The 57,768-nt window shown below is 44.3% G+C and overlaps 1 long non-coding RNA gene across 1 annotated transcript; it reads right to left on the bottom strand.

The window, feature by feature from the left end:
* Positions 1 to 12,812: 12,812 nt before the first annotated feature.
* LOC306659210 lies at positions 12,813 to 42,523 on the bottom strand. Its single transcript, XR_013763241.1, has 3 exons — positions 42,450 to 42,523; positions 16,080 to 16,222; positions 12,813 to 13,873 (listed from the first exon to the last, which is right to left on the bottom strand). It is a non-coding gene; the product is annotated as an uncharacterized lncRNA (long non-coding RNA).
* Between the last annotated feature and the right edge of the window lie 15,245 nt (positions 42,524 to 57,768).

Below are 57,768 nucleotides of genomic sequence, written 5' to 3'. Positions count from 1 at the left end.
CAGGGGTTGCACATTCTGGTGGTAAACTCCTGGCTCCCCTTGTCCTGGATTCACCCTTCACAACACAGCACCCAAGCCTCCCCAGATTATGCTACCCTGCCCTGCACCTGATCCATATCCCCTTCCTCCATGCAACCTCTCTAGTTGCTTGTACTCCCAGCACCTTGGGCCCATCCTCACAATCTGATAACTGTGACTGTACATCTGCGAGTACCCAGGCTCAGCCTCAGCTGCCTGTGTGGAGGAGCCACACACACCCACAGGGAAATGCTCAGTACTACATGCAACATAGAGGCAGAACAAAAAGCATGTATATATGGAGGCATCTCCAAGCCTAGGGCAGAAGGGACCGAAGTTGACTCACAAGGTCACTATGTGACTGTCAACAAGCTCCTCCCTCTATCTAAGCCTTAGTTTCTTCATGTGTAAAAACAGATGGTTTCTAGGACTCCTTCCTGCTTGGACATTCTAGACCTCCACAGTTGTACACAGTTGTTTGAGTTGTACACTCAAACAAGCTCAATGGCCAGAAGTTCAGGGAAGTTCTATGGAAAGTGGGGTGAGTCCATGGAGATGGGGAAGGCAATGGGGGGCTTTTTAATGCTAGAGAAGGACTCATGAATTTGATTATGTATTGTCGTTCTCCATCTTGGAATTAGTACTGTGTTTTCCTATCTCTCTTCCCAGTGTCTGCCTAGGGACCCCTGGGGTAGGGAATGTAAGCATTGAGGCAGATGAATGGTGATCTGAGGGGACATTTGAGGGTACAGGATAGGGTACCAAGGAAGGGAAACAAAGGAAGACGCTATTTGGGGCCAACTACATTTCTAGCTTTCTCCCCACACCCCCGCCTGCCCAAACCATTCCAATACCCTAATTAGCCAGTCCCTTAGGCCCCTGTTAGCTAGGCCGGCTGAGCGCCCAACTCCCTGGGGACCAGCCCCCTTACCCCCCAGACTAATCAGTCCTTTGCTCCTTGAGTGCATGAGTGGGTTCAAAACACACACACATTCATATCTCCCCTCTCTCTCTCTCTCTCTCTCTCTCTCTCTCTCTTTCTCTCTCTCTCTCTCTCTCTCATTCTCTTCCAGAGCCCTGGGCCCCATTATAGCCTTCAGAGGGTTAACACAGGCTTGCTGCTGAGTTTCCCCAATGAAGATGCCCCCAGGTGATGACTGAAGAGTTGAGGAGAGACCAAAGTTTGGGGGGTCCTCTCCAATCTAAGGTTTTCTCTCAAACTTGTGGGATCAGAATGTATAGCAAAGGATAAAGTTATGATTGGGGTGCTCTTTGGTACCCCAAGCCCTTGGGCTTGTGCCTCTCAGGCCTCTATGTATGGTCAATATTCACCCCACCCCACACCCCCCTCCCCTGTATCCCACCCCCTCCCAGGTCTATCTCCCTACCCCCTCTACCCCCGACACCCGCACTGTCAGCCCAAACACATGATAAATTGCCCTGTCAACAGAATTCATTCAGGGACCAATTAATTCCACAGAAATGAACCAGGAGCCATCAGTTGCTGAAAAACTCAGAGTGCAGGGAGCGGAGGGAGGGGGTGCAAGCGGAGGGTGGGCGGCAGGGGAGGGGACGGGGAGGCTGGGGAAGTTAGTCTGACAGAAATTGGTCATTTAATGCTTAAGTGCACGCTAGACAGCCCTGTCATCGCCCGCGGCCCCCGCGCGGGATTAATTATCAGAGGAGGAGAGGGCAGCCCAGCCTAGCCCAGCCGTCTGTCACCAATGAAGGCTGGAGTCACCCAGGCCTTGGGCCACCCTGAGTCCACTTCCAAGTCTACAGGCCTCCTGCTTCCCCAACTTCCAGGTCTTCCCAGTTCCCTGTTTAAAGCCAATCACACTTAGACATGGCCCTGCCATCAGCTAGCCTACCAGGAAAGCTTCCGCAGCCCCTTGACCACATTACGTACCATAACTCCTTGTATGCTCCTATCATTATCCACAACCTTCCAGAACCCAAGGCACAACTGTCCCATTCACTGATCCTGAGGGAATGGTACCCTCATCCATTCAACTGCTCAAGCAGAATTCTTCCAGTCATCCTTACTCCTCCCTCTCTCTCATCCTTCTCATCCCATCAGAATCCAAATCTTGACAGCTCAAGCTCCCAGAAATATATCAAATCTGGTCAAGTGTGTGTGTTGGGGAAGGGCAGGCAAGATGTTATTTGCAGTTTCAAAGATAATACTAGCGACAAGCAATAGCCTAAAGTCAGGAGAGCAGGCAGACGATGATGCTGATGATGGCTCAGTCTTGAATGGGGGCAGAAAGTTAGAAGCAAGTGGACAAGAGCTGATACATTTCTGGGAGGTTGTACTCTCAAGATCTGGAATCTGATTGGATGAGTGAGAAGGAGGAGCCAGAATGACTGGCAGAATTCTGGCTTAACATTCTGGTGGACTACTATGGACTCTCAGGTCCAAACTCTTAATTGACTTTCAATCCATAATGCTCTAGTCGCGATGGCCAGCTTCCTCTGTACTCCCTGCTCCAGCCCCACTGACCTTGCCTTCTGTCCTTTGTACACTCTGTTCTCTGCATGAAATACTTCTTTCGCCCTGCAACACCCACTATTCACTTAATTAACTCCTACTCATCCTTCCAGTCTCAGAGTAAATGTCACTCCTTCTAGGAAGCCTTTCCTGACCCATCAATATAGTTTTATAACTCCCCAAATCTCTCCATTCATCAACATATCACCTGAGTGTTTTGTCTCTCTTGCCATTAAATATTAAGTTCCATGAGAATAGAACTTGTGTCTTTATTCTCAGAAACTGGCACTTAATGGACATAAGAAAATATTTGTTGAATGAATAAAGGGATAAGTCAATGCCTAGTCCTGCCTTGGCTCTAACCTGAGCCTGACTTGGGGGCCAAGAATCAGAACCCTCCTAGCAGCCCAAGACAGACTGGGGTGAGTGGAGAGATAAGAAACACTCGGTCAACTTATGAGCCCATCAAACTGACCCAAAGTAACTGGGCTGGGCAAGTTCAGATGACAGAGAGGTTGTTGAAAGCTGGAGTTCACATTGTCAGAGAGGTCACATTGTCCTTCACTGGGAAGACTTCCTACAAAAGCAAAGCCCAGTGTGTAGAAGCAACCTCTGCTCAGAGCCATGTGCTGGCTAAAGTTCAGGGTTTGGGGATGGGGACACATGGTTGGAAGAGGACTTTCCAAAACTGGTTAAGGTTTATTTACTAGAGGTTGAGCTGGCAGGACTTGGAAACCGACTGCAGGGGAGGGATGAGGGAGAGGAAGACAAACTTGTACAGGGCAATGAAGACCAGGTTGAGTTTGGTCTTTTTTCCTGTCACTGGTGAGGTTCTTAGACTGCTTCTAAGGATGACCAGATCAAAGTGTTTTTTTTTTTTAATTGCTAAACACTTGTATTTTTATTTTTTATATTGGATCTTCTGTAATATTTATTTTTTATTTGCTCATTTTATATGTACATGACAGTAGAGTGTATTTTGACATATTATACATACATGGAGGATAACATTCTAATCAGAACCCTATTCTTGCAGTTATACATTATGAGGAATTTCACTGGTCATGTATTCACATGTGTACATAGGAAAGTAATATCCCATTCATTTTATTATCTTTCCTGTTCCCATCCCCCCTCCCTTCCTTTCCTTCCCCTTTGTCTACTCTAATGAACTTCCATTCTTCCCCCAACCCCTTATTGTGTGTCAGCATTCACATATCAGAAAGAACATTTGACCTTTGGTTTTTTGGGATTGACTTATTTCACTTAGCATGATAGTCTTGAGTTCCAGCCATTTACCAGCAAATGCCATAATTTTGTTCTTCCTTATGATTGAGTAATATTCCATTGTGGATATATACCACATTTTCTTTATTCATTCAGCTGTTGAAGGGCACCTAGGTTGGTTCCATAGCCTATGTATAGCTGCTATAAACATCAATGTGGCCATGTCACTATACTATGCTGATTTTAAGTCCTTTGGGTTTACACTGAGGTGTGGGATAACTAAGTCAAATGGTTGTTCCATTCCAAGTTTTCTGAGGAATCTCCAGACTGCTTTCCATATTAGTTACACCAATTTGCATTCCCACCAGCAATATATGAATGTGCCTTTTTCCCACATCCTCGCCAACATTTACTGTTACTTATATTCTTGATAATTGTGGTGCTGATTGGAGTAACATGGAATCTCAATATAGTTTTAATTTGCATTTCTCTAATTACTAGAAATGTTGAATATTTTTTCATCTATTTGTTGGTCACTCGAAGTGTTATTTGAAATTAATTCTGGCTGCTAGACAGGGTGACTGAAGGGAATATTGAGACAGGAAGACTATCAGGAAGCTGGTGCAATCATGGGAAAGGAGGATGGAGAGATGAGGGTGAAAGCAAGAGAGGTCAAGAAAAGGAAATTGAGTGTGACCTGTACAAGGAAGGTCACTGATGGAGAAGTATCACTTGAGGGACAGAGGGGATTTCAGTAAGCTAGATGAGCTCCATCTCCAACTGGGCCCAAGAAGGTCTAGTTAAAACCTCTTGAGTCTAGCATATCTAGACTTGGCTGCCCATGGATATGAAGGTGCAAAAGAGAGGGCCAAGATGACTGCCTCCAAGGTTTGTGTCCCAAGGGGCTGTGTGGCTGGGGATGCTATCAGCAGAGGTAAGAGAGGCTGACTTGGAACTAGAAACAATGAGCATGACTTTGTATACTGAGTAGACATTATGGGGCATGATGTCCCACAGACAGAATTATAAGAAACTGTCTCAGAGCAGTGAATGACCTTGAGAATTTCCCAGAATTGGTAGATTTACCATCCTGCCCCATCTTCTAGCCTCTAAATTTTCATTTCAGTTTGGATGAACCCTTGTAATTCTATAACAAAGTAGCAGTATAATAGTGAAGTAAAATAATTCTATAATAATATAATACAGTAAATGTATTACCATAATGTGAATTTCCATGAAGATAAAAGTGATGGTATAGAGCTGTAATGATGTAGTCCAGGAAGAAGAAAATCATATGACAATCTACTAATATCAACTAGGAGGTAATGGGTCAGTGCACCATGGGTTAACAGTACAGGGCAGTACATAATCATGACACTGTAGTGCTGAAATGACTCTAAGGAGGCAAAGAACCTAGCAACAAAGAACAACCTGACAGTGTAGTCACGTTAACTCAGAGTGAGGTACTGATAAAATGATGCAATGACATATGTAGTGATGATATCACACAACAATAAAGCCTCAAGACAGTGTAAAGGAAGAGGATGGAGCCCTTAATGTAAGCCCCAGGACCCCAAGAATGGAGTGAGAGAGCCCTCTGCAAGGTTGAAGATTCCTCAGGATGCAACAGAGGTCTGGAAGCAGTTTCTGGAGGGATGTTGTAGCCCAGAGCAAGAAAGAGCTGATCCAAGAAGGAGAGTTGAGAAGGCAAGAAGTGGTAGTGACTTTGCAGGATAGAAGACAGTTCTGTGGGACCCACCAGGCTGAATAGGCCTAGGTTTAAATCAAAAGTTGCCTGACATGGGTTGTAGCTCAGTGGTAGAGCACTCGCCTATCATATATGAGGCATTGGATTTGATCCTCAGCACCACATAAAAATAAATAAATAAAATAAACATATCATGTCCATCTGCAACTCAAATAAATAAAATTAAATTAAAATTTTTTTTTAAAAAGTGGATTGATTGCTGAATAGCATCTGAACATCCTTAATAGATATTCAGTCTGCCCACTTGGCTCCTTTGGGAGCTGAAAGGTAAGGTAAAACTCATACTTAGCACTTGTAAAATCCTTGAAATCACAAATATATATATATATATATATGTATATACAAGAAATTTTTTTAAATTAAAATCTCAAAAAAAATCCTTGAAATCATCAAAAAATGAGAATACGAAAGAAAATCCAGACTGAATCATAACATTATTGAGGACAACTCACATTTATCCAACCTTTACTATGTGCTGGGCATGGTGCTCTTCCTGAATGGTCCACAATAAACAGCCCTGTGAAGAAGGATTTGTTATTTCCACTATACGGATGAAGATAAGGAGACCCAGAAAGATATGTGTCCAAAGTCACATAACAAGAAAGGGGCAAGGCTGGAATTCAAATTCAGATTCATAAACCATTAAAGCACATCTTTGTCCTTGCCAATGAATATTCACTTTAAAAAGTGCATAAAAAACCAGTAGGAGACAAATTAAGGAGCAAGCTGAGTTCCCTATTATTTAAAAGGTCAATAAATATTAAGGAGAATAAAATATATATAGTAGGCAATTATTTATCTAAAAAGAAAGGAGAGCTGGGTGTGTTGGTGCATGCCTGCAATCCCAGTGGCTCAGGAGGCTGAGGCAGAAAGATCTCAGTTCGAAGCCTCAGCAACTTAGTGAGGCCCTAAGAAACTCAATGAGACCCTGTCTCTAAAAAGAGTTGGGGATATGGCTCAATAAAGTACCCTTGGGTTCAATCCCTGGTACCAAAAAAAGAAAGAAAGGAGAAATAGGGAGATATATGTGTATGTATGTATATATATATATATATATATATATATATATATATATATATATACACATATATAAATGCATGTATATGTATATGCGTATTTGATTACGTTTCACAAAATGGAAAGATAAACAAAAAAATGTTTTTTAGAATGATCATCTCCTAGAAAAGGAAGGAAACAAAGGAAAGATGGCAGGGTAGCAGGTAGATATTACTAAGTGTAACTTACTTTATAGATTTGAATTTGAAACAATGTAAGTACTTTACAGGATGACACAGTATAATCAAATAAATACATTATCGCTTAAAACACAAAATGAAATAAATGAACATAACTATCTATTGAGTTGATATCATAGTCACATAGAGAGAAACTATCTCAAGTAATTTAAAATCTAATAATTGACTCTATATACATCCCTAGTGGGATATAACTGATAAAACAAATAAGAAATGATGTTGATGTTCTCAGAGGCTTTTGGTATGAGAGAAACAAAAACAGATGGTAGATCAATGAAGATTAGCAAAATCTCCATAGTCCTGAATTTTATTTGAAAGTATCAGCAATACTTCTCGATGCGCTTTATCTTCAAAAACATCTACTTCATGGCTCTGTCCACTGAAAAGGACAATAAACTAACCAACTTAATAGCAGTAAGCATCTCTACTTCCCAGATTGTGGTCTTGAAGTACTACTTTGTACTAAAAGGAACCGAGGCTCCTTGGGAAAAATGGAAGATTCTATGTCTAAAATGTGATATATATATATATATATATGATTTCAGGTATCTCTTCATATCAGAAAGCAAAGAAACTATCAAAAACTATTAGAACCAAAATAGGTAGACCAATGGTACAGAAGACACAAAAACAAACCCACATAAATACAGTTACCTCATACTAGACAAAGGTGCCAAAAACATACAATGGAGAAAAGATAGCCTCTTCAACAAATGGTGCTGGGAAAACTGGAAATCCATATGCAGTAAAATGAAATTAAACCTCTATCTCTCACCCTGCACAAAACTCAACTCAAAATGGATCAAGGACCTAAGAATTAGACCAGAGACCCTTCAACAAATAGAAGAAAAAGTAAGCCTGAATCTTTATCATGTTGGCTTAAGACCAGACTTCCTTAACAAGACCCCTATAGTGCAAAAAATGAAAGCAAGGATCAATAAATGGGATGGATTCAAACTAAAAAGCTTTTTCTCAGCAAAGGAAACAATCAATAATGTGAAAAGAGAGCCTACAGAGTGAGAGAAAATCTTTTCCACACACACACTTCAGATAGAGTACTAATCTCCAAAATTTATTAAGAACTTAAAAAACTTTACACCAAAAATACAAAGAACCCAATCAATAAATGGGCTAAGGAACTGAGCACTTTACAGAAGAAGATATACAGGCAATTAACAAATATATGAAAAAGTGTTCAACATCTCTAGTAATTAGAGAAATACAAATAAAAACTACCCTAAGATTTCACCTCACTCCAATTAGAATGGCTATTATCAAGAACACAACCAATAATAGGTGTTGGCGTGGATGTAGGGAAAAAGGCGCACTTGTACATTGCTGGTAGAGTTGCAAATTGGTGCAACTGCTCTGGAAAGCAGTATGGAGATTTCTCAGAAAACTTGGAATGGACTCACCTTTTGACCCAGTTATCCCACTCCTCTGTTTATAACCAAAGGACTTAAAATCAGCATACTACAGTAACACAGCCACATCAATGTTTATAGCAGCTCAATTCACAATAGCTAGATTGTGGAACTAACCTAGATGCCCTTCAATAGCTGAATGGAAAAAGAAACTGTGGTATATATACACAGTGGAATATTATTCAGCCATAAAGAATAAAATTATGACATTTGCAAGTAAGTGGATGGAATTGAAGAATATCACGCTAAGTGAAATAAGCCAATCCCCAAAAACCAAAGGCCAAATGCTTTCTCTGATAAGTGGATGATGATACATAATGGGGGTTGGGTTGGGGGGTAAGAGAAGAATGGAGGAACTTTGGATTATTTAGAGGGAAATGAGAGGGGGGAGGGGTAGGGAAGATTGTGAAATGAGACATATCATTACCCTATGTACATGTATGATTACATGAGTGGCATGAATTTACATCATGTACACCCATACAAATGAAAAGTTGTACCCCATTTGTGTAAAATGAATCAAAATGCAATCCGTAAAAATAAAAAAATAAAATAAAATAAAACTATTAGAGTCATGTAGAAGAACTTATATAGCAATTAGAGGCTCCCATTGACCAAAGATGAGATGACTGAGCATTAATGAAAATATTAACTGTAATTGATTGAAACTCATCAAATATGTTTAAATTACTAAGTATATAATTAAAAGAAAAATCTTATTGATCTTTGAAGGATGCTATGGGATCAACACATAATTTGGAAAACTGACAAGTAAAGAGGAAGAATCAAGTTTTTCTACTGCCTTTCTTATATGAACTGTACCTTAGGATAACCAAATAGTATGAGAGAAGTTTCTCTTCATAAAAATTTTCCAACTAATACATGAAAATATGGATAGAATTAGAATATCATCACTTTGCAACTTCTAATGAAGCAGCAGAGCTAGGTAATGATCATCCATAACTATTAATTTTGCAAAAAGACGGTAGGACATTAGGTGCCTCATAATGAAAATTCCCAAATAAAACAAAATTGGTCTCTACAAGGGAGGATTTTAAAAAACCAAACCTGATCTAATGAAACTTCTATATGTAACTGCCACTTTATAGGAAATACTATGGACAGAGAAACCAAACTATGCGAGTTTAAAACTCCAAATCATGGGAAACAATAGGGTAAATGACTGCCTCCTTTAATAAACAGAAAGGCAAGGATGGGATAGACTGAAACAGACTTAAGAGTTGGATTACATTATATTTAAATCCCACAAGTAGTTAAAAGGTAGAGGAGGAGCAGGAAGAGGAAAAGGAGTAAAAGGAAAAGTTATGAGTCAATCAGAACTATATAAGCACTGCATTTATTGGCTACTATGAAGTTTTCAGATGTGCTAGTGATATTATGATTATTTTAATGTCTTTTTTCTTCAGTATTTATTTATTTTAAATTTTTTATTTGTTCTTTGTAGATATACAGTGTATTTTGACATATTATACATACATGGTAACATCTTTTTATTTTAGAGCTAAAACTGAAATATTTACAGATTAAGTGATATAGTATCTGGAATTTGCTATAAAATAATCTGTGATATGGAGTTGGCTAAATGAATATGTAGAATAAAAGTGATCACAAATTGATAATTGTTGGAGCTGGGTTCATTATATTCTTATATTTTTATGTTTGAAGTTTTCAACAATAAAAATACTTAAACCATTGTTATACTGAAATAAGCTGGTTAAATCTGGGAGTAGCTATATCCCTCATCTTGACTTTCAGATAGTTAGCAGCTTTCTGAATTTTCCTAACCCACCAAGTTGAAGACTCCAAAGAAGCTGACCAGTCCAGAAGAAAAGTCCTCTAGATACTGACAATCCAGGTCTCACCAAAGACATCTGGGTCTCTACTTGATCACACTCTTCAGCAATATCCACTAATCATGTTCCAAACATGAACACGGAGCTTCCAAGTATTCTTTTAGTGCCTTACTTTTGTGTATTGATGGACAGAAAAGCATATTAAAGGTTTAAAACAAGTTTCTAACATGAAAGAAAATGATTAGAATTATATACTATAAAAAAGAATTTGAAAGAATCAAAGATGATTCATGGAAGAGAAGAAAACTTAAACTCCTATCATTACTAGCTTCAGAGAAGTAAAAGAAATTCGCACCCACGAAACAAGTAAAGGTGTGTTTTAAAGTATATGCAGAAAATAATTTTTAAACTCCTAGAAATTAATATAAATGATCTATAATATTAGAAGTAAAAATATTCAATAGAAGATTTTCAAGATAAAAAAAAGAAGTTTTTCAAGATAAAATCGAGAAAATCATGAAAAAGGAAAACAACCACAGAGATGAAAACTAGGAAATGTAAAAGTTTTAAACTAGAGGATTTAAGTACTATAAGTTAGACATCTGACTAGAAGGAATCTCGGGAAAAAATGTGAAGAAAATTTTCAAAAAAATGCCTCCAGAAATTCCTCAGAAATGAGGAATATGGATTTCTAGATTAAAAAGGCCTACTGAATACCTAGAACAATTGATTTACAAATTCCCACACCAAAGTACATAATGATGAAATTATAGAACATCAAGGAAGAAATAGAAACATCTAAAATAAGAGAAAGAAGGAAAAGAAAAATCATTATGACAGTTTAGAAATAAGAATGGCAGCAGACTTCTCAATGGCAGTAATAAAAATTATAAGGTAATGGAATAACACTATCAAAGTTCTAAGGAACAGTGATCACCAGTCTAAAATTCAATACCCAAACAAAATATCAATCAATTATTATCATACATCCAAAGTCCCCTCAACTTAGTTCTCATGCATTCTTTCTTGAAAAGTTACTAGAGAATGGTCTTCATCAAAAATGAATGAATAACCCAAGAAAAACAAGCAAAACATTTAAGATAGGAGACAGATAAGGAAAGTTCCCAAAATGTCAAAGAAGGAAAATTCCAAGATGACGGCTTTACAACATCATCATGGAGTTACTGGTACCAGATAGAAATAAGATCAGGTATATCACATGCAGTTATGTAGGTTGTTCACTGACTTAATGTATCTGGCTTGGGGCCATAAATGAGAGCTGAAATCCTTTTTTTTTTTTTTTTTTTTAATGCTCTACTTACAAAGTCACAATCTTAATGAGGAATTGCCATCAAACCTAGAGGAAAAAGAATTGCTTACTAATTGATCTTCCCAAAAGGAGCACTGTTTTATAATGTGTCATCCTAAGAAGCTCCTTTTTTAAAAATTCATCTGTTCAAACTCAAAAGTGCCATCTGTGTTAGTGGTGGCCCTTAATTAAAACATTTTAGGTTCAAAAAGTATGCCACCAATAAAAAGTTGATAACAATATATTACAAAATATATTTGACAAAAATAGAGTTTTATACATATGTTATAGATGAATTATTAATAAGTAACTAGAAAATTTAGCAAAAACAAAAAACCCTGAGGTAATTATTGACACTAGGATAAACAAAAGTTATATGAGAAATTAAATGTGATGAAAATGACAACATGACTCAGCTATAATAAAAATAAATAATTATATACACACAAAAAAAAATTATTGATTTTACTCCAAATTGTGATAGGACAATTGTGATAGGAGAATGGACAAACATAAAGTGAATATAGATGATGATATAAGAAACCCCAATCTTAATCTTCCATAATAATTAGTTATTAAAGTTGGGTATAATGGCACATGCCTGTTATCCCAGCAATTCAAGAAGCTGAGGCAAGAGGATTGCAAATTCAATGCTAGCTCTGGCAACTTAGTGAGATCCTGTCTCAAAATAAAAAATAAAAAAGGTTAGGGAACCTAGTGAGTTAAATCCCCAGTACTACACACACGTGCGCGCGCGCACGCGCGCGCACACACACACACACACACACACACACACACACACACAATATGTACATTAGTCAAAAATTATATCTAAAATAAAAAGTTAAAAATAGTAATATAAGCATGCTATTTCTATGAAAATAGGAATTATGTAAAGAAGATTTAGCTAAACAACTTAAAAATGATGTCTGATGAAGAACTGATAGAAGACAGGTACACCTGTAGCCAGGCATGGTGGCACATGCCTGTGATCCCAGCTACTCAGAAGCCTTAGGTAGGAGGATCACAAAATTGAGGCCAACCTGGGAAAACCTATTTCAAAATAAAAATTTTTAAAGTGCTGGGGATGTAACTCAGTGATAGAGCTTCCCTGGATTTAATCCTCAGTACTGGGGAAAAAAATAGTAGATATACCTGTTTCTTTCTGAGCTATATAAACATACCATTTTAATGAAAAATTCAAATACACACAAAAGTTGGAAAAACAGTACAGTGAATCCTCATATTCTAATCTGTCAGATTTAGCCATTATCAAGATTTTGGCATACTTGCTTTATGTAAACATTACTTTAAATTTTAAATTTCTTGAAATACACATAATAAGTTAATATGGTTACTTCTGAAGCAAGTCATTGATATAGAGGACAGAAGGGGCTAGGAAAGGGAGAACATTTTTCCCTTTAAATGGTTTTATTTGTTTACTTTTTTTTTCAGGATTGAGGACCAAACTCAAGGCCTTGTGTGTGCTAGGCAAATACTCTGCCACCAAGCCTTAAATGGTTTTTCAATTTTATTTTTATGTTACAAACTTATATCAGGCACTGCTCTGAACATTTTACACTAATTTAATCCTCATAGCAACTAAGCAAGGCATGTACTAGTTTTATCCCCACTTGATAGAAAGTTAATTGTCTATCATTTGAATTTTTTTCAATGAGCAGGTGTTGCCTCTTAAATAATTTTTAAAAATAATGGGCCTTAAAAATGTGTCCCCCATCTCACATGACAACTCTGGTTTTTTGAAGTCTTTTCTTCTCCAGTGAAAGTCTTGGCTCTTCCAATGATACCCTAAAGATAGGATTATTACATATTCCTGTTAATAAAACTTTCTTTCCTTCTCAAATGTGTCCCATTTTAGGTAATAAATTGTATGGTTACCCTACCCATAACACTTGATGTTTAGATTCCTTACCATTAGGGGTTGCCCTCCTCTGGACATTGCTCTTAAGAAGAGTTCATAGCCCTGAATCTAGCAAAATATGGGGCCAGTGGGACCACTGACCTTTCTTATTCCAGATTTCTCCATCTACTGAAGCAGCTTGGGAGTCATCAGGCTCTGGCAGTGCCACACACTTGACTCACTGTGAATTTGCTGTCAAATAAACTCAGTCTTTTTTGCATGATTCATTCCTAAGCCAGGGCTCCCAGGTCTACATTTGCACCTCTGATCTTCTTAACCTGCCTGTAGGACTCCACATCTACCCTCTCCAAATGTCATTTGTTCTTGTAGGATCATCATTCTAGCCTGTCAAAAGCATTTCAAGTCTCAATTCTGTCATCCAACCTATTAGCAATCCTATTCCTCTTGAGCATCTGAAAGTGTGATAAGCTGGACATCTACAGCTTCATCTGAGTCACTGAAACATCACATGGGCAGGAATGAGTCACCGGCTCAAAGACCTTCTACTGGCAAGACATAAAACTTTTCATCACTTCTCTTTGGGTACAGTGAGTCATCAGTTATGAATCCTCCAAGCAGGGTCATCATGCAGACTACATTTCTCTATTTCATCCACCAGGATAGTGTGACAACTTGCTTCATGCCCTGTTGAAAGAAAGAATATATATATTTACCACTCCCCTAATTTCTTCATTCAATAGCCTTATCTATGCAAGACACATGACATTCTATCCTTCAGAATTTATTCATAGAGAACCCATTCTGTCTTCCACCTAGCATTACTTTCCTGACTATGTATTGCCAGACTCCATGTACAATAATCGTTTCTTAGAATTTCCCAAGAATCAACAACAATTTTGAAAATCTTTTGGTGAATAGAATGGTGGTATCTGTCCAGCTCCACTCCATAGCATTGCTCCCAGAGTCCCCAAAGTCCCTGTCAGCAAATTTCTGATCACATAGACTGACAACTACCTAGAGTTGTACAATTTTTTTCTTGCTATTTCTGCTTTTGAGTAACTCATCTTGACACTCTAGAAAAAAAGGAAGAAGAAAGATAACAGGTCTTCTTGCTCTGTCTTTGGTTAATACTACATCATGACCTTCTATCCCAAAGGTTGTCCTGGGTATTAAACACATTTTATTTATTTATTTATATTTGATCACACTGGTAATACATAAATATACTATCATCAAAATACAACTATTCTTAGTAAAACAAAAGCTCTTATTGGTTGCTCCTTCTAATTCCAGTCAATTCTTTCTTGTCGTGAGCTTGGTGTATGTTCTTCAGATTTTTTCAATAAACTTACACACATATATGTACAAAAAAGCATATGCTTTGTTTTTTGTGTTGTAATTACATTGATGCCTCTAGGTTTTGAATACCCAAATTTTATAGGACACGTATCTCTCACAATAACATTTTGTCAGATGTTTACATAGGGGAAATAGATACAGTATTTGTATTTCCCAAACTCAATATAATATTCTAAACATAATGATGCACAGGAAGAACCCCAGGCTACATTTTGAATAGAATCTCTAGGGTGTCAGACTCATGTATAGACAAGGGGGTGTAAGTCTGGAGGTGGGCCAGTACTAAGAAAGTTCTTACTACTGCTAACCATTTGTTGCAATGATATTTGTTGTTTGGTACACAGGAAGAAATGTTTTAAGCACTTTACATCCCAACATAATAATTTGATATTTATTTATAGGCATTTTTCTGTGCTTAGTTACATATTAGGAAATTGACTGAGGGATTTTGAGCTGACACATAACCTGTTTATCATTTTTCCCATTTGAAATAATGGAGAACAAGCTCCCCTTTAGTATTTTCATGCAGAACATCTGATTCGAAGGAATGAATCTCAGAGTGAAAACGTCTACACATCAACACATTAATGGATGAACAAAATGTGACAGGAACATACAATGGAATGTTATTCAGCCATAGAAAGGAATGAAGCTCTTACGCATGCTCCATCGTGGATGAACCTTGAAGGCATGATGCTATGTGAAAAAAGCCAGAACCAAAAGACAAATATTTATATGATTCCACTTCTGTGAAATATCTAGAATAGGCAAATTCATAGAGACAGAAACTAGATTAGATGTTACCAGGAGCTGGCAGGAGGGAGGACTTATTACTCAATGAATAGTTTCCGTTTGGCACGATGAACATTATTTGAAATAGTGGTGATGGTTGCATAATGTTGTGAATGTAATAACTGTCACTTAATTATATGGTAGTAAATTTCTTATATATTTTTTACTACAATAAACAAGGAAAGATAGAGCCAGGCACAGTGGCACATACCCAGGGACTTGGAAGGCTAAGGCAGGAGGATTACAAGTTCAAGGCCAGCCTCAGCTACTTAACAAAGCCCAAGCAACTTAGTGAGACCCTGTCTCAAAATAAAAAATGAAAAAAGGGCTGGGAATATGGCTCAGTGATAAAGTGCCCCTGGGTTAAATCCCCAGGACCAAAAAGGGGGGGGGGGGTATGGTTTTTAAAAAACCTCTATTTAGCATTAAGATTCTCACTGAGTCCTACAAAGAGTCCAAATATACCTATGGAGAAATTCAGGGGGAATCTTGTTTTTCTTATTAATTTTTTAATTTTTCTTGGAAAAAAAGCAGGATGCCTATATACATAAAAATGATATTTTTTCTACAATTAACTTTTCTCATTCAACAATATGCTTTGTGAAGCTCTCTGTTGGGACTTCCAGCAGCCCACTTTGTAATTGCTGCAGAGTCCTCTCTAGAATAGATGCACACTGGGTCTGTTTAGACACCCCCTACCAGGCAGTTTTACCAGCCTCTGCTCATTTCAAGCTCTCACCTTCATATGTTCCCCATAATTTGTTGTCAATCTGGTGTCTCTCTCCTTGGTCACTCTTCCTTCTTCTCATGGCAGAAGCAAAGCCTCAGTAAATATGGCCTCATCAGGGAACTTCTTAGTCACACTGGTATCATCTTGCCTCTCTTGGAGCAAGAAATAAAGGCTCAGGAATGCTCCTTGCATTATTGTTCACAAAAGTAGAAAGCACGGACAAGTGTCCATCAATAAGAGATTATTCAGTAAAGTTATTCTCACAGTAGACATTTATGGGGCCATTCACAATGTCAATGTAGATTATAGAACTATAGTCAAGGACATAAAAAATTGTCCACAATACATTAGTAAGTAAAAAATAAAGTTTCCAGGGCTGAGGTTGTAGCTCAGTGGTGGAGTGCTTCCCTCACACTTGTGGGACACCACATAAAAATAAATAAATAAAGGTATCGTGTCCATCTACAACTAATAATAATAATAAATAATAATTAATTAAAAATAAATTTTCCAAAGCAAGGAATTGTAATTCTATTTTTTGTAAAATAAGTGGTTGGTTATGTATTATGCAAATAATACTAACGTGTTAACAGTGGTAATATAGGTGTTAACATTGCAGGTGACTTTTATTTTGCATATCTGAATCTTCCAGTTTTTCTTCAATTAGCATCCATAACTTGTGTAACGAGGGAAAATAATTTTTAGAAAAAGGTTGACCTCCATAACCGTATGGAGCTATCTATCTTAGAGAACAAATAACATGCCTTATATCCTTCTCTCTTTCTTCCTGAGAGTTTCAGTGTCCACTACAAGAAAGAGGGTGAGAGGGGAAAAGGGAATGGAGCTGTCATTCGCAGGCATAGCACCAAGCCATAAACCTGGGGCTTTCTCCATTGTTATAGAAAACTAAGGGGTTTAGATAATATTCATCCCATTTCACAGATGAAAACACTAAGACTCTGATATGATAAGCAATCACTTTCAATCATGCAGCTAATGAATAAGAAGTGAAATTGAAACGCAAATCTTCCTGGCCCCAAAGCATACTGCCCCCACCTGATACTTTTTCTTCCTCTCCGCCCCCCTGCACTCTTTCCAAAATTTCTATCAAATCTCTCTTTTCTCCACCTCTTCCTTCAAAGACTGGCATCAGAAGTCAGAGGGTAGGAAACTAAGCAGTAACATGCACTAAGGTTCCTAATTGTCCCACCCTAACAAAACTACCACCCTCATTTCTGTAAAGGAGTTATTTATTTTCTCAATGATGCCATACCAAGCACCTTCTATGTCCCAGACAGAGGGCCCCGGGCACTGTAGACTCAGTTGTGAACAGGATAAACATGGCTCTTGCCCTCACAGGGTTTACATTCTGCCTGGAAAATGCATTATTAACAGTGCATGGGTCTAAACAGAGAGCACATGCATAGCAATAGCTACTGTGGTTCACCAAGAACCAAGAGCTCAAATGGAGAATGATATCCAAAAGGGAGCTGGGTAGAAGTTCAAAAGGAATATCAGGAGTTTTGTTCCATGATTTCATCCTCAGCTCTTCCTAGTCCCTATTTTTGTTAATGACCTCCAGTTTCATCAGATCATCAGAAGATGTAAAACTTGTGAATGGTGAAAGACAAAATTGGGCCTCATAGGATCCTTGGAACAGTAGGCTAAAATTACATAATGGAATTTAGGGGGAGGGAATATGAAATTCTAAGTTTGTTTCTCAAATCAATTGCCTCAGTGCACTGTGAAGGAGTTGTGATTTGCCAGTAGTTCATAGGCAAAACAGGAGGGAATTTCTGTTGTCCATGAGCTTAGCATTGGTCCACGAAGTCAACTGGCTATTAAAAAAACTAGGACATAGGAATGGGCACTATGATAGAGCGCAAGGTAGGCTGAAAAGATGCTGTCTTTCAGACTGCTCTGAGAGGGCCCTCCTGCCACACAGAGACCAGGGGACACTGCAAGAGTCAGTACAGATGTGCAGGATCTTGCATCATTGCATATCAGGGCAGATCATCTGGTATATCCCCTCATTTATGGGTGGTCAACTGAGGCCCAGAAAGGGGAAGGGGTCTGCCTCATGGCATCAGCAAGTGTGTACCAGAACAAGACAGCTCTCAACTACCTTGAATGAAGGAAGGAAGGATGTATGTGGATGAGGATAAAATATATAGAAGATGAAATCAGTGATATCCATCCATTTCATCTTCTTAGAGGCATCAAAGAGGAATTAAAGTGATAAATCTTCCTACTGATTTAGGCACGGGTTCTTTGTGCTCAGCACATATATGCCACCCCCAAGGGCTCTATCTTGATCCTACATGCTCACCTCTCTGCCCGAGGTTGGTGCCAGAGGCAATGAGGACAGCACTATTCAGTTCTTGCCCATTCTCTGGATTTTCTTTCCTCTTTCCAAGATCCCTCCTCCAAGAAATCCTCCTGAATCAGAGGCAGTAGTGTTGATCTCCTAGCCAGAGCACCCTGACAGCTAAAACAGCCCTTACTCAAAGCTCGAGGCTGGGTAGGTACCCTAAATTTGCTAAGGGGCAGGAGCCTAGAGCGAGTTCCCATCTTATACCTTTGTACCCTCTCTCCACAAATGCTCTGTGACCCTGGCCCCTCATCCCCTCACCTGGCCATGGCCCTAGTCTCAGATCCATGTCTCCCCACACCCCCAGGTCTCTTCCCCTCCCCTGAGATTCTCTGTCATTATCTCTGGAAAGTGAGGCTTGTGCATCATCATTAATGGGCTAAACAGCAGGGTCAGCGAGGCAGGTAGCAGTAAACGCAGCAATTACGGCCGCGCCTCCATCCCAGCGCCTTCGCTCCCAATCCATCTCCCCTCATCACCGGGCGGTGCTGAGCCGGCCCTGCCTTCATTACATTAATCAGGTTAATTCCAAGTTAGAGTGCACATTCTAATCACGAGACAGTCAACACAGGTGGGGTGCTGGGAGAAGAGGGAAGAGCTGTCTTCCCAAGGAATGGGGGTTGACAGGAGGATTCAGGCCTGGGTGTGACAGCCTAGCCTCCAGAACCCCATTTCTTACAAGGGCTGCTCCCATTGTTTAAAGGCCTTGCTCCTGAAAACTTTTGTATTCTGATTCAAGCCAGGGCTGAGGATCTGGATATAGTTAGAGGTAAAGGAGGATCCACTCCTTGTCTCTCTAAAGAGACCAACTATATCACCATATTCTTCCTTCACTTTCTCAAGTACTGCTAGCAAGGTTGTACACTGACAACTCGCATTCATATTTTAGCCTATGTCAATGCTGCCCTTAGAGTTGTGCAATATACAACTGACACAACAGCACAGAGCTGTCCTACAGGCCATCTTCTAAGAAACTGAGTGCAATACAGTACAGGAAAGAGAATAGAAGCCACTGAGCCAATATTGGAACTCAAGGGGTTTGCTAAGAGGCAACAGATAACAGAACCAGCCTGCACCAGTATTGATTCCTCTATCATCCTCAACACACTGGCATCCCCCTCCCCTTGTCTGTCCTCATTCAATGCTAAGTGACCTTCTCTGCTTCCACAGCTTCAAATATCACCATGCTGATGAGGACTGCTATATTATTCATTTTCTGTTACTATAATGAAATGCCTGAGGCTGTGAACTTAAAAAGATAAGAGATTTATTTAGCTTACAGTTTTGAAGGCTAGGCAGGTTCTGGCAAGGGCTTCTGGTATCATATCATGGCAGGTGACATCACAATGGTGGTATCACACACAGGAGTGAGAAAGAGAGAGCAGGAGATCACATGATGATACAGAAAGCCAAAATGTGGGGAGGGACTAGTCTTGTTCTTTTTCTAACAACCCTCTTGCAAGAACCAATATAGGATTCCTTCAGAACTATTTTAATGTATTCTGAGGGTAGCACTCTCAATAACCTAAGAACTTCCCACTAGGTCACCTTTTAAAGGTCTCCTCACCTCTACACTGCCACACTGAGGACCAAGTCTCCAACACATGAACCCTTGCACACAAAGTATATCAAAGCCATCCAAGCCCCTTCCCCAAAATCTTTCTCCCACCCTGGCTTCATATACTATTTGATAGAGAGCTTTACACAGAAGTCCCTCCTGCCACACAAAGAACATGGCTGAAACAGCCCAGAAGCTTCTCTCCAAATTTACCCCTTTACCCTTTCCCAACAAACTCCTCCTTTTCTTGTCCAAGCTAGAAGTCTTGGAAGTCATTTGAGAATCCTTCTTGGATTTTTTAATGAGTTTGTTACTGGTGTTGTAACAGAGACCAGAAATTTAGTGGTTTAAAACAACACATATTCATTATCTTTCACATATTCATTATCTTTGTGGAAGTCAGAAGTCTAGCATGGTCCTCACTGAGCTCAAACCAAGGTGTGAGCAGGCTAGTCTTTCTGGAGGTTGTAGGGCAGAATCTGTTCCTCTGCCTTTTCCAGCTTTGAGGGGCACTGGCATACCCTGGTTCATGGTCCCATTCTCTGTCTTCAAAGACAGCAGCACAGCATCTTCAAGTCACTCCTGACTCTGACCCTCCTGCCTTCCTTTTATGGACTCTTGTGAATACATTGACTCATTCAGATCCAAGATAAATCCGGAGTTGATTAGCAAACTTAATTCTATTTGCAACCCTAATCCCACCTTGCTCTATAACATAACATATTTACTGGTTCTTGGGATTAGGTGTAGACACTGGGGTGCCATGATTCTGCCTGCCACAAACCCCAAATGCCAAGTTTATCTACAGGTCCAATTAATTCTATCCCTTCCTTTCCTCAGCGCTTACATTCTTCATCTTGAATGGTGTGGACACTGCAATCATCTAACAGCCTCTCCCTTTCCAATCCATTTCCCAAGTGCCTGCCACAATTAGCAGATTCTTTAATTGTTCCTGATATCTCTTTTTTTTAGCCCACTTCTGATATCAATTCATCTAGCCCAGGGAAAAGGATAGCCTGGCCCTGATAGCAGCCTTCAACCCAGGGGGACCTCATTCAGTGGATAAATACAGAGCTTCTTGTCCTTTAGAGGAACAATTCTAAAAATTCTGAAGTGCATTCTTCTTTTTTTTTTTTTTTTTTTTTTTTTTTTTTTGGTACTAGCTATTGAACCCAGGGACACTAAAACCCTGAGCCACACCCCCCATCCCTTTTTATGTTTTTTGTTTGTTTGTTGTTGTTGTTGTTTTGAGAGAAGTTCACACCAAGTTGCTTAGGGCCTCATTAAGTTGCTGAGGTTGGCTTTGCACTTGCAATCCTCCTGCCTCAGCCTCCCAAGCTGCTGGGATTACCGGTGTGCACGATCACACCCAGCCCAAATTGCATTCTATATGATTCCTCAGAGGTTTCCCAAAGACTGAGCTTCCACTGCCCACAGTCGCAACCAGGTTTCCTCTCTGTTTCACTCTCCTTGTTCCCTCACTACTGCCCCCTGGGATCTCCTCCCAAATAAGCTGCCTTCTCCCAAGTCCTTGTCTCAAGCTCTGATTCCAGAGAAAATCAAACTAAGATGTAGAGTGACATCTGAAAATCTGATCAAGTCATATCCTTATTAAAGCTGGTCAATAACTTTAGCCTGACTGCAGGTAAAAGTACTAACTTGTAGGTTGGTCTTCAAAGCTCTAGGTAACCCAACTCAATTCTGTCTCATCCTCTGCATCCAGCCACTTATCCTGTACATCAGCTGTGCCAGATTCCAGCATGAACTTTCACATCCCTAGGCCTTCACTCATGCTGAGAGAGCTGCCTTCTAGATTCTGCCACTAGACACAGCTATATGGATGTCTCATAGCAAACCTCAAACTCAAGAACTCAAAAAAACAAACTCAGCTCTCAGTCATGTTCTCTCTCCTAATTTTCTGTTTTCCTCTGTTTTGTCTGAATCTTCATCTTCTTTCCTGTTTCTTTTTCTTCCTCTAGTCTTTTACTTCCTCCAGATCTCAACACATTCCCTGGGTAGTCACCTCTGCTCCTGTGGCATTGTTTGCCACCTCCACATGCTGATGATTCTCTTTTCTTTGTCTTCAGGCTGGTCATCTCTGCTGAGTTCCAGCCCCATATCCAGCTGTCTTCTGGGTACCTTGACCTGGACATCCTACCGCAACTTAAAGTCCACACATTCAAGACTGGGTCATTACCCCATTCTCCACCTTATCCTCCAGTACATCCCTTATGGAATCACTTACTCCCCTGCTCTTAAGAAACCTTTGACACCTCCTTGTGCCCTATCCCCTCCCTGAATCCTGCCCATTCTACTTAATCTCTTCCCTCTTTCCTCGGACCCTCATAATCTCTCCCCAAATTGTTCAATGGTTGTAACTGTTTTCCTTGCCTCTCATCTTGACTTCTCCAATCTATCTTCCACCCAACAGCCAGAGCAATCTCTTTAGCCCACATATCTGAGAGTTGCTTCCATGCGATACCCGACAGGAAAAGTACACATTACTTAGCAAGATCCACAGTCATTTATGCTCCAGAATCTGCCCTCCTGAGCAACCCCAGCTTCCTCTTATGTTATGCATACCCTCTGATCTGGTTGCAATGTCCTTCCTGTACCCCAAAATCAGCAATTCCTTCTCTACTTATAAACTTTCTTATCTTTTAAGCCACTTCTTCTGGGAGGTCTTCAGAACAGTGCCACCACAGCAGTCCACATAGTACATTCTATAGTCATGACATTATTTACCAGTCTGACCCCTCTGCTAGACTCTGAACCCTTGAGGGCCAGGACCCCATCTCAGACCTCTTTGCCCCACAGCACTGCCCCTGACTCTTTGCAGGAGTTCATTCTGTGGTTCCTGAACAAATGAACAAATAGATGTGCAGCCTCACACACAGGTAATTCTTACCTATGCAATGATACACACAGTCACTGTTTTCATGGTTACTCAGGCAGAGACAATCATCCTCATTCACACTGTTGTTCCAATGTACAAGGAGTCTTTGACAGTCAATCGCATGCCTCGAACGTCACTTACCTACAGCCAAACACCAGCACTCACCCACACTCCCACCTCCACGTCAACCAAATCACTCACGGTCACACCCACGCAAACATCCATAGTCACAAACTCCCACACAGCCAAACACACAAACTCACACAGAGCCACACACACGCGGCCACGCACACAGCTCCAAACACCTCGAGGGCACACTTCATCTCCAATTGTGAGCAAATGCTGTTGGTTTTCATTAATCTGCAGACTCTGTGTTTGCCAGTCTCTCTGGCTCCCCCTCTCCCTCTTCCCCACTCTCTCTCTTTCTGCTCCGAGGCAGGTGAGCGCATCAATTTTCTCCTCGTCTGTGGCAGTTAAATTAAATGGAATCGGCCTGATTGCTGAAAATCAAAGGGAAGGCTGATAAAGCAATTAAATCCCTCTAATTCCTCGTCCTGAAAGGTGCAGCGGCTCTGAAGCTAATTAACTTCATAATGAAAATCCTTCTTCACCCTTTTAGGCTTTTCTCCCCGGGTCTCCTCTTCTCTCCTTCTCTCCTTCTGGGGAGAAGCTGGCTACTGAGGAAGCGCTGGATCAGCAGCATTAAAAATCAGAACCCTGGAGAGGTCTCAGGGGGCTCTCCTGTGTTCCTGAATCCAACTCCATCAGCCCTCCCCGACTCCCCCAACACCCAGCCCCCTTTCTCCTATACCCAGTTGCTGTTTATCTAACATTGCATTTCTAACATCCACCCCATCCCATCACTCTGCTCTGCGCTGACACCAGTTCTAGTCCCACACCCAGACCACCTTCCGCCAGCTCTGCTGCAACACTCACTCTTACCCCAAACACCTATCCCCACCCCTATATCAACACTCCCTGGTTCCAGCCCTACCCAACACCCAGCTACCTCCAACTGCAGCCCCATCTCCACACCAGCCTACTCTAATGCACCATCTGTAATTTTTAACCTAATACATACCTAGAATTACATGAGGCACTCAAACTATAGACAGGAACAAAAATCAAGCCCAACCCTAAAGTATTTCCTTATCTTGAGGCAGAGCCAGACCAGCAAGACAATCACCATATGAGTTAATAAGGTCTTCTAAAGAGAAGCTTAGTCTGTTCAGTCTGCTATGGAAAAATACCATAAACTGAATGTCTAATTTAAAAAATGGAAATTGATTTCTCACCATTCTAGAGGCTGGGAAGTCCAAGATCAAGGCACCAACAGGGCCCATTTCCTTATATACGACATCATCCTGCTGTGTCCCTCCATGGTGGAAGCAACTAGCTAGCTCTCTGGGTTTTTTTTTTTTTTTTTTTTTTTTTTTTGCAATGCTGAGGACTGAACCCAGGGCCTTGTGCTTGTGAGACCAGCACTCTACCAACTAAGCTATATCCCCAGCCCATGGATCTTTATTTTACTTATTTATATGTGGTGCTGAGAATCGAACCCAGTGCCTCACACAACCTCTGTACCACTGAGCCACAACCCCTGGGGTCTTTTTAATAAGGGCACTAATCCCTTTCACTCGGGCTCTACCCTTATGACATAATCAGATCCAAATGGCCCGACCTCCTAATTATAATTACTCTGAGGGTTAGAATTTCAACGTGAATTTAAGGGGAACATAAACATTCAGACCACAACAAAAATCCCATGAGAAGGGTCCCTAAGGGGCTCTGGAAGACCAGCAAAATCTCCCAGATGGGAGGACACTTGAGCCAGATCACTAAAAGGTAGCAGACCACCTGGGAGAGAGAGATGGTGTCAAGAGCCTGGGCACAGCTTGGGTATAGGAGAGAGCGAGGGTCGATCAAGGTTTGGGATTTAGTTTGGACAGGCAGCCCCTGGGGCGTGTGGGAGGTTTGGCCATGGATGATTCTGGGAAATTAGGCTGAGCCAGATCATGGAAGGCTTTGAAGACAATAACAAAGAGCCTTGGTTTTTTTCAAACACTGTCAGAAGATGTAGAAAGCTCTGCAGGGCAGACAGCTGAGTGTGTCAGACTTCTCTTTCACTACACCACACATGGGAGTAGGGCAGATGCAGGGAGCCCAGCTGCCTCGCAGACGTATGAGAAAGTCTATGGCACACTGACAGGGAGAAGGCCTGGAGAACAGGGACCACAGGAGACATCCAGTCAAGCTCGTCTAAGAAGGTAATGGAGCAAGTGTCTGGATGCCCTTCTGTGAATCAAAAGGAGAGGCTCTGCAAGGCTGGCACTCTAGCACCTTCCTCTCTCCCCTGCTGGGAAGTCCATCCTCTCTCATGACTTCAGATGCCACCATTGATAACTGTGAGCCCCACAAAGGCAGAGGGCATCTTGTCTCATTCACCACTGCCTCCCAGCCCAATCTATCATAGGTGCTCAGTGGATATTTGTTGACCGATACATAGAAATGAACAGTGACCTCCAAGTCTACATGCCCAGCTCCAGACCCTGGTTTTCCACCACCAGCTGAACAGTTCCACATGAAAGCTTCCATTGCACACTCTACACATCCAAAAGCATATTCAGCCCTTCCACCATCCCAACCCCAATTCTTCTCTTCTAAGTTTCCCAGTTTAGCAAATGGCACCACCACACTTGCTACTGACTAAGCCAAAGGCCTGGGTTTCAATCTTGGCTCCTCCCTCTCTCCCACCCCAACCCCCACTTCCAGTCTCCATTTCTGTTCATTTGGTCTTCCCTGTGGATTTCCCTCTCCTCTCTCCAACAGCATTACCACAGTCATCATCTCTCATTGTCTGATGTTTCATTCCTAACTAGTCTTTCTGCTTTGGGTCTCAACCAACTCCAATCTATTTTCTAGAATAATTGTTCTAAAGAGGGAAATATGGTCACATTATTCATCTGCTTACTACCCTTCAGGGTAGCTCTTCATTACCTGTAGAGCAAAGGCCAATTTCCTCAGCCAGCCTATGGGACACTCAGGTTCAGCCACAGCAGACGTCTTACAGCTACAAACATTCTGAACTCTTGCCATGATGCCTTGACTCATGCTCTTCCCTAACTCTACTCTTCCCAAGTTTCCCCACCACCACCTCATTCACTTACAAAAACTCCCTGAAATTGTTTTTAGAAGTTCTTCATTTGGCTTCTGTTTTCCTTTGAGCATTTCTATGTCTTCTAAGCATACTGCATTAAGCAAGTATTATTTTTGTTAGTGGAAAAAAAAATTCCAGCTAAGAATCCCCTTCTCCTTAGAGCTTTTCCTCCACACTCCTCCCCATAGAATTCAGCCCCCTTTGGGCCTCTCTGTGCCCTCTCTCCCACTCGCTGGAAGACCAACATCCTTATCTGTTTGCACACCTATGTCCCTTACTCAGTAAGGCCTTGGAGGACAAGGGTCTATGAGCATCTTGCTCATATTGGTTAACCCAGTGCTTGGCTTATCAAATGTGCTCCATGACTGTTGAATGAATGAATGACCCAGTGATCTGAGAAGGAGCTGAGGGTTTGGTCAAACCACAGCATACCTTGGGAGTCAGGGTGTTGAGGGCACTTGCTCTGGGAAAAGTGAAGAGTAGCGGTGTGCCCGTTACTGACAGGGCCCTATCACATTACCATTCACCCACCAACACTACCCCTAGGTCTCTTTGCCATAAAGAATACTGCTGGTTTCAGGGAAGGATGGTAATAGGACTTGCCAAATAGAGAGGGCCTATGCCCTGGTTCCAGCCCAGCCCTGACCTTCAGAGACCCTCAGACGCATAAACAGGAAAACAGTGGAAAGGAGAAGCTGAAATGTGGAAGAAAGTCAGAGACAGAAAGAATGGCAGCGGGAAGTAAGTTGTCATGAGGACCCAGGGGAGAGAGTCAGCAGCAGAGACACAAGGAGAGCAGATAGAAAGACACCAGGCACAGCCAAGGGACTCAGCACACGCAAAGCCCAAGTTGGGACTGAGGGACAGGGATCCCAGGGAGGGGAAAGAAGAGAGTGGGCTCCCAACCCTCTGCAGGTGCCAGCCCCCATCCTGGGCTGGTGCCCCTCCCCATTCCAGAGCCAGCAGGCAGCACCCAGCAGGGGGCAGATGAGGCTGCTACATGAGTGATGGGCCCTGATTTAGGCCCAGATTTGCTGCTTGTGGGGCTGGCTCAGCTCCGAGACTGGAAAGGCAGCGGGCAGGGTGAACCAGGCTGGACTGGCATTGGGAAGGAAGGGCATTTCTGTGGGAAAGCACCTGGCTCTTTTCTCTGAGTCCCCAGCAGAGCCAGTGACCAGCAACTTGGGGCCACAGCCAGGAGACTTGAGAGGATATACTATGCAGGGCCTTTTGTTTACAGAGTATAGGGTAGGTACCCTGAAGGACCTAGACAGACTGACCAACAGACACACACACACACACACATACACCTTTCCCCCACCCAGTATTCACACCTAGAACAAGCTTCTTGGAAACGGCTGCATGTATATACTCAGCAACACTGTTTGAGCACCTATTGTATGCCACAGTTCATTTGAAACATTTGTACACTCAGCCACACTCCACACAACCCTCAATCCCAAGGTCCCGCAGATCTGTTGCACACATGCAGTCACACTTCATCATACCCACCACCTCATCACCACTAGAATTCATGTTCACACTCACATCTACAAGTCATAGTCCACCAGACATAAGACACAGTACATCCCCTTAGTCATACTTGGTCACAAATAGCCACCAACACTCATTCACCCCCTTTCAGGGTTGCCCAGAGTGAAAGGCAATTGGCACAGACAAAATCAATCACAAGTCACCTCACAGTCTCCCAGACAACCTTCCATATGCAAAAGCAGATAGGCATACAGGCACGCGCGTGTGTACACGCACACACATGCACACACGTGCACACACATGCACAAATTGTTAAGTTTGGGAGGGAAAAAAGTGACAGGGATAGCCCCAGGGATCTGAGTCTGGGTTTTGAAGAAAGTAAAAGGCAGTCTTAGGTTACTGAGCCTGTGGAGGCAGATCTGTGGCCACAGCCCTAGCAATATCCAGTGAGTATCCAGCCATAGGGTCCAGGTCTCATGGGAATGGTCCTTCCATCCCAGCTCACTTGGGCCCTGCTCATACTGTCCCTAGAAGTCCTCCACCCTGCCAGGGTCCAGTCCTCTTCAGTCCCTACTGTCACCACCTCCCTGGCCCCTCTCCTGTCAGCTCATTCTCTTTCCATCTGCATCACTTCTCCTCCCTCCACCAACACCCCCCATCCCTGCCCCCCCCAGCCTCGGTGATAAAAGAGCCAGATTGGAGCGGGTGCCACGCAGCTTCATTCCCCACCATATGGGCCCAAAAGCCAAATCGTCAGCTAAGCGATTAAATCAAGTATGTCGAACAAAATGTTATGAACTGACATTATGGGTATATAATTTTATGCCATTTGTTGCCATCTGTTTATCTAAACAGCCCCCGTTCCACACAGACATACAGACTCACACCTTCCCTCCTACCCTCCACCCAGCAGGATCCCCCACCCCAACCAGGGCCAGGGGTCAGGGACAAGAAGACATGTGCCTCAAAGTTCTTCAACTGGGGGCTTTGATGTTCTTGGGAATCTGAACCAACTGGGGGACCAGGCGCCCCAGAGGGCTCAGGGATGGGAGAGTAGGAATCAGAATTGCTCCCTGGCGTGGGAGGGGACAAGGCCCTTGGGAGCAGAAGGTTAAGGTATCAGAAGTCCTGAACATAGAGACTGTGGCTAGGGCCCCAACTCAGGGCCATAGACCAGGGCAGGGAAACCTCACTGGCAAGCCGCCAGTCTGGCACGTGGCATGTATGTGTGAGTGTGTGTGTGCAAGGGCAGCACAAGAACAGCAGCTGTGCACAGCCACAGCTCTGGGTGCTTGCTCTTTCTCTCTGCCCTATCTGCCCTGGACCTCAGGTTCTTCTTGGGACCTGTACAGGCACCACAGGAATCCAGGTGCTTAGCTCCATTTACTCAAGTCTCCTCAGCATGAGACCACAGGGCTGGTGCCTCATCAACCCAGAAACTGGGGAACCCCTTCCCCACACTCTATCCCCAAGCAGCTTCAGCCTGAAATGGACCCTTAGTACTAGGTCCATGGCCCCTGTGAGCTTAAGCATAAGCTCCCAGTCACAGATGCTCAGTCATCCTGGCCCTCCTGCCTCTTGCTGCCTGGCTTCTGACCTGTATCTGTCCACATCTGTGGGTCTCTCTGCCTGCCCATCCCTTGTCTACCACCTCTGCCATGGTAAGTATCTGTGTCTCTCTCACCTGTGTTGATTTTCGTTTCTTTCTGTCTACCTCTGGATCTGATCTGTTTTGGCCTCTGACTCTTCGGGAGGTGCAGGCTTGGGTCTCCAGCTATCCAATTGGAAGGGGAGGCCTCCACAGAGGGGTACAGGCCAGAGGAGGGGGTGAGGAGCTGGGACAGAGAAAGGGCAGAGCAAATGTTATGCACCAGGGATATGGATGGTGGACAGTCAGGTGACCTTAGGGCACTGAAAGGCTTGGAGCTGTTCCAGCAGCTGGAAAGAAGGTGGCTGTGGATCAAGAAAGGGGAGGAAGGGGAGGGAAACCTCATGCCCACAAAGAGGCTAGCCAGGAGACCAAGATTCAGGAAGGCCCCAAAGAAGGGTGTGTTGGGAAGATGATGGACAACCTCTCCAAGAGCTTATTAAAACTACCCCAAACAAACACACACACAAAGATCACACTCGCACACCCGTGCCCACTCACACTCATGGGCATACTCCGGTCACACACTCTGGGTCATTGTGATACTTCCCAGATACACAGCTCAAGGTCACTGTTACACACCCTCACAATCAGGGACAGTGTCATCAGCAAAATAGGAACCCTGCAGCTCACTGAGCTCAAGCCAGGCATCCCCAGTCCACTTTGCAGGCTCACCCTCACTTCCACACAAGGCATCACATTGCCACCCGGCACCCTCAGACAGGTATCTATCACTGATGCGTGAAAAAGATTGAGCACACAGAGAAGAGCCAAAAGTGAGCCACAGAAACCCAGGAGCGGGGACAGAGAAATAGCCATAAAGACTCCAGAGAAGACTGAGGCTGGGGAAGGACAAGGAAGCAGAAAGAGACGGAAATGCTGGTCAAGCGACAAAAGAGAAAGAGAAAGACAAAGAGAAGAAACAGACTGGAAGGCCAACAGGGAGAAAGCGGGACAGCAAGAGGAGCGAGGGGACGCTGCGGGCGGGCGGGCGGGAGGGGGCGCCCGGGACGCAGAAAGCCGGGCAAGCGCGGGTGGTGGCGGCGGCTGAAGCTGGAAAAGCTCATTTTGCTGGTAATTTACTCTCCTGCTTTTGGGCCGCTCCGCCTGCCGCTGCCGCCCGCCCGGGCTGCCTGTTCCAATATTAGATATAAACAAGTAAACTGTGTAATGGATCACATTAAGCAGGCCTTGCGTCTTGAGGCAGGATTTAATTTGCATGGCAGATTAGCTTGTCTTCCCAGCAAGGCACCCCGGGGCACCCCGAGCTGTAATAGGATCCCGCCTCTTAGAGCCCATTAAGGCAATTGAGAGCGCCTCCTAATCTCCCTCCCCGCCCTACACCAGAATCCCCTCCTGCCGGACTGGGAGGGACTTGTGATCACCAGCCGGACCCCATCTTCCAACCCCCGTGTGGTGAACCATCTTAGTCCCCACCTTGCCCCTAAAGTGACAACCCCACGTGTTGCCTCTTCCCACCCCTTGCCCTGGCACCTAACCTCAGAGAAGTTTCCCTGTGCACATCCTCAGCTCTACATCTGAGTCCCCAGTTGCTCTCAACCCACTTTCCCCCTCTCCTCCAAACCTCCTCAAACTCCAGGCCAGTGCTCTGACCCCCAACCTTCTCTCTTCCCCCTATGGCTCTCCCAAGTCCTCCACCAACTAGTGGACTTCTTGGCTGAGGTCAGAAGTTAGAAAGTGTTCCATTTTTCCATTTTTCCATTTTTCTTTGAAGAGCTAACTAATCATTGAGCCTCCTATCCATTTAGCAATATTGTGGTCAGGATGGAAATCAGAGCAGGACTCAGAACCTATATAGAAATCGATGTTCAAGTCACAATTTGGTTGACTTTAAGTTTATAAGTGGTAAGCCTAATAGGACATTAATCCTCAGAGGAATCCTTTTAGATCAGTTCCACTGTAAAGATAAGGAAACTGAGACTCAGAGAGGAAAAAGGATTTACTCAAGGTCAAACAACTGAGAAGCAGCAGCTTCAGGACTCAATCTAGGTCTTCCTGACCCCAGTGCAGCAGCCCTTTGATATATCATGGTACTAGAGGCAGCATCAGGGCCCAGAGAAAAACAAGTCATGGTCAAGATCCATATGAGGGTCTGCATCAGGATCAGGCCAGCCATAGATATTTATCCCTAGCCCCACCATAGGACAGGGTGAGTGGAATCCACACCATGACTCGGTTTCCCCATGCATTTAACAGAAGGTGCTCCTGAGTGGATTTACTTGGCATTTGTCTAGAGGACAAAACAGCCAAAGGTTGGTGGCATCAGAAACTAGGGCAATTAGGGGTAGACATAGAGAAGGACTTCCAGTTTGTGGCAACATCCATCTGGGTTCCTTCAGCATTAGAGACCTTGAGCTGGATTGGGCTGAGCAGGGAGGAGGCTAAGGAGCCTGCAAGCAGGGAGATGGGGCCCAGGGTGGGTGGGATGGAGCCAGGCTGGTTGAGAAGGGTCAGTTCAGCTCTGCTTGGTTCACAAAGGGTCCTTGTTGTGGGTAATGGGACTCCCCTGGCAGCTTTATTTGCTGTCAGTGGCTTTTATTAAAGTCTCCAGTTTCAGACCCTCCAACCTCCAAGCATTGTGTATACTCCCCCTGGGCCCTGCCCCCAACCCCTGGCTAAGCTGACTCTAAAGGGCCCCCTGCCCTGTCTCCTGGGCCTCAGCCCCCCACCTCCAGGCACCAGCCTCCCACCTCCATCCACCTCCCAGCGAGAGCGGAGAGAGGCTAAGCACACCACAATCAGAGGGAACATCTCAGCCTTGGCCCTCAACACCCAAACAAGTCCTAATCTCCCAGATGTTGTGGCTGGTGTTGAGGGTGGAGCATGAGTCAGCCTAGGCAGAATTCAGAGTCCCTGAGGGGTGTGCACCCATCTGTCCCTCAGTCAGCACCCAGATATACTAGAATGTGTACCGTTGTTGGGGGTAGGGATTTGATTCCATAAACATATAAGGTCACCCTCCACTCCCACCAGGCACCAGATCAGGGCTGGGAGTAGGAGGGTGGAGAAATGTGTCCAAGCTCAGACTGCTACCTGGGTGTGCACTCCCTGCTCCCTTCTTTCCTCCTGCAGGCAGGGAAGAGTGTTTGCCCCATGGAAGGAAATAGGCAGTGGGACCAGGCTGGGCCTTGATCTTGGTAGGTAGGACTCTCAAATACAATAAATATCATCAGGTAGTTTGACCCCACTTCACCAGGGTCCAAATCCCTCCTTTGTACCCCACACCCCCAGGCCTGAATTCACAGCCCAGAAGCCAGGTCCTCACACTTCACTTTCTGAGAGAATACAACTGGGGTTGGGGGATGAAGAGAGCCAGGCCAGGTTCTTCAGGATCACCCCTCTAGAGTAGAAGTTTGGAATCAAAACAGGGATTTGATTTCAGGAAACCCTTGCTAAGCAGGGGAAACAGAAAAGAGACAAAGAGGGAGCCCCAAGGGGCACAGGTGGGAACTGAGGGGGTCTCAGATCCCACACAGGCCTCTGTGGTATGTCACACCCATTCTGAGGAGCAAGAGGGGAGAAGCAGCTGGTCTCCATTCCCCGCCTATGTGAGATCCGAGGCAGGCATATTGCCTGGCCTTTGTGTACAGTGAGGTGTGAGCCATGGGGAATCTGTGCATGTATGTGCATACACATCTGTGTGTGTGGATGTGTTTGGGTGTGGTTGTTAGGTCCATGTGAGCTTGAATATTTGGGGAGTCAGGCAGGAAATCAATTTGCATGCTTATATGTGTCTCTTCTGGGGGTACTAATCTATGGGGAGCCACTCCCTAGGTTATATAGAAGAATGTGTCTGTGTTTGAAGGTGACTACATGTGTTCACCGTGGGATGTCATTCCTGCATGGAGTGTGTAAGAGAAGGGGAGGTCCAGGGGGAACTTAGCCCACCCTGGGGTCTTCTGCATTTCTGGCTCGTCCTGTGCCAGGCCACTTGGGGAGCGCCCGTGCTTTATGGTGCGCGGGTGAAAAATGGAAATGCTAATAAGTAGTCGTTAAGTTGTCTTGCAAAAATGTTAAATGATAAATTGGGTAATGTTATTGTTGAAATGAAATATGTAAAATAAATGAGTTATTTATTTCTAATAAATATTTTGTTTACGATATATTTGTAGGGGTGTTAATTATTTTCCCCCTCAATAGGGGCAACGTATAAATTCTAATAAAGCGCAGGCTGTGGTGAAGGCAGCAGTGATGGTGGTGGCTCCTCTGGGCTGGGCTGCTGGAGGACCTCAGCCTGTGATGGATGCTGTAGTCACAAGCGATTGTTTTACTCACTGCTGTTCCAGGCTCCAAATGTGGCCTGTTTTGTTTCTAAATAAAAAAAAAGAAAGAAAGAAATAAGGAAAAGAAAAGCAAGTCAGGGAAGAAAACAAATAAGGCCAGGGTCTCCATGATGAGATGATTAAACACCCCTCGGCCGGGTCTTGCTCCTTGCTAGATGCATGGGCCCTGGGCATTGCTGTCATTGTGGGAACCAGCTTCAAGGAAGAAGCAATAAATACATAAGCAAATGGAACAGCGAAGAACTTTCCCATCACCTAGACCCATCAGCAGCACTGAGCCCTCACATTAAGGTAGGTGTCCTTAGTTATTCCTGCTCTCCCTGACCACCAATTGGGGGTATCCAGGGAGGCAGGGCCCCCCATCCCTTGCTGTTGCCAGTCCTGCCCCACCACACCTCCTCTTTCCTCTCAAAGGAAGCCCAGCTCTCCCTTCACCCTGTCTCTTCTCTCTCTGCCCTTTCCTCTCCAAGCCCTCCTATGTAGGAACCTCCAGGACTATTCATGACTTCTCCAGGGGGACACTTGTTAGGTCCTTTCAGGATCCATCGGACCAGAAATTGAGCTAGGCCTGGCCTGGCCCCTGAGGCTAGAACGTGTGGGGAGAACATTCCCCTTCAGAACAGGCTGCCTCCCCGCAGGACGTTATCTCCCCATGGGTAATAAAACTGCTGAGGCAGGACCACCTGGTAGGCAGGGACAGGCAGCCTGGGCACCAGATGCAGGGTCATTCTGTCCCTGCCCCAGGCACCATCCAGCCCTCCCTCCAACCCCACTCACCCAACTCCCGGAGCTGAGCTAGTTTCCAAGTTCCAAGTTCTCACAATGGGACTCTAGGCTGACCTCCACTTGGGGGGTCTCAACCACCTAGCATGTTTTTCTTTGGAGGGGAGTGGGTAGTGGTGGTTGGACATATTTAGGAGGTTCATATGTGTCCTTTAGAACTGGGGTAGGGAAACCATGCCCCCTAAGCTGGGATCCCCCAAACTGTCAGAAAAGTGACCTCTATTTTTGCCACCCACCTACCACTGCCCACCACCCCAGCTTAGCCACTGCAAATGCCTCTTAAAAACCATCCCCCTACACAGGTGTGACCCATGTGCAAGTGCAAAGGAGCAACAGGGCAGGCTTGTAGGATGAAATGATCTTCAGCATGGGACTAAGAGGAAGGCAAATGACAAAATAAACCAATGGAGACATGCCCGCATGCCCTGCCACATTCACAAATGCCACACTCACCCACACGAATATAGTGGACTTGGGCATTAGGCAAGTGTTATGCATGTTCAGTGGCAAAGCCCCAGCCCAAGGCAATCACAGTCCCACAAGTGTCAATTCAGCACAACTACACTTTTAGGGGAGTTTGAATCAAGAATTGTGAGGAAGGATGACCAAACAAAAAGGGACATGAAATCATTGCCCATCTGTGGGTCTTTGATTAGGTAGAAGGAGGGGGCAGCGACACTGGGGGGAAGGCGCCCCCTGCTGACAAGAACAGCTGTAGCCACCCCCAACCCAGGCCATCAGAGCCTACCCCCCAATCTTATTCCCAACCCACTCCTACCAAGACACTGCACACCTGGTACACTTGTCCACCACACTCTGGGCGAGTCCCCAGCCAGGCTGCACAAGCTGGGTTCTTTTCAAAACATGTAAAATCTTTGATCATCATTTGTTTAAACTGTATAAATAATCCACCCGGTTTTAATAGAATTTTTCTATGAATCGGCAACAAAGCATGAAATGTGATATTTTCACCATGAGTAGTTGGGAAATTAGTCACCTCTGTCCATGGCTTGCTGCTGGCTGGAGACCCCCATGCTGTCTCCTCCCTCCCTCCCCCCTCTAACTCGATTCATCCTGGGCCCTCCGAATGCTATCCCCTCAGCTCCTGCCTTTTTTGGATAGTTGGGGGAATTCTATCACATCGCTCCAAGGAGCCCTGCTGGCCATCACTTGGTCTGAGAGCAAAGACCAGTCTTCCATCAGCCCATTTCCCAGAGCCCTCATCTGAGGTGAGAGTCTCATTCAGTGAGTCTCACCCCAGGCTCCAGTGCAGGCTGAGCTGGGTTTTGGATGGGTCATGGGTTTCGGGATAGTTATGGGGCAGGAATGTTGATGAGGGCAGAGAGTTGGAGTCAGTCTCAAGTTCCCCCCCAGCTCCTCGAAAGTGCTCCCAACCTTTCCACTCCCCAGGCTGATGCACACCCACACGATGTTACAGTCACAGTGGTGGGACACACCCTACTCAAGGGAAATGGCTGGGCCTGTCTCCTAAGGCTGATAACCTGCCTAGTCAGGCTGAGAACAGAAGATACTGAGTCTGAGAGGAACCACTGTTGGTGACAAGGAAGGATCAGAGAGGGGGGACCAGATTTGGGGAAGGAAAAGATGGGGTGGGCTTCATCAGCAGTGAGCTTCAGGGCTGGGAACCAGGCAGGAATCAAGAATGAGACCAAGATAGGAGAATTATATGGAAGAGGCAGCAATGGTAGAAATTATCCAAATATCCAAAAAAGGCCCAAAGAAACAAGAAAGGCTTTCAGTCTCACTCCCTAATGACACCTGATCCCCGCCCCCATCACCAAGTACAACAGCCCCAAAGCATCCCTCCACTGCCTCAGTGCCCTGTTGGGGAAAGCCAGCAGCCAATGCCAGTGTCCAAGGGCCTAGAAATAGGGCAGGCCCTGAGCCTCCAGCCAGCTCAAGCCAAAGCCTGGTGAGGCTTAGCTTCAGAGCTGGGCATGGCTGTGGGGGAGGGAGTGTGGGGCCCCCTCCCTGCATTGAGCCACTGTCCACGTGCTTCAGGCTGAGCAGGGCCCCCTTCCTTTCTGCCCCCTGCCCCTGGCCTTAGATGAATAAAACTCAGAGGGTGCGGGGAGCTATTCATGGAACCAGAGAATGTGTGAGCCGCCCAGCAGCCCCCTCTCATTAGGGGACCCCCATCAGGTGGCGCTCATTAACTTCAAGTTGTCTCTTGTTTTAAAACTCGGGTGAGGGGGGCAGGGTGGAGGGGCACATTGTCTGGCTGCTGCCCCAGAGAGATTAGGCGCCCAGGGGGAGGGGGCAAGCAAAGGCTCTTTAATTAGTTACTTTCAAAGGTTCCCTGTCCCCTTTCTCTCAGGTCCCCCTCCTAACCCCCGGCTGGGCCCAGCTTCCAGGGGGGCGGTCTTTTCTGCTTGGCAGAGCCGCCTGGTCACTCGGCTTAAATCTGCAGTCTTTGTTCCCGCCTGGACAATGGGCCCAGCACATCAGCCATGGAGGCCAGGGGAGAAGCAAAGCCTTCTCCTGGGAGGCCTGGACCCAGCCAAGATGGTGCATCCTGGCACCCGGATGCAGCCTGGGGCCCCAAGCCAGGGGCTGGGCACCATAGGCCCTTTCTAATCTGAAAGGAAGAAGACATAGACGTACACACTGACCTGAAAATCTGGCTCTAGCAGAAGAAAAAGAGGGTCCTTTTACATGGGGAGCTTCTTGGGAGAATACCTAGAACCTGGCTCAAGAATGGATGCCCTCTTCCGTTCTATACAGCAGAAAGAATGACTTGAGTCAGGCAGATCCAAGTCCTAGTCTTAGCTCTCCTATTCATTAACAAGTGATTAATCTCTTCTGCCTCAATTTTCCTCATCTTTGAAATGGGAGAATTTCAAATTCTCTTGGAATTCTTGGATTCCAAGAATCAGTGGACCTAACGATAGGGTGTCTAGCATAGACTGGCACACAGTAAGCACTCACTGTGTTAGTTTCTTTCTTTCGTGTTCATTTCTTCCTGCAGTCAGAATCTGGCCCCACTCTCCACTACTAAGGACCAAGCAGGAGGGATCTATTCGGCTATGATAGACATGGATTAGCCTCTTGACACACAAAGTGCTGGGACACATATGTGGGAAAAGACCTGGGAAGCAGTGAGTGTGTAGACCTGAGCGAGGAGGAAGGAGAAGTGATGGGATGGGGGCCTCAAACAGAAAGGGGTAAATGGAGGAAGAGAAGAGTGAGCCCACCCCTCCCAGGGAGACTCGGGGAGGGGTGAGAAGCTTGAGTTGCAGGAAGAGTTGGTGATTTGCCTGGGTCAGCAGATTAATGGCACTAACGAAGTTTCCAAGAGTGTAGTGAGTTGGGGGGTCAGGGGCGTCCATGTGGAAAGGCACATGACTAGGGATTGATCAGACTGAAGATGAAACAGAGAAAGCTTCCCGGGCAGCGGAGGTAGGAAACGCCAAAACCAATTACTCCCCAACCCCTTTGGCCTCCAGATCCCTCCCCCAGAGAGCAGGAAAAGGGCTGTGACCTCTCTCAGTGGGTGTATGCACTCCCAGGCACACACATAGACAGGCCACTCACATGGGTAGGTGACACTCTGTGTGCAGGGGAAGACCCACTTGTGGAAATGTGTAGCCTCAGGATGTGATGATGTCGTGCACACTGGTCTGCAGGCTCTCCCCCTTGCGTGGGGGTCACTTGACTTCTCACAGATGTCCTCACATCAAACCTAAGTGTCCCTGCCTGGCAAGCACCTGTGTCACCAGGAGGAGCCAGGGATCCATGAGCAGTAGAAGTTTTGGGGTCTGTTTATTCAGTTTTGGTCTTAACTTTTGCCTCCACAAATATACTAGTTTGGGCTTAACCCTAGATTCCAATCAGAGCAACCCTGGATTACCATTTAGGTGACTACCAATGCAGGTAAGTGGCAACTTATCAGCCTCTGGTTAATGGGAGTGTACACCCTTTAGAAAAAAACCCACCCTTAACGGAAATAATCAATTAAGTATAGGTTCCTTTTAACAGCCAACGATGTTTGTCGAATGAATAAGTGTGGCAGATTGGACAGCCCTCTTCAGCTTAAGGAATTCACAAAGGATATCAAAGAACCAGATCAAAGGGCAAGCAAACATCCCTTACAGGACCCAGAGAAGCCCTTGGTTAAAAATCAACAGTTAAGAGGTGATTAAACATAAGATAAGGGCCCTTCAAACTCATAACACTAACCCAATAGCAGCCCGCATTTGCAGTCTTTGCAATGGGTGTGGGAGTTGGAGAGCAAGAAGACCTGAATTTTGGCTCTTGCACAGGGAGGACAGCTCCCTATCAAGCAACTTGTGGATTGTGTAGTGTTTGCTCCTTCGGACACAGGACAGAATTTGCATTTCATGTTATATGTTCAGGGGTGTTAATCTAGTTATTCGTAATTATGTTTTATTATAAAATGACTTTTCCTTTAAATATATGAGTGAAAACATTGGCTGTCCTTATAGCAGGTTCTAGTCAGTATAGTTCTAGTCAGTATAGTATAGTTCTCTTGGAAGTTACTTCTAGTTTAATAATGTAAGCCAACAGGCAAGCAGGATGGAAGAAATTCTGGACATTGACATAAGGCCCTGTTGGGAGCCTAACCATTTCACAAAAGGAGAAGCCACCACACTGCTAGGGTCCACATGGTTGTCGTATGGGCAGGGTCATGCTCCAAAGGTACTGTGCGCAGTCAGTGCCCCCTGCCCAGGCTCTTTGCTGCCCCACCTCCAACCTCCAACCTCATCGATGCGGTCACTGGGGCTCCTGACCCATGTATTCCTCCCCCCTTCCCATGGTTGCCCATCCCCACCCTGTGCCCTTGCCACAGCGTCTATGAGGGAGACCGGCTCCTCTTGGGGCCTGCAAGCTTTTGTTAGGGTTATGTGAGCCGCTAGTGACAAGGGCCCTGAAACCCAACTCGACCGAACTCATAAAAGGGGTCACTGTCTCTTTAATTAAAGTTCCCTGTTTGGAGGTTAAAGACAAACCCGTTTGATGGTGCAGGTGTGTAGAGGGCGGGTGGGGGAGAAGGGTGGAAGGGACTGGAGGGAAATGGAATTCTATCCTTGGATGGGAGCAGGGAGGGGCAGACATGAGGAGCAGACTGGCTGACCCAAGGAAAGGTCTGATGGAGGTCCCTGGAGTGGTGTGGTATGGGGAAGGTCATGAGGGGCAAAATGAGGCAGAAACAGGGAGCCCCAGAACCCAGGCAGCTAGCTCTGACTAGCTAGCTCTGAGTAGCATGTGTGCACTCCCAGCCCCCAGCCAGGAGCTCAGCCGACACATACCACCTGCCCTCAGCCTCCCTGCCCAACTGTATGCCCTGCTGACCACTCCCCTTGTCCACTCCCTTATTCCCTTTCCCATCCCAAAAGTTCTCCATTAAACGAGGGCCCAGGGCCTAATCCCGTCTTTACACAGAAGCAACTTCATCACAGTTTAACATAAAAAGATCAGCTGGTATCGACCCGTAATTTGGACCCATGCCACGCTATTGGCAGGAAGACAGAATAAGTTAGGGTGGCCATGTTTCAAAAATTCTCTGTGTGCACTCAATCACGGCCCAGGGAAGGCGGGCGGGTGCGTAATAACCCAGTCGTGCTCTCCATTTCCCCTGTAGATCAATGCTAATACCAGGAGGCCCCGGAAGATGGATGGAACCGACAGGAACCTTGAAATCCCGACACGGGGGCTGGTGCCTCAACCGATAAAAGATTTTGCAGCTGCTGGGGCAGGGACACAGAAACCCTAGGGGCCATGGCCAGACAGTCTGGTAGGAGACAAAGAGGTGGGAAGAGGGGACTGCCTCTCTTTCATGTTCATTGACACTCACCCCATCACTTACAAGACCCCTGACTGATGCTCACCCCAGAGTCACTAATAGACCCCTTGCTCCCACACTGCCAGCCCAAAGCACAAACATCTCCACAAAGAGACTGGGGCTCTGTGAGGTCACTCAAAGGGAGCCTAGTATGCACATGTATGCATGCTTACACAAACTCCAGCCCACATCAAATTAGGGGCTCTACCCCAGGAATGCCAATCTACCAAGGTGCAGACAAACTGAGACATTGGCATCCACATCTGCCACAGTGAGACATCAAGGTACATGTGCACAACATATACATGTCCCTGCCTTTCCTTTCTTCTTTTCATCCCCTCCCTCCTTCCCATTTCTTTCTGATTCTGTTCAGAACCTTGCTGGCTAATGACCAGTTGGAGAACTTTCCAAGATCCATTGAAAGTAAATCACTAAGACAGAAATACACCAGACACACAGTCTTGGAGACACCCAGATAGGAACATCCACACTGGGCTGGAGGCAGAAGTCCTACATTCCAGGAATAGCTCAGTCACACAGACTTGCAAGCCACTGCCTTTTTGTGGGCCTCTATTTCCTCATCTATAAAACCAAAGATTAGACTGGGCCATTTCTAAGGCCCCCTCCCAGGTCTGACATTTTGTCTGTGCAGAAACAAATCTTTGCAGAATCACACACAAACATAGGCATCTAGGAGCAAACACTCCCCAGTTTTTGAGTACCTAACCGATGGTGGCCTGACACACAGCTCTTCACATCAAGGGTTCCTACACCAGGGACAGCAGCTCCTGGTCCTTCCCCATGGCAGGAAGTCAGGGAACCTCATAATCCACTCTCCTGGAAGCAAAGAATTGGGGATTGAGTAGAGAGATGGAGTATTATTGTGAGTCTGAGGAAGGAGCAGAGGGAGAAGAGGCTGCCACGTGCCAGTCCCCCTTATCAACTGCTATTTGATTTCCTTCCTTATAAGCTCAGGCCCAGGACAGAAGCCAAGAAGCCATTTCCATGGCCTCGCCCTGACATCTTGTGGCCAGCTGTAAGGATTGCAGGCATCTCAAGGAGGCACTCTGTCCCCTACAGAGAAGCTGAGACCACATTGGGCAGGGCAGTGGGTCTGATATCTGTATGCCCCATGCTCCGCTGCCAGGAAAGGCACAGGAAGCTGCCATGTACCTCCCACAGGGACAAGTGGAAGGACAGGAGGCTACCTTGAGGAAAGGCTTCAGGGTCGCTTGATTAAAAAGGAATTAGAAAAAAGCAAATGTTTAAGGGAATGCCAGTCTATGGTAGCAATGTCACCCTGCTGTCCTACAGCTGCAGCCAGACACAGGACACTGCCTGACCCAGGGGACTGAAGGTTTAGGGAGGAGATGCAGCCTCCTTCAGGGACACCCAGCCCAAAGGAGGAGAGTCAGTCTTGGTTTCATGCAATCCCAATTTGATGCAGTGTACCGGGCCTTCCTCACAGCCTTAAGCTCCAGGAAAGGAGTGAGATATGTCTCTGCCCTAGTGGAGCCTCTGACCTTAAAGAAGGAAAGTCTTAGGCACTAGAAGGGACCTTAATCCTATCTGAGAAGCATGCAATTGGGAGGGTTGGAAATCCTCAGCTCCCACTTCCCAAACCAAGCCCGAAATCTGAAAGTCTTTAAGAAACATGGTTTCTGTGCTTCCATTAACAACATAAAGCTAAGGGAAAGGTTGGGGCAGAAATCAGAGGGAGGTGGGCCCTCCAGATCCAGCCCCATCCATCCTAAAGCGAGAGTGGGAACACACAGATGTAGCTGTTCCAGGACTTCCTGACTAGTTCTTCTTCCTGCTAGGTCAAGCATCTACCACCTCTGGAGCCAGGTCTCAGGCACCTGGAGATGACAGACCACATATAGGACAGAGGCCATGGGTTCCCAGACTGAAGACAGGGAACCCTGGAGGTGCTGGACTGGTGAGTTTGTTATAAATTAGAGACTCGTTAAGAGAAGGTGAGAAGGGCTTAGTAACAGCTTTCGGGGCCCATCTTTTCGATTTCTTGTTCGGTTTGTTTATTGCGATTGTTCCTGTCTCATAAGCTTATTGCAAAACCAATAAAAATGATCTATTCTGAGAGGGGAACTGTTCTTTTGACTGGTAAGCTGCTGCTTGGTCCCAGACCCCACCCTTCCCCCTCCCCGTGGCTGCAGCCCTAGCCTGGTTGACCAGCTGTCTCCCGCCGCGGGGTCAGCAGAGGGTGCCAGATTCCTGCTCACCAGAAATTCTGTCCACCTGCCATGCAGCCAACCTGGGCTGGCCTCAGGCCTCCAACCTGGCCCCATCACACTGATGACCAGTGTACCCCAGCCCTCCAGCTCACCTCTGATGGACACACCAGGGCTCAGTTATGGGGGGACAGGAGGCCAGGACAGGATCCAAGGACAGTCATCAGAGCCTGGAATTTCAAGAGAGATTTTTGGCTCAGTTTCTTCTCTGTACCTCAGTGAGTTTGTGCCTTTAGCATGGGCTTGCCTGCCCTGTGATAGCCCTAAGGGCTGATGGAATAAGTTAAAAGTTACCTACCCAGAGGTTCCCTGGAATCAGAAGTTCTGGCCTTGACCTTGACAGAATACAGGCCCTTGGCCTTTACACCTCCAGAAACATAGTCATCACAATTAAAGTGATGGGTCTAGGAACTCCTGTCCCAAATGAGTTGGTTCCCATCCCCACCCCTGTTCCACACATGACATATGTTCCACTTAGTGACTCTCATATTACTGAGACATGACAGATTTCTCTGTCACACTTGTGCTTGGTTTCAGAGCTTTTCATGTGATTATCCTGGGGGGAACAGAATTGAGGGGGGCTCAGAGAAAAGCCACACTAGCTTATACAGAATTTAAAGTGTTAGAACCAGGGACTCCAGAGCTTATTCTGTCCAACCCCTTCTTGTCTCAAATACAGAATCAGGGTCAGAGACCTGAAGTGACTTGACCAAAGTCCCACAGTCAGTAAATGGCAGAGGTGGGAGGGGAATTGAAGATGACAGACCCTTGCACCATTGCTCTGTGTTCGTCCTCTGTCCTGCTCATGCCCAAGACACTTTCCTCCTACTTCAGTCCTATAGCTGACACAAGTCACAGACCATCTTTGCCCTCCAACTCTCTTAGAACAGGCTCCTTTTCTCTAACTCAAATTTGGTCTGTTTCCCCAGAGACAATGCACTGGCTCTGCCTGGCAGTCCAGAGGAGGAGGAAAAACTTGCACAAGAGGTCTTTGGAATTTCTCTATCATTTCAAAGAGATAGCATCGATTGATTGTTCCTTTGCCTGTTTATTTTGGATAAGGAGGATGACAGGTGAAGATGCTTGGGAAACAGCAAAAGTTTTCATGAAGCAGAGCATCTCAAGGACTTGGCACATCTTCAGAGTGAATCCCATTAACATTTTTTCTTTCCAACATTTTTCTGTGTATTTGTTAACAAACATTCAGCCTTACTATGTGACAGGCACTGTTCTAAGTGTGATACATGTTCATCTATTAATTTAATGTTGTATTAGTTTATTACATATCACATAATTAATTTACTAAATTGTCTCATTAACCCTATGAAGTAGGTACTACTGTTAGCCTCACTTTAGAGATGAGGAAACTGAGTTCCAGCACTCAAGGCAGGGAAGTGGCAGAGTTTGTACTCACAGGCAATTTGGCTCTTATCCACCAAGCTAGTGCAGGGGCAAAGGAAATTTCCCTTCCTTCACCTCTGAATATAGGCTATTTGGGTCCATAAAACTCAAACATCAATTTTTTAATAAAATCTTTTTAAATTTTTTAATAAAATTTTTTATAAAAAATTTTGATGTTTTAGTCTAAAAATAGACAGATTAACAGCAAAAAAAGGTAAGCACACAAGAACCACATGAAATGAGACTCACAGAAGAGCCAGAAGACTGAAGTTTTTGTACCATATAGAAAGGGATTGGGGTTTGGGAGGAAACAGAGGTTGTGATCCTATTACTCAGATAAAATATCTCAGATAATAGCTCTCAGAAGGATGTGTGATATCCTGAGACAATCTCTGGGCAGCGTTTCAATGTGATCTTTCCTAGAGCCCAATAAGGTAAATAAGGGGGCCCCTGTGTACATCACTAATGTAGATTTCCCTCTACAGATGCAAACCTCCCCAGAAAAGGATGGTTTTTCAGAACTACTTCTGCATTCTGCAGCGCCTCTAAATCACCATTCCCAAATCCACCATAGAAACACACTTGGGGCAGCATATTTTAATCTCCTACACTGGGAACCTTGTCTTTACTGAAGCACCAGTGCAAGAGGTGGTGGGAGGAGGATTATGAACATTCAGAAGGAATGCGATGCCCTTGGAACCCAGCACAGCGTTCCCTTGAGTCTCTTGTTACCTCCATCCTGGCCACCTCTGCCCTTCGTTCATTTGAAGGCTAATTTTTGTGCTTGGAGTGACCTAGGGCAAGCTTAGGCAGCCTGGACCATGGGTCCCTCCCACATCATTCACATTGGCAGGGAGACTTGTGCTGGGGTCTGGAAGCCAGGACATGGGGTGTGGTGCTGAGCCCCACCACCTCCTCGCTCTCAGAGCCCTGCTCCCTCCCACACAGCTGCCTGCACTGACATCTCTGAGAGGGCCTTTGATTAAAGAGACAAGTGACTTTGCCCATTCTATTGATCAGAATAAATTACTAGGAACTAATTTATGGGCCTCCCCACAGCCGATGACATGGTGGATTGTGCGCTATTGGTCAGTAAATTGGATTGTCAGGCTAGATTATTGGTTCGTATACAGTTATCTCTCATAGCAATATCAGGCAGCCCAGGTAGAAGAGTGAAATCCTTTCTCTGCTGCCAGATGCCAGGATGTCATGAGGCCTTCTCTAGGGCTGGTGGGGAGGGGCAGGGAGGGAAGAGGAGGAGAGAGGAGGAGAGGCGAGGCGAGGCCTCTGTGCAGGATGCTTATTAATTAGTGCAGCATCACAGCATTAAAAGAACATTAGTGTGGAATCGTCTGCAGAGTGACGGGTAAATGACATTGCGGGCCTCCTCCTGATTCTCCAGCTATGGCTGTGCTGGGCAGAGTCAGGGAGGGATTGATGAACAGACAGGGGGATAGGAAAGATAAAGGGTGAGGGGTGATGAGGCCAAGAGGAGGGGAAGGGAAAGGCGAGGCCACATTTGCTGGGAGTTGCAAGCAGAGCAGGTCTGCTAAGTGCCAGCATCGCTGAGCCCCACGCCAGGGAAATGGAGCTGCCGTTCTGCTCCGTACATCACAGCCAACGATGAAAAGTTCTAGAGCTGGGATTTCTCAGGCAATTTGGCCAGTGATGCATGGGGCAGTAGATCCTCACGCGCTCTTCCGTGCTTCTGCCAAGCCAGCAATAACAAAAACTTATTTTTTGCCAGGGAAACGGATATGAGTCAGGCGGCCCATCAGGAGTAAGGGGGGCTTTACCACGCCGCTACGATTTGTACCGCTCCACTGTTTCCCTGAGCTCTAAAGACCTGCCAGGAGGTGACAAAGGCGAGACAATTTCGAGTTCACAGTCCTGTGTCCTCGAAGCATAACAGCATGCCATAGATGGGGACTTGCAGGGGCTGTAGGTTGCAAAGTCAGCGGTCTTTCCCCCAATTCCACTGAGGAAGGGGAAATGGGGTGAGAGGAAAGAGAGTAGCATAATGCTGAGACACTGCTGGCTTTCCCCCTCCCCGCCTCACAGAAGCATGATGGGAAGGGGCCAGAAATGGGGAGTACCAGAGTGACAAGCTGGCCATGGGGATGAGAACATCAACATCCCAAATGAAATTCCTCTATGCCCTCCTGGCACGGGCTGCCAGGGTCTTTGCCTCCCATCCAGACCCTGGGTCATTCGATCTCTGAAGGCCTGGGCATGGAAGCCTTATTTGGTCTTGTTTTCTCTCTCTCTATTGAGGCATGAGCCCTGAGGAGGCCTGCATTTTCCTTGAGGCATGATCAGGAACACAGATAACCTGTTCTCTGGGCTGTAGGCCTCAGGGGAAATGTTCAGATGGAGCACTGAACCCCTCTGACTTTAGCTATCATTCATCTGACACTGCCAGTAACCCAGCCAAGTAAACCCAGCTGGCAGGAACCCAGGGCCTCCAGCTTGCTTGAGTTGCCCCTGAGAACAGCATCAAGGAGGTCTCATCAGTGCCTACAAAGACACCAACATCACTTCCCTTCCCTTGGTGCTGTTTAACATCCTTGTTTGGGTCCTGGGAAGAAACTCAGCACCATGGACTAAACATATTTGGCACGTTCCAAGAGATAGAGATTTCAAAGGTGAAAACCCCACCTGAGCCTCTAGATGCTTTTTATGCCCAAACCCTGTCACTCTGCTCTCCAAAAGATAAACTTTGACAATTTAAACATGAGTGTTAATCCTGGTCACTCTTCCTTTCTTGTTCTCTATTGATAAATATGAAATTGAAGGGGGAAGCCCCTCAGAGCCAGAAGTCACAGAGCTAGATTCAGACCCCCAAGTTCCAAGGCAGTGCCACCTCTTCCTACGTAGCACTGCTCTGTCTCAGCTTCTATTAGTCACTATGCGGAAATGCGCACACACACCACCCCCCTGCTCCCTCCACCACTCCGGCACCCAGATCTCCAAGATGGAAAAGTTTGCAAAGCTTAGAAAAAGAAAAGTGGGCCTGCTAGTTGGTCTATAAATTAAAGACTCATTAAGAAGAGGTGGGAAGGGCTTTGGGGGCCTGTGCCTTTCGATTTCTTGTTGAGCTAGTTTATTGCTATTGTTTCTATTTCATACGTTTATTGCAAAACCAATAAAAATTATCTATTAAGAGCAGGAAACTCATCTTTTGACTTGTTGGTTGAGGTTTCTACAGAATAACCTTTAACTGGTCCAACATGTCTGCAGGAGAGGAGCAGAACTGTGTAGTCACTTCCAGAGGCCAACCAAGCACATAGTAGGAATATCCAGTCTTGGGGTGGGGGGTCTCCCAAAACATGAACAACCCATTCAGAACTTGCCAGTTCACTATTTATATTACTTTCCTGAACCCTATAACCATGTAGCTTTGCAACTCATACTTCAGAAAAGGACTGGGTTGAAAGGGGGAAAACAGCTAATCATTTCATTTATGAAACTACTCTTGAAATAAGTTTTTATAAGAATGCTTTCAAATCAGGCTAATAAAATCTCTCTTCCAAGATCCCAAAAGGAAGGCCTGGGTCTTGTCCTGGTTGGAAGAGAAGGGAGCTAACATTTGTTGCAATGCTGATGTGCTGGGCTTTGCACCCTGTTTTTTAAAATGTGAATTATCTCCATTTTGCCAAAAGGAAAATTGAGGCTGGGAGATGTCCGTGATGTGCCCAGGGGCAAAGGACAATATAATCCCCAGCCTGAGAGCAACAGCCCTAGAAGAACCCAATAACCACCTGCCTAATTTGAAGAAAGAACAGGAGGTACTAGTCAGTGTTATCCTCCCAGGCCTCCAGGATGCCTTTAGGGAAGATTCACAACCAATTGAGGAAGAATCCACCCAACTGTGACCCAAGTTAGAACTTGCCTCCAGAGTAACCAACACCCCTAAATCTAGTGAGAGGGAACCACCAGGGTCTTTAATAATCACTCTGTCAGGTCAAGGGATGGTGACTAATGGGCCTGGAGGAGGAGACGATGGAAAACACTCTAGGAAATAAATTTGGGTGATTAAATTTCAAGGCAGTTCATGGAACAGCAACCTAAGGCCTAAACTAAGCCATCAAGTTACTAAGAGAATCAAGATTTCAATTTAATCACCACTGCCTGGGAACCAAGCCTGAGTCTGCAAAATATTAGTGGATTAAGAGATGGTACCCCCAAATTCTTCTGAGTAACTCTGATACCTTCTCAACCTCAGCCATTCCTTCCAAACAGCCAACTAGCAATGTCAAGTAATTATTGCCTTTCCCTGGTTATTATGCAATTCCAAGTTTTTAAGTGGAAAAAAAAAATCATTGCTCACCTCAGCAAGGGAGGTAGAGGTGGGGGAGGGCCTCTTAATCAGGCATAGACCAGAGCCTAGCACAAAGCTCTGAGACTCTCAGTTTACTAAACTAACAGAAGAGATCCAAATTCCTCTAATTCTCTGCTATTTCAATTGAATGCTATGTACCCTGATTGGATATTGGCCCCAAACACTCATGGTCTAAATGCTGGGGTGTAATCCCCGCAGTCCAAACACACCCCAGGTGCTGTTAAGCTTTATAGTTGAACACCACCAGGCCTCCAAGAGCCCCAGCTCTGATTCCCCCTTCCAATGGTGTCCCCATGCACTGTTTATAGTCCCCAGGGCATCACTTTAACTTGTTTCTTTTTGAGTAAATCCAGGGTGGGAGAGCTGGAGCCTGGGTAGGCCTCTGTGATGGAAGGGCCCAGGCCTGGAAGAGCTTAGCAACTGCAGCTGCTCCCATCTCTCTCTTTCTCAATCTCTTTCTCTCTCGAGATTTCACCTCTTTCTGCCTTGGCTCCACCAGCTGTTTTCTGCAAATCCAGCAGAGACAGCTGCTGGCCCCACCGTGCTAAATTTCCAGGGGCCCTAGAACCCTTTGGCTGTCTTGGCCTAAATGTGGGCAAATCTCCGGCATTCAGACAAGGTTGAGATTGTTCAAAACGCACTAGGAAACTGGGGAGAAAGCCAAAAACGTAAATTACAAAAGCAGAGAAACAGACAACTCACAGAGCATAGATTCCTTCCCCAGAATTACTCAGGTCCAGTCCCAAAATGTTTGTTGCAAAAATAGGAGTATAAGAGGAGGAAAGAAAAATAGGGTTTGTTGGACACCAGGCCTTCTTGCTCCTTACTCTCCCTCGGTTCTTTAGGGCATGGATACCAACCAAACAAGCATACCCATTAGTCTGAGAGAGAGTTTAACCCATTGCCATGCCTGATGGAGTTCTAAGTGGCATTCAGAATCTGCCACTCAGGCCCGTCTGGTTCCAGCTCCCAGATCTGGATTGTGCTGTGTGCCTGCTCTGTCTTCTAGCTGGGGGTCCCAACCAGACCTCTGGATGAGGAATGCACTCCTCTATCAACCTTCTTATACAAGTTCCAGGGTACCCTTTCCAAAGAGCTCAGTGACTCTGGTCCATCTATAAACAGGCCACCTTCTCCCCAAAACTGCTTCTACCTTTCCCTAAAGACAAGATCTAGGTCCCTTAGTCTGCTTGGGTGTTGGACCTCTTGGGTTGATGACTGCCTGGCAAGATGATGGTGAAGCCATTGCCCCAAGAGCTTTTTTGTCAGAGCTCCAGCCCTGGCCAACATGCTCACTATCAACAAGAACTCAGAAGCCCCCTTTTCAGAGTACCTCCAGAATAAGTAAGGCATATGTTAGATGATGTCCTCAATTTCAATCTCTAGGTCTGGCCTCAGTCAGCTTCCATTTCCACATGTCCCATTGTTTGTAGGAAATTCCCCTCTGGCCAACCTAATGTGTCATGTTATCATTGCCAGATAGCTGAGATCTATTAGTCCAACTATGGGCTTAGGGTTCAAATTCTAGTTCTATCATCTATTAGCCGAATGGCCTCCTTTAAGTCATTTAACTTGAACTGGTTTTTTTTTTTTTTTTCTGTGAAATGGGGTTAAGTGTTTTGTAGCTCCCTCTCATGGTTGATGTGAGGAATTAATAAGATGGCATCTGTAAACCATCTAGCATTTTGCCTGGCACATAGTTAGAATGTTAGCTAAAGATATGGACATACAGATATGTTCCCTTTCCTACACAAACTGACATCCCACACCAACCCTCCAATATCCTTCATTGATATCATCATTTCCAGAAAATTCTGCCCCTAGAGAGCAAAGGTGATGCCTGTAGGATTATTCTAGATCCATGTGATCCAGACTTCTCATTTAAAATTAACAAATTCAGTCTTTTAAGCTTGATTAATACTTTTTTGCCACTAAGACCAGAATCTGTGTCTGGTAACACATAAGATGAATTTCCTGAGCCCCATAAGGCTGAGGGTCAGATCTCAGGCCAGAGAAAATTCTCCAAGTCAATGTCTGTACCCTGAGAAATCTCCCAGGAGATGGTCTGTTCATCACCCCCATCACACCTGGCCACCTCTGTATCTGACACCCTGGACTTGCTGCCTCTTTTCCCATTTGAAAGTGTTCTATGCTGGGCACAGGTTTTCACAGACAGTGGGTGTTAAGGACCTACTTTTTATTGTTGTGTGAGTGGGTGTATGGTTGAATGGGTCACCGGAAATTTGTACCTCTTTTTGAGGCCGGGAAGAAGTAGTGGTGGCCTAGCAACAAAGGAATCTGCCTAGCAACAAGGGTGGGAAACAGCGCCTGCTGGAACCGTTTAGAATAGCTGACAAATAGGCAGATGGAAAAGAGACCTTTCTGGATTTTGTCAAACTAGGGTCTCAGGCCAAAAGAGAAGGGAGACCCCTAGGGATCAGGAAAGAAGAGTGGGAGGCAGGACAAACACAGAGTCAGCATATTTGGAGACTTACAAACCCAAACTGGAAAAAGTCTCATGCCTTTTCCAAAGTGTGCTTAAGCAAAGAGGAGCCATTTCCAGCCCCAATCCAAATGAGCCCATGAGTCAGGTGGGCACATTTGAAGAGTCTACCACCTTTCCTGCACTCCAGTTTGCAAGGGTACACCAGGATATGCTTTCATGTGTGTTATTAAGTCTGAAATTTGTTTGACTTAGAAAGCTGCAACCCCTTGGAAAGGATAAAGACCTACATTCTCTTAAAATGAACCCACAGGCAGATTAAGTCACTTTCCAACAGTCTGTCTAGGGCAAGCAACCATTAAGAACTCGGGACTGGTCTGGCTTGAATCGTTTGCCTCCTTCCCTCCTTTCCCCCCATCCCAGGACAAGGGCCTGGGCCATCCCCTCCTGTGAACTCTCAAGACCCTTCCCTGAAGAGAAGAAAAACTGTCATCAGCCTTTGACCTGATTAATAATTAAAACTGCTGAGTTCGAGCTGCCCCTAACAGCGAGGTGCTCCGAAACCCCAGCAAACTTTAACAAATAACCAGCCTGCTCAGGAGAGAGAGGAAGCTTTTTTCACTAGACAAACTGACAATTAGCCGCTATTCAAATCCCCCTCCAGTCTTAGCATATTGGTTCTCCTTTGAAAGTGGCTCGGCATGGGGTAGAATTTTTGGCCTTGAGTTGAGAACTACTGTGCATAAAATCAAAGCAAGGAAGCCAGCAGTTGAGAGAATAGAGGCTATTTGGGGATTAGTGATTTCAGAGTTAGATTTCTAATAACTTGGTGAGTGGTGGGTAAGGAATGTCCTCCAGGAGCATCAGGCAGTCAACACCGTGGGACATGTCCTCACTTTGAACTGGAAAGCAGTGAGTCACTACCCTAGAGAGCGGAAAAACAAAATGGCATGAAATAACTGCAACTCAGCAGCGCCACATGGTAATCTGCCTTTTCTAACTGCTGCAGGCTACATCCCATGCTTACAATCTCGGGGTTACATGGGAGGCCCCAAGTTTGGCTCCAAGTTTTCTCCCCAAAGAGTCACAAATATATGCACCCCCACATTAGGGAACACATTGATGGAGAACAAAGGGAGGAGAGTGGATGAGATGGGAGAAGGAAGAAGGAGGGGGCAGGCATTCAAACTGCTCATTTTCCCCTAGGAAGCATAAGGCCCAGCCACTACGGTGGGTGAGCAAAGCAAATTGGTAATGGGTGATCCAGATTGCATGGCAGAGTCTTGCCTGCTTTCCAGGCACTTACTGAACTTTATAACTCTTTTGGGGGTAAGACACAAAAACCCAGGGTTTCTTATTGACCAGTTGGGGAGAGGGAGGCTGAGCTGACTGGTGCAGGTCTGTTGCTTCTCCACAAGACTATACAGTAGTCCATCAGGAGATTTTTTTTTTTTTTTTAATGATTTTTTTATAGGTGGGAGGGCTGGAAAATCGTGCCATGATCAGCAGCTGCTGCAGCTTCAAGATTGCAATACCCCAGCCTAGAAAGCACTAGAAAACTTAGTTTTTCAGAGATGGAGAAGGCAGAAGGCAGAGACCCACAGGTGGCTACTCATCCTAGGCACCCTGAAGGGGAAGGAGGCTGTTTTGTGAGGATAAATTTCCCTTTTTATTCTTCTTTCTTTGGGTTGAAGTATAACTTACAAACAGTAAAAAGAATGGTCCCTAAGTATAACGCTGGAGGAATATACATATGCACTTGTGTAATCACTAGCAGGTCAAGGGTGAAGCTAGTGATTGCAGCACCACCCATGCGGTTCTCTTGTGTTCCCTCATGGTCAATATGCATCTGCCCATTTGACCCAGCTATCCCACTCCTCAGTTTATACCCAAAGGAATTAAAATCAGCCTAATACAGTGACGTAGCCACACCAATGTTTATAGCAGCTCAATTCACAATAGCTAAACTATAGAACCAACCTAGATGCCTTCGACAGATAAATGGATGAAGAAAATGTGGTGTATATACACAATGGAATTTTACTCAGCCTTAAAGAAGAATGAAATTATGGCATTTGCAGGTAAATGAATGGAACTAAGGAATATCATGCTAAATGAAATAAGCCAATCCCAGAAATCTAAAGTCTAATATTTTTTCTGATATGCAGATGCTGATCCATAGTTGGGGGTGGTTAAGGAAGAATGAAGGTACTTCAGGATTATGCAGAGGGGAGTGAGAAGAGGGGTGAGGCCATGGGGATGGGAATGACAGTAGAATGAGACAGACACCATTACCCCACATACTTGTATGAAAAAAAAATTTTTTTAATAAAGTGTTTTGAATGTCCCAGTTTAAAAAAAAAAGTACCAACTCTTCTATCTTCTTTACATTATGCCCTAAAATGTACCTGATTTTGAACTTCAAGCAAGCAGAATCACTTAGTATATACTCCTGTGTCTTCCTTATGCTCAATATATCTATAAGTTTCCTCTGTTCTTGCAGGTATTAATAGTTCATTCTTTTTCATTGCTGTGTAATATCCCATGGAATAAATACACCACTATTTATCCATTTCACTTTTGGGATATTTGTGTTACTTCCCATTTTTGTTTATTATAAATAAAGCTGCTATGAGTATTCTTGTACATGTTTTGTGGTGGAGACATCAGCACTCATTTCTGTTGGGTATGTACCTGAGGGTGGGATTTCTGGGCCATTTATTTATAAACAAAATAAATTGAATTCAAAGAGAGAAGGGATCATGTCTGTCTTCTTCACTGCTATATCACCAGAGCTTGTCAAAAATAAGGACTCAGTAATATCTTTGGAAAGAATAAAAGAATATTGATAAAAATGTCAATTTCTCCAAAATTAATGTACACATTTGATGCAATTCTAATTGAAAAACAGAAAGTTTTTTATTCAAAGGGAAAATTGAATAAAGGAATCTTAAAATTATGTAGAAGAATAAATGCTTTTAGGATGGCAAATAAAAATGTGCAAAAGAAAAATAAAAGATGAGACCTGTCTTCCCTGATATCAGACCATACTATAAAACCACTGTAATTAAATCAATTTGCTATTGGCATGGGAACAGATAAATGGATCAGTGGAATAAAATAGAGAATCCAGAAATAGACCAAGTATATATTTGAGAATTTACTATGTGACATAGATGGTATTCAATTCCATGAAAAAGAATGAATTATTTAATAAATGGTGCCAAGACAACTTCCATCTGGAAGAAAATAAAACTGGACTCCTATTTTGTACTATATACAAGTATAAAGTCCATATAGATTAAATACAAATGTAAAAAATAAGACAATAACAATCTTGAAAATTTAGGAGTTTTCATGTTCAATATAGAAGCAGGGAGGGGTGCTTTGTAAGCCAAGATTGGAAATCCAGAAGCTATAAAAGAAAATACAGACATATTTTACCTAGTAACAATTTAAAAATATTTTGTATGGCAAAAGATAAAATAAGCAAAGTCAATAGATGAACAATAGATTTGTACAGGAGAGATGGATAATTAAAAACAACAATAAACAAAAAGGTGTTATGAGTGGACAATAGGAAAACAAAAAACCCAATAGAAAAATAAGCAGAGGCTATCAAAAGGCACCTCACAAAAACGCATATTTAAGTGATCAACATGCATAAGGAAAAAGGTTTAAAATTATTAGTATTCAGAGAAATGCAAATTAAAATATGAGTTGTTATTTTATACCTTTCAGACTAGAAAAAATTAAAATGAGAGTAATTTCCATTATTGGCAGGGATGCCAAGGGAAACGGTTTTTTACATTGCTGGTAGAAATGGAAATTCCTACAAGCCTTTGTAATCTGGCAACATCTTTAGAAATTGAAAATATGTATTCCTTTGACCCATCAATCCCACTCTTATATCTCATAGAAATGAAAACACTAGTATACAGATATATATGTGTGTGCTTGTATGTGTGTGTGTATGTACACACACACACGTATGTGTATATATCAGTATATATACCCAACCCTGGGGGAAAATAGTAGAAACAAATTGAACCCTATTAACAGAGGACCAAAGGGTAGACCAGTTAAAACAAGGAAAAATCCCTAGTTTTTAGCACTTACAGATTTCTATGGTGTAAATACTCCACCATGTCAAGTTTTAAGATGCCAGCATGATGTCACTGAATTCCAGGTTGTCCACTCTATTCCAAGCTGTTCTTTACCAGGCACTGGAATATAGAAACATGTGAGACATAGTTTCATTCTTTTATTAAAAAGCAAAGAGAGGACAATATATTATCTCCAAGTAGGTGTGAATTAAATGCCATAATGGAGGCACAAGTAAATTAAAAGGGGCCTTTTTATTTTTAAGAAGTCTCCTCACCCCAAGCTTGCTGCCAGGTCTGGATCGCCTCCAACTTCTTGGAGGAAGCCCTCAGGACCAATCTGCTTTCTTCTCCTTGGGGAGGTGACTTTGCCAGCTTCCTAGCTCCTCCTTCCTTACTACCCCCAAACACAAATACATGTTATTTTAAAGCTTTTAGTATTTTACTGCTACTGATTTACTAATGTACTGCTATCACCATGGAAACAGATGAATAATATAAAAAACACAATTGAAGAAGCCACACAGTTAAGAATCTTTCAGGTGACACAGGTTGGTTCCAGGGCCTGTCTCTTGACTCCTTTCTAATATGGTTACTCAAAGCCCTCACTAGATGCTCCCTCCCTTTTCACTCTTTCAGTCACTCTCTTAAAAAGCCCTCCCCCCATCTTTTTCTCTCTCTCTCTCTCCTTGGGTGGCCAACTATTCATCAAATTAGACCTGTCTGAGTTGCCATCAGCTTTCTCTTAGGGAAGGGCCCTTTCACATCAGAGTGGTCTGTTCTCCCTGACCTCCCTTTCATTGGGTTCCTCTCTGTATAACACACCAACAGAGAGGCCAGACAGGTATGCTGTGGGTCTCCAAGTCAAGGATTAGCTAAAGCCCAGTAAATCCTAGTTGGCCCCTGTTAACAGTCTTTGTCTTCAGTAAACTCCAGCCCCTTATGAATTCTCTACCTAGAGATGCCAGTCAGAGTCCCCCTCACACCTGATCCCCACCTCCTAAACACCCAGTCTCCTCACTGCCAGCTGGCCACCTTTGTCTTGCTCTGGTTGTTTAGCCTTCATCCCTAGACTGTCAGGAAACAGTGAGCAACTTACACCCTGGAAAGTTTAGCTTTTCCCCTCTCACTTTAAACACAGCTTTTTGAAAACTCTCTGTGCTCAGTATCTTTTAATTGATCACATCTGAATTTTGCATTTATCTAGTTTCCCTGAAAGTTTACATAAAGTACTGAATCTCACAGAAAAGGGCCAGAAAGCCTCTTTACATAGGAAAAAGCAGGGAGATAATTTCAATTCCAGGAGTTCAAAGAAAAACAGTGTTTAGAATCTTTTTTTTTTTTTTTTTTTTTTTTTCAGTTGGGGTATCTCTCCTGCCCAGATTGGTTTCAAACTCCTAGGCACAAAATGATCCTTCCCTCCTCAGCTTCCTGCGTAGCTAGAACTATGAATCTTAATCATCGGATGAATGCCTACTGAGCCTAGCTGGACAAGAGGGACAGGTAGAGTGTGACCAAAAGTCAGAGGTAGTAGTAGAAGAGCACAGAGACTGCTGTGAATCAAAGGCAAGCATTCAGACTGGGCTTGTGGGAAAGATTTCATCCCTGCATTTGGAAGCAGTATCTCAGTAGCCTAAAACAGAGGTGAGAGCATACAACCTCACGACTGGAGTGATACTTCAGGACCAGGCCTAACTGCCCACTACCTTTATGTTTTATCTTGATGTTATTCATCACTGTTTTCCTAATTACAAAATAACTTACACCCATTGCAAACACATCAAAACAGTTACAGAAATATGCAAGGTAGGAATTGAAATCCTCTCCCTCAGAGATGTACCCACTTCTAAGTTGAGGTATATTTGTCCAGACTGCTTTTTGGGAAGATATGAACACTTAATATATATGCACATATCAAAAGTTTTTACAAAATTAGTATCATAAATCATGGTCACTTAGAACTTAAGCAACCTTAAGCTTTAAAATAGGTACTGCTTCCCCTCCCCTCATTCATGTATAATTTAAAATAGAAATACTAAGCAATAAAACAACAGTCAAATTTTGATTCTTCCTTTACTAATTTTTCAGTGCTTTTTAAAAATATATATATAATGAGTTTTGATTGTTATTTGTTTTTGTTTGGGGAAGTAACTTTTGTTTGGAAAAAGCTCTCACATACAGGAATTAGGGCTAGATTGTGAGCTCTTGCGGCAGTCACATTTGTTCCTGGGTTTTGGTTGTTGTTTCTAAATTTCGAGGTGCTTTGCTCTTCTAGTGTGGACCTGATAGGGTCTGTGTGCGACACATGAGACCCAGTGGAGTTCTCCAGCTCTGGAGGTGCTGAAGGAGCTGCCTGGACTCCAGAAGACCACTCCATGCAGCAACTGCTGAAGAAGGGACCGGACTTGAACTAGGAATGCCCATGGGCCTGATCTGGCTAGGACTGATGAATCTAGAGAACGGGTGAAGGATAGCATTGTTTGTATTGGGGGACTTTAATTTCTGTGTGAGACCCAAAGGCAGAGAGATATATTTGTTCAAAGTTTAAATTTTATGTGGTACACTATCTAGATGTAACCTGTCTCGTGGGTTTGTGTGAACAACCCAACTCAATTCTATTTGCCATGGAACCTAGAGTAGGAGGTGAGATCTCAGTTTTCTGTATGGGTTGATGTAATACCTTTATGTATTTTAGGGAATTCTGGACATAAAATGAAAGATATTTGCAAAGACCCTTCAGGGGCTGGGAAGGATAGCCTGGAACTGTCTGCATTGGACTGAACTGGACAGGGAAGAGGCATCTTCAAGGTTCATATGTTGTCCAGCTGTTAGTTTATTTGAGTAGCAGGCCTGGTAAATATTTGAGGTCAAAACCCTACCATGTTTAAAAAAACAAAAAACCTTACCATGTTAATAAATGTGTTCATTTGCTTGAAAAAATATATATATACATACATATGTGTGTATAAATATATATATATATATATATATATATATATATATATATATATTCCCCCCCACCCCAGCAGTACTGGGGATTGAATGCAGGGCCTTGAACATGGTAGTCAAGCACTCAATTCACTAAGCTACATTCCAGTCAAAATAGTTTATATATTTTATAAACT

The sequence above is a fragment of the Sciurus vulgaris genome (genome assembly GCF_902686455.1).
Source record: "Sciurus vulgaris genome assembly, chromosome: 4".
NCBI classification, from domain to species: Eukaryota; Metazoa; Chordata; class Mammalia; order Rodentia; family Sciuridae; genus Sciurus; species Sciurus vulgaris.
The sequence above is the reverse complement of the archived record's forward strand: the minus strand, read 5'-3'. Positions and strand labels throughout refer to the sequence as shown.